Source organism: Apium graveolens, chromosome 1, assembly GCF_009905375.1.
Source record: "Apium graveolens cultivar Ventura chromosome 1, ASM990537v1, whole genome shotgun sequence".
Classification (NCBI taxonomy): Eukaryota; Viridiplantae; Streptophyta; class Magnoliopsida; order Apiales; family Apiaceae; genus Apium; species Apium graveolens.
Window position 1 is genome coordinate 7,364,456 of NC_133647.1, and position 60,948 is coordinate 7,425,403.

At 32.5% G+C, this 60,948-nt stretch overlaps 4 protein-coding genes across 6 annotated transcripts; 2 read left to right on the plus strand and 2 right to left on the minus strand.

The window, feature by feature from the left end:
- The first annotated feature begins 32,146 nt into the window (after positions 1 to 32,146).
- On the plus strand, positions 32,147 to 37,441 carry LOC141660215 (putative disease resistance protein At5g66900). Of its 3 annotated transcripts, XM_074467191.1 has the most exons (6): positions 32,147 to 33,104; positions 34,347 to 34,765; positions 35,311 to 35,681; positions 35,977 to 36,194; positions 36,303 to 36,424; positions 36,566 to 37,441. In XM_074467191.1, exons 1-6 carry the CDS (start codon positions 32,420 to 32,422, stop codon positions 37,085 to 37,087), a joined length of 2,337 nt encoding a protein of 778 aa, XP_074323292.1. In that variant the 5' UTR covers positions 32,147 to 32,419; the 3' UTR covers positions 37,088 to 37,441. The 3 variants fall into 3 exon arrangements, with proteins under 3 accessions (XP_074323292.1, XP_074323283.1, XP_074323288.1); XM_074467182.1 differs by having other exon boundaries at positions 32,148 to 33,104; positions 36,303 to 37,441; XM_074467187.1 differs by having other exon boundaries at positions 32,148 to 33,104; positions 34,437 to 34,765; positions 36,303 to 37,441.
- Positions 37,442 to 38,946: 1,505 nt separating this feature from the next.
- LOC141660234 (uncharacterized) lies at positions 38,947 to 41,901 on the minus strand. Its single transcript, XM_074467203.1, has 4 exons — positions 41,725 to 41,901; positions 40,607 to 40,717; positions 40,259 to 40,526; positions 38,947 to 39,340 (listed from the first exon to the last, which is right to left on the minus strand). The coding sequence occupies exons 2-4, from the start codon at positions 40,688 to 40,690 to the stop codon at positions 39,192 to 39,194; spliced, it is 501 nt and encodes a 166-aa protein (XP_074323304.1). The 5' UTR covers positions 40,691 to 40,717; positions 41,725 to 41,901; the 3' UTR covers positions 38,947 to 39,191.
- Positions 41,902 to 42,361: 460 nt separating this feature from the next.
- LOC141660229 (malate dehydrogenase-like) lies at positions 42,362 to 44,735 on the minus strand. The gene is made up of 7 exons (XM_074467198.1): positions 44,198 to 44,735; positions 43,911 to 44,069; positions 43,647 to 43,822; positions 43,187 to 43,464; positions 42,912 to 43,047; positions 42,691 to 42,802; positions 42,362 to 42,548 (listed from the first exon to the last, which is right to left on the minus strand). Exons 1-7 carry the CDS (start codon positions 44,334 to 44,336, stop codon positions 42,454 to 42,456), a joined length of 1,095 nt encoding a protein of 364 aa, XP_074323299.1. The 5' UTR covers positions 44,337 to 44,735; the 3' UTR covers positions 42,362 to 42,453.
- A 1,595-nt stretch (positions 44,736 to 46,330) lies between these two features.
- LOC141660255 (3-hydroxyisobutyryl-CoA hydrolase-like protein 1, mitochondrial) lies at positions 46,331 to 59,550 on the plus strand. The gene is made up of 14 exons (XM_074467225.1): positions 46,331 to 46,588; positions 46,769 to 46,849; positions 48,091 to 48,159; positions 48,301 to 48,364; positions 51,396 to 51,475; positions 52,943 to 53,026; positions 53,267 to 53,351; positions 54,967 to 55,052; positions 55,136 to 55,257; positions 56,952 to 57,012; positions 58,504 to 58,602; positions 58,690 to 58,791; positions 58,880 to 58,921; positions 59,133 to 59,550. Exons 1-14 carry the CDS (start codon positions 46,463 to 46,465, stop codon positions 59,217 to 59,219), a joined length of 1,188 nt encoding a protein of 395 aa, XP_074323326.1. The 5' UTR covers positions 46,331 to 46,462; the 3' UTR covers positions 59,220 to 59,550.
- Positions 59,551 to 60,948: the final 1,398 nt, after the last annotated feature.

The following is a 60,948-nucleotide window of genomic DNA, read 5'->3' on the forward strand; positions in this document are numbered from 1 at the left end:
CTTTATTTTTTGCGCTAAAATGTTAGATTAATAAATGTCCTTGGAATATGATATGTAAATCTATATCTCTAAGTACGTGAATTAGAAATGAGATTATGTGTGACTCCCTCCAAACTCGGGTCAGAAGTTTGGGGTTCACAACACGCACACACAATATAAACCTGTATATAAAATATTATATGCACTGACCCTTCTTTACACAACCACGGATCGTAACAGGTTAAATTATGAAAGCAAGCCACAACCTTAACTTTTATTATATCGTACCAAATCCCAACTAGATTAACTTACAACTGATAATGAAATTATTCTTACAAACTTGCATAACTCAAAACTACAATATAAAGCTCCTGCTAGCTCAATCCAACTCAACCCGGAATCCTAGCTCGCACACTGGACCGGGAATTCTCGCTACCAACAATTTCCTTTTAATCTAGAATAACATAAACAGATTGTCAAGAGTGAGCTAACTAGCTCAACAAGTCATAAAAGCAATAACTGAAGTTAATTAACGATGAATTGAAATGATTTAGAGAAATCAAGTTCCTTGTCAAACAATCATTAGAATTGGATATTCATTTTAAATTTTAAAACCAAGGTTAGGCTATGATCAGTCACACACTTGTTAGGGATTCGAGCATAAATACGCAAAGGAAAAAGAAAAAATTTTGAATCCCTACCGCAGAATCTATGTATAATGAACATATAATTACGGAGAATAGATGTTTACCTAAAGAGATTTACGATTATGGATGTCAAAAGGAGATCCTAGCTTTAACAGAACACCACGTACCCCGCCTTGACGATCTACGCCGTAGAGGTATCTACACGAAAGCTGATACGGAGGAGACATGTACTAGCACCAATAACGGACCTGTTTTCCCCTCTCTCTCTCACACCTTTAGCTGCTAGGGTTTTATGTTTTTATCTAATAAAAACATAACCCTAATTTTAGCCTTAAGGATGTTTATATAGAGAGGCCAAAAACAGTCCTAACCCTAATCTAAGTTAGAGTTTATTAAAATCTGAAATTCTACTTATTTAATAATTAATTTTAACTCAATTACTAAATAACAACTAAATTTTGGATTTAATAATATACAAATTCGATATTCATTTATCCCATTAATTAAGTCCAACTTAATTAATAATAAATAATTCAAATTTCCCTTTTTAATTGGAATCCAAATTTGAATTAAATATTCCTCCATGCTTTCTTTGTGCGACCCTATAGGTTATTATTACATTGGAAATAATTTAAATATCTCATATTTAAATTATAAACAATGAGTGGCATCTAGTAATACATCATTGCTACCCAAGGAATAATAATTAAATCGATGATCGATTAAACCTTTCGTGAATAATGTACAATGTAATATAATCCTTTTAGCCTTATATTATAGATCAAACTCGAGGCATGCATTGTGTCATCCTCTGTTAACGTTTAATTCTTCTTTCCTTGATCAATAAGTAAACTATTAAACAAATCAGTACTTGAGCACGGCCATGCATTTTATAGTCTTACTCAATCAAGAGGCCAATAATATCACTCCTTTAATAAATGATGGCTAAATTCCATCTAGATCATTCAAATTTCTCATACGATTCATAATGTACCCAATGTCTACTTTTATTATGACCCGGTCAAGGATAACTTTCAATAGTATCAAAGTATATTAATTCTCGTATAAAAATATAATGATTTCAGGTCAAATGACCAATACATCATTATCACTGTGAGATTAACTTATGACACTATAACCATGTAGTATCTCACAACTGGTTAATCCAGCACCATGTATTTAATACATGTGCCTGTGTTTTGACTTTAGTATCACCATACCTATGATCAATGAGATGTGATCATCAACCAACAAACACACTAGTCTCAATGTATTTATTATCGTCCCTTAACAATATTACTTGACTAGGGACCTTTAGGAATATTAATACTATTCTCATAATCTCATTTCTAAGTCACGTACTTAGAGATATAGATTTACATATCATATTCCAAGGACATTTATTAATCTAACATCTTATCGCAGAAAATAAAGATATAATAAATTACTAAAGAATAATCCATATAATCATAATTAATAATCCAAATGTTTCATAATAAAAATATAATAGTGTTGTCTCTAGGGCACAAACACTAACATTACATAGATTTGAACAAGTATACTAGAGCCATTAATATTTCTAAAGAATAAAGTTTTATCAACAGTACCTCTTGTGAAGTGATTTTCCAAAAAAAACTTTGATAAAGTGTCATATCAGGCTCTAGGTGCTTGCTTCAGTCCATAAAGTGCTTTCAAAAGATAGTAGACATATTCTGGAAAATTTGGATCTTCAAAACCAGTAGGCTGACTAACATAGACTTCCTCCTCCAAATCTCCATTCAGAAAGGCACTTTTGACATCCATTTGATGGCTTCAAGTCTTGCAACAGGAGCAAAAGTTTCATCAAAATCTATTCCTTCTTGTTGACAGTAGCCCTTAGCAACCAATCTAGCTTTGTTCCTGACCACACCACCGGCCGATGTATTTTCCGGCGAGCCACTTTCTAGTATCTTCTGTTGCTTTCAATTACACCATTCGAATTGTTTTTACACTACAACATGGTAACATCACTTTTAAACAAGAACCCTTAACCCAAAAAAACCCAATTTTCAATTTAGAACATTCATATCAAGAACCCTAATTTTTATTTTCAAGAATCAAACACCCTTTTATATATGTTATTGAACTCGATTTTTGACATATAATATACCAAAATGACCAGGAAGAAAAGATCTACATGATTCAAGCATCAGATCACACAAACAACATCAAGAACAAAAATTCATATTTTAATTATCAAATAATTCGAATTAAAATAAATAAATAAGAAAATCACCTTGATTTCTGCACTAAAATGGTTGATTGATTCAGAAAGGTATTTTGAGAGCTTCGTTTTGATATATTGCACGCTTGAATCGGAGTTCGATAACGCCTTCGTTTGTAAGTTTGATTCTCAAGAACATAACGTTTTTAGGGGCTTTCTCTGTATTTTACGGGATTTTACCGACTAATTATGATTATACGAATAAAATGAAATAATAAAAGGGCTATATATATTTATGGAATATTGGATCATTTTGGATCGTTAAATTAGTTACTTAGCCGCTAAGTAACTACAAAAACGATCCGATTTGATACCCGTACTGGATAATTATCCAAACCGGGCTTCTTATAAAATACTTTATATGAAAGTAACGTAATAATATCCCGTATTTTAAGAATACGGGTTTCGATGATTCACCGAAATGATTATCGTATCGAAAATCTTGCGTCGGGCCGCGCACGGGTCAAACCGTAATCCGGATCGAAAAAGTCAAAACACGGAAAATGTCCAGAATTATCAGATTAGGTTAGGAAGGAGTTTTCAGAAGAGTTTCGGGTTGTAAAAACGTAAAAATGGTCGAGGTTGGACGATTCCCGACTTTATAAAATAATTTTGTAATAATTCAGAAAATAATTAATAAATTTATAAATCAATATAAAATCATATAATACTCCAAAAATTACCAGAAAATACCATAATTATCTATATTTTATTCCGGTCATAATAAAATTAATATACTTATACTGTATCACATATAAGCATTCACATATCCACACCAATCATCAGATAATTCACCAAAAATCACATAATAATCATATAAAAATTATTTATCGATAAAAATAATTACACGCGATATCCCGGATGTTACATCCTCCCCCCCTTAAAAGGATTATGTCCTCAGAATCACTCTAAGGATCAGATAGTGATACATTTAAGTATCTCACTCTCATTTTCTCGGGTTGATTCCTCAACCTTACAACTTTTCATGAACTTTTACTCGCAGCATCAACCATTACTTAACAACCTCTCGCTGACATCATATTCTATATGTTGCTCATATAACTCAACTCAAGTCTCCATTTTATATATAATGGAGCTAAATTACTTTTCCTGAGTATACACGTATAAATACCGTATGAATCTGCTAAACGTGTGGCGGTGAAGCCAACTTACTTACACTTATCCTGACTATTTTACTGTCTCAAAAGGACCAGCATAATGCTTACTAATTAACTTTTCTTTATAATTCTAGTAATTCGTGCTCGTGAACGTTTGCAATAGCTACTGGTTATTGAACCCCATTCCCACATGTTTCTCTATTCAATTAACTTAGTTCATAATCACTTCGAATCGCATTCGAGGCACTTTAATCGTTCTTTTAATCTTCTCGTCCATATGTGAATGATATACTGAAACCATGGCGTATTTGATTTCTAACATTCTCGAGATTACTCCAGAGTTAAGAATTAACGAGAAAATCTCGACTGAATATGACTGACGCACAAACTTATCACCATATTTTATTTTCCTTGAAGCACAATCGAGTATGTTTATCGAGCGAAGATCTTTTACCATTTTAAAGAAAGTACACTAACCTGGAGGCATCACTGGCATTTTTTTAACCTATATTATCATTTATTTTGGTTCAAAGGAATTCTGACTACAATGCATTCCTTGATGTCTAATCATATATAACATTTATTCTTTCTTTATGCCATACTATCAGAGAGTCTCCTTTGAAATCTATGTCTCGTATCATACCTTCGGAGTAGCTTGAATCTCTTGAGTTATCGTTGTTCAACTAAATTTCTATCTTTTTAGTTCCGCTTTACTTAGTATCCGTTCATCTAGAAGTAGTACATACCATTCTAGTTTGACATAATGTATCGTATTCTAAATACTTCTGTCAAATTTCAAATCACACAATATTGATTATCTACAATTAGTTTCTGGATTTGATGACGTACCACCATTTCTTCAAGCAACAACTAACCCACTTATAGGATAACCGTTTATTCCTAAATGAGAATGATCGTGTTTAAATAACCTATCAATAATAATGTAATTAACGCTTTTCTCACTTTTGGTTCTCAAGTGGCATCACCATGACGTTTCTTGGCGAAATATATCCATCTAGTCTTTGATGTCCCGCCTTAACTCCTTGATACGTGTAACATTTGCTAATCTATCCCACCATTTCTTTCTTCATATCTGGCCACCAATAATTTTCCTCTAAATCTATATACGTATTGGTACTCCATGGATGGATTGAATATCTTGGGTTGTGAGCTTCTTGTCAAATTCCATTCTTCAATTCTGTCACTGGTGGAATCCCATATTCTGAAATAAGATCTGGGAATGCCTTGATCATCATTTTGAGTATATATATATATATATATATTTTCTAACGATAATATCTTGATCTATTATTTCCCTTTGACGTTTCTTTACCTTCTCTAGCAATTCCAGCTGAAAAGTCATACTATACATCTCGGCATTATTAGGTTTACAAACTCGGGCTTCCAATTTCAACTTTTGAAATTCCTTTTTATAATTCTTCTAACACTGTAGACACGTTCGGTCTTTCTTATCTGATTAATGCATCTGTTACTACGTTTACTTTTCCTGGCATCTTATAAAGTTTCTTTATCACCCTTTTTGATTCCACTTCCTTTCCTATCTTCGTTCTTTATTCTCATAGCTTATTCAAAACCGAACTCTTGACATTAATACTCATTTTGTCGTCATATCAAATTAGATGTTAATACGAATTTTGATGCTCACAACATCCCATTCTGAAATAAACATCAATTACTTGTATTAATACCACTTTCGATATTTAACAACAACCTAAGTATCAACATCAATTAAAAACTGAATTAAAACTGTATCTCACACTTTATCCCAAAACAGAAATACTTGACAAATCATTTATTATATGATTATCACAACCATTTAGAAACAAGATGTCCTTTGATAAAACTTTGTTGCAGATGATAACATCTCCTTGACTGTCTAATGACATCCATATTGGTGTAATTATTAATCTCTGCTTCATTCTATCTCCCTTCTTCCTTTCTTCTCGTTGCTTCATCTTAAATATTTAACTCTTGAAAACATTCTTCTCACTTGTCCATACAAATGACTTTTTATTTTTCTTGTCCATTAGGAAGGGCATATTCATCCAAGTAAAAACTCACACATTTGCAGCAATTTATGAATTCTATCGGCGTCTTTACTTTTCCCCAATTCCTCATTGTTTTGATTTCGGGTTTGAAAGTCACATCAAAATTTGACTTAATCTAATTGGAATCGATCTCCATATAATGGACCATTAGTTGGTTAATTAGCCAATTAACTCACTTAATTGATCAATTGCACCAAATGATGACTAGCTAAATAAAGTCAAAGACCAATTATATATAATCGAATTGGATGTAACAACCTCTTTCGAGAACCGAGATCACAATTAATTGGAGTATCAACATGAATATCTATGACACACGGAAGTATACTTTCCATCTTTAAGAGTAGGGTATCTTCCGCAAAAAATAATTTGGGCAGCATCTCCTTTATATTATTGACCACCAGTCAGACTCAAGCCGACACCAACAATCAATCAAATAACCAACAATCAACTCTCAATATAACAATCCACTTTCACTTTCTAAACTTACCATTTCACTACCTCATGTAATATCAATCCATATAACCCATGTCTATAATTCAACTTAAGATTATAACGAACAATTCTTATTATACCATACCTTTTTTTTCATATTCTCTGATTATAACAGGATATCACTACTGAGTACAATTATAAATTATTCTAAAATTTTTCTAGTTCATGTTTCAATTCAAGCTCTCTACTTAACAATTTGTCCATCATTGGTAATATACACTTGTTCTTATTAATTAACTTGTTCAACTTCTGATGACCAACACCTGGTCTCAACCAACACCCTTATAATCTTGCGAATGAGTTCATTTGGTTTTAAAGCTTCACATGTTAAAAATTGTGGTAGTCAAACTACCATACCTTCATCTCCCATTATGTATTTTCATATTGAACCTTTTTTGTCGACCCAGCTACAAGTATCAATTTCACCACAAATCATTTACTTGAGTGGGAAAGCCCAACCATTCCTTGATGAACACACCTAAGTTTATTCGTGACTAGTATTTCTTCGATCTTAAATCTTCATGACAAATATCTCCCACATGAATGAAGTATGCTTTATCTTCACAACGTATTAATCAATTATTTAATTATTATTAAGAATTTCTTCATTCACTTCCGTTGTCCAATCGATCATTTGCCTCATCTGGTACATGCAGCTTTACTTTCTTGTTTCTCTAGTTAGTTTACCTTATACAGTTGGCTAATTACTCCAATTCATGCCAAAATCTCATACTCGAAACGTATCATATATGCAGATTCCCAACTTTGATTTGATGTCCTCGCAACTATCCCATTATCGGCATAATAATTCTTCTCTGCACATAAATGTCCGTCATTTATTGGCTTGCAATTGTCCACATAACTCCCTTTAATATACGGGTTCATTTCACTTTCTTTTAAGATATTCAAAGAATAGATCTTACACAAGAAGGAGTTTGTATATATGATTATGATCGAAAATCTTTGTAAAGGATAAAAGTACAGGAAACAATCGGAAGAATTCATAAATAAACAAATCAGGATTGAAGAAGAAAGAATGAATAATGATTTGAATAGGAATGAGACAACCATATTAGTACTCAAGATGGCCAGTCTTTCATACCATATGGCACACAGCACATGATTAGGTGGCGTCCCACCAGACTCTTTGTCATTTTGACAAATCATCACACCATAACACTGCTTGTCCCAATTAGGAAATAATATTTTGAAGAAAGAATGAATTAAAAGGAATTCAACAATCAGCTTATAGGGCTGATCATGAAAGAAGTTCATACTCTACTCGAAATTCATAAGAATGCATAGGATTATAGGAAAGAATAATATCATTATTCGCCATCCACATTTTATCCGCTTATAGCTTCAACGCTTGTTCGACCAATAGGTCCCATGCCGAGTCGTATATCAACTTTAGAAAGTTCTCAGAAATGTTTTCTTGAATCGATTATTAAAATAATTTCCCATTTATTAGGTCTTGTATCTTTAGCGTCACGCTTTCACGTTCATATACGACTTTATTTGCAGTCTTACGAGATTTACACTCATAACTTCAAATTTCGCTTATGCTGCTGATCGTTAAACTTGTTGCCTCTTTTGCTAATAACGTTCTCCCTTTAGAAAGTCTAGAGATTTCCTTAATCTTCTTTGCTCATACTCTGCTTCTTGTGAATCGACATATTCCTCGTGCTCTAACCGTCTCAGAAATTGGATGAACAGTTTCTCCGTAATAGCGGGTCCACTTGACCTTCTAAACGAACCATACTAATTTCTAGAACAAGTATTCATCTGGATAATCTGAATCTTATAACAAACAAGAAACTCAAGTAGTAATTGGACAACCAAGTTTTTAAAACTTATTTTGTTAAGAAAATCTCTTTTAAAAACTGGTTTAAAATTTTGAAAATCATAAACCTGGTCGTCATTACTATATGAGTTGGTTGTCGTTCTTTTCAACCACTATAAAGTATCAAATTGGGAACATCATCTGATAAAAGCTCATTCATTTCTGTATATCCTCTATTTCTCGTTGGGTCCATTTTACCTTTATTGGTCGACAAAAATTCTAATTACTGTTGCATATTATCTTATTCATAGCTTCTCTTCAAATCTTTCATACTGGTAATAGTTCCATCATTACTTCTTACGATTACTAATTACAATAGGACTATCAAACCTATTTTATAAAACAAAATCAGCTAATATTACATTTCATTACTACTATATGCATCATGTTTGGTCATAACATTATCATCTAATTCCAAGAAAACACTCGATTTCCAATCTTCTCAAATTCCTTTGAAATCCATCTAGCTCACTCCACATGATAATTATAGATAACATACTTACTAGTAGCTCCATATAACTTGGTAACGGCTATTTTCCAGAACACACACATCCTTACTCTAGGTTCTTTCTCACATTTCTTAATACCTCGTGTACTCACCATATGTTATAGCTTTCGGATATATCCTTCTGGGGGCTGTTACTCCATAAGACGAGTTTTAAACAGAGGTTAGAGAACAGGGTGTAGAGCGCAGAGAAAAGATGCACCCACAGTTGAGTATCTGGTAGAACCAGATTCAGCGTGTGGGGGATTCTCAAATAGATAGTCTCACATCAGGGGATGAGATAATAACATGAAAAGGTGCAATCGCTGCAACAAGAAGTGACATGACTAACAGCGGTGGACGAGCAGGGCGTGAATCAGATGATGGTACTCTGACTGAATGCTCCGACTGATCAGATGATACCGAAATAAAAGAATCTGCCATTACCGCTATCTGAAAATCGCGTTGCTAGATAAGGATCTCGAATCTCATCACGGATCGCACTAAAACCTACTATTTGGTCGCACTCAACCTCTCGACATTCTATCTTTCTATTTCCTAATCCTAATCCTAACCCTCTATCCATTCTCGACAATCTAGGCTTGTTTCAGTGACTTATAACCAGTAGCTCTGATACCAACTTGTGACGCCCTCTAAACCCGGGTCAGAAGTTTGGGGCTCACAACACACACCATAATAGTTAAACATGTATATAAAGTATAATATGCATTGACCCTTCTTTATACAACCACGGATCGCAACAGGTTAAAGTATGAAAACAAGCCATAATCTTAACTTTTATTACATCGTACCAAATTCCAACTAATTCAACTTACAATGGCTAAGGATATCATACTTACAATCTTACACAAATCAACTATAATATAAAGCTCCTGCTAACCTGATCCAACTTAACCGGAAATCCTAGCTCGCATACTGGACAGGGAATCCTCGTTACCAACAATTTCCTTTTCAACTGTTGAAAATATAAATTTTTTGCAAGAGTGAGCTTACTAGCTCAGCAAGTAATAATAGCAGCAATTGAGGTTAAACAATCACCCAATGAAATGATTCAGAAGAATCAAGTTTCTGAATAAGAAATGATTAGAATTGGATATTCACTTTTTATTTTAAAAACCAAGGTTAGGCTGCTGATCAGTCACGCACTAATCCCGAGCAAGACTCCCAGCTTTGCTCTATATACTGGATCCAAGGCACGCATTGGCCTATTATGACCACGAATCTGGTCTGACCATGAATCTGGTCCATATTTATAAAACCATCCAATTCTAAAATAATTCAATATGATAACCAATATAAATCAATAAGCTGAATCATAAACAACATTTATCTTGAAGTGTAGGGTGATTCATAACACCATGAAGGCATAACATGGAATTCAGATTGGCTTTCAATCAAGGAAAGAATCAGAAAGTAGAAGACCAAGGGTTCAAGAGTTCCAAGAATTGGTCTTCTGTTAGACAAGGAATAAGGGCTGGTATGTTAAGAAATTCAATATCAGAATCAGTATGTGGTACATATGTATTTATGGAGTAGTATCGTATGTGTATGGCTCGCATCTGCGAATTAAATTATCAATGGTTTATGAAGAATAAGGCTTATGGCTCAAGATCAATAAGAATCAGGGTTCAAGGTTATATAGTTTAAAGTGCTTGCAATATAAAACATGAGTTATTTTGAATAATAGCGATATATTATGAAACAGTTTGAAAATATTTGCAATATATCTTGAAAAAGGTTCAGAAGTACTTGCCTTATCACCGATGATTTCCAACTTTACTTGTACCCATTTAACAGTTTTACTTTTCCATCACTTTCCTTCTTTTTCTATGTCTTGCCTCTATTCATCAATCACTTGCTTTCTTTTTCTACACTTCAGTTCTATTTACCGATCACTGGCCTTCATTTCTATGCCTTGCTTACGCTGCTAGGCATCACAAGTATCTATCAATACTCAATTTCATATCATTCTAATTGTCACATAGACGTCATAAGCTTTTATCTACCCTTCGTTTTACCCAAATCCGATTTACGGATTGAAAGTTATTACTAAAACAGTCAAGCAATAACCATATAGGTATATAACACATCAATCAGATAGCACGTAACATATAGCATGCAAGATATTCGATCAAAATAATTTTTCAAAGAAGATTCGGGGTTAAAATGATTTTCCAGGTATTTATTACGAATTTTTGAACATTTTTCGGAATTAAAACGGGAATCCGAATCAATTTATAATTAAATAATAGGGTTTGAACACCCGAATCTGACTTTAAAATAATTTTATAATATTTATCGAGCCTTGAAAATAATTAAAAATAATATTTTGAAGCTCGAAACTATTTTTCGGAATTTTTAAATCAAAAATAAATAATTAAATCAAATTAAATAATCAATTAAAATTAATTAATAACTAATTAAATTAATTAATCAATTAATATTTAAATTAATCGGCTAATAAAATAATTAATTATCAACTAAAATTAATTAATTAAATAATTTAGATTTATTTTGGAATTAAAAATAATTTTCAGAATTAAAAATTTTGATTTTTGGAATTTTAAAATAATTAAAATAATTTTCTGAAAATAATTATAAAAAGAAAATACCATTTTGTAAATAATTTAAACAGAAATCAGTTTTTTTGTAAATTAAAACTGGAAGGACTAGAACGTACTTTGTTGCAAAACAGGGGCCTAATTGCATTTTGGTCGTCTTCTCCGACGACCATGACGGCGACGGCGGCCGCCGACCGGCCCTATCCCCCTCGTTCTTCACCAGAAACTGCAGATAGCTCCTATTTTGTTCCAGAAATCGATTCATGTGATTTGTTTTTCCAAATAATCAACAGGTTGGCCAGATTTTTAACCGGAAGTTCAAGAACACCGCCGATCGATGTATTTTCTGGCGAGCCACTTTCCAGTATCGTCTGTTGCTTTCAATTACACCATTCAAATTGTTTTTACACGATCTACAACGTGGTAACATCACTTTTAAACAATAAACCTTAACCCAAAAAAACCCAATTTTCAATTTAGAACATTCATATTAAGAACCCTAATTTTTATTTTCAAGAATCAAACACCCTTTTCTATATGTTATTGCACTCGGTTTTTGGCATATAATATACCAAGATGACCAGGAAGAAAAGATCTACATGATTCAAGCATCAAATCACACAAACAACATCAAGAACAAAAATTCATATTTTAATTATCAAATAATTCGAATTAAAATAAATAAATCAGAAAATCACCTTGATTTCTGTACTAAAATGGTTGATTGATCCAGAAAGGTATTTTCGAGAGCTTCATTTTGATATATTGCACGCTTGAATCGGAGTTCGATAACGCATTCGTTCGTACGTTTGATTCTCAAGAACGTAACGTTTTTAGGGGTTTTCTCTGTATTTTACGGGATTTTACCGACTGATTATGATTATATGAATAAAATGAAATAATAAAAGGGCTATATATATTTATGGAATATTGGATCGTTTTGAATCATTTTGGATCGTTAAATTAGTTGCTTAGCCGCTAAGTAACTACAAAAACGATCCGATTTGATACACGTACTGGATAATTATCCAAACCGGGTTTCTTATAAAATACTTTATATGAAAGTAACGTAATAATATCCCGTCTTTTAAGAATATGGGTTTCGATGATTCACCGAAATGATTATTGTATCGAAAATCTTGCGTCGGGCTGCGCACGGGTCAAACCGTAATCCGGATCGAAAAAGTCAAAAAACGGAAAATGTCCAGAATTACCAGATTCGGTTAGGAAGGAGTTTTCAGAAGAGTTTCGGGTTGTAAAAACGTAAAAATGGTCGAGGTTAGACTATTCCCGATTTTATAAAATAATCTTGTAATAATTCAGAAAATAATTAATAAATTTATAAATCAATATAAATCATATAATACTCCAAAAATTACCAGAAAAATACCGTAATTATCTATATTTTATTCTGGTCACAATAAAATTAATATACTTATAATGTATCATATATAAGCATTCACATATCCACACCAATCATCAGATAATTCACCAAAAATCATATAATAATCATATAAAATTATTTATCGATAAAAATAATTACACGCGATATCCCGAATGTTACATCATCCCCCCTAAAAGGATTCTGTCCTCAGAATCACTCTAAGGATCAGATAGTGATACCTTTAAGTATCTCACTCTCATTTTCTCGGGTTGATTCCTCAACCTTATAACTTTTCATGAACTTTTACTCGCAACATCAACCATTACTTAACAACCTCTCGCTGACTAATTTAGCTCTGTGTACTTTTTGTTTGTTGTAATTTAATCAGCATATTTAATTTTCCTTTGTAATTTTTTTGAGTAAATGAATTATAGTGACTAATGCATTTTTCTTTTGTAATTTTCTTTTGTAATTTTTAGTTATAATTTTTTTAAATGTTTGTAATTTTTTTGTATTTTTTTTGTAATTTTCCAGTTGTAATTTTGAATGCATTTTTATTCATGAATATTTAATTTTGAATGCATTTTAATTCATGTAGAGTTTCATGTATTCAGTGACTAATGATTTCTTGTTTTATTATTCAGAGTGAAGGACCAAAATGGCAAAGAAACAGAGAACCAACAAAAGCAAATCTAAAAAAGTTAAACTGATGGCTCCGGAGGTCATAGAGTCCGAACAAGCACCAAGTGATCAGGAGGTCGAAGAGCGTTATGATCAGGAGGTTGAAAAGAACTGTGATCAGGATGGACAAGCACCAAGTGAACCTCAAACTGAAAAACAACAGTCTGAACAAGAAACAACAACTAATTCTAATTCTGAGAAAAGAAGGTTGGGAGCTGCATGAGGTGTTTCCTCTCTTAAAAAAGTATTGGTAAGGAAGGCCCAGGGAAAGAGATTTAAAATCAGATACAATGAGTTTGGAGTTCCTGTCGGAGATACTAGGTGTACCTTACAGTCCTACATAAGGCACCTGGCAAGAACTATGATTCCTATTGACATTAAAAGCTGGCCAAATGTGGATCGGGTATTGAAAGATAAATTATGGCTTGATATTAAGGTATTAAATTATAGTTGACACACATAACTTGTTTTTAGTACTACTATCTAAGCCTTATAAACTTGTGTATTTTATTGTCCATATGGTACATTTAAAGTTGCTCCGGAAAGTGAGGCTATGGTGCTTAAGTCTGCAGGAGATAAATGTAGACAGTTTAAAACTGATTTAATAACTAAACACGTGATGCTATATGCTGAAAAAAAGAAGAAACTGAAGAGGCCTCCAAAAAATTATCGGTTTGTGGGTCAAAAAGCTTGGATGAGATTTTTCGCGAAGAGGACAGGTGATAAGTGGCTGGTATGGATGCATTTTCTTTGCCACCTTTCCTTGTTTGGATTTAGTATATTTACTTGGATATAATTATTCGTTGTATGATGCAGAAACTATGCACCCTGTAGAGCGAAAGAGTGCGTAATCGAAAATATCATCATCGTTTGTCAAGGAAGGGTTATATTGGTTTACAAGAGGATGAAGTAAGAACCTAGCTATAATGTCAATCAAAATATCACTTTTTAATAGAACCGTTTAATTTTTTCTCATCTTAAACAAATAAAGAAAGGCAAACTGAAGCCCGAGGAGAAATCAGATCGGGCAATATTTTGGAAAAAGGATCGAAAGTCAAAGCTAGATGATGAGGAGCTTGATGAAGATAAAGAAACAATATTTTCCAGAATTGTAAGTAATAATTATGAAAAAAACTGCATTTAATCGAGAAAATCATATTATAATGAGAAATATGTTTATTCCTTCATTATTCATAATATGTCCCTAAGATCTGATGTTTATTCATATCTGCATTAGTTAGAGAAATGGTCCATTAATCTGGCTCTAATGTTTATTTTTGATTTATTGATAGGATGAATTACTCGAAAAGAAGGAGAAGGGTGAATTCATACCATCTGGAACTGATGATGTGTTGACTACGACACTCGGAACTCCTGAGCATTCAAGCAGGGTTCGAGGAGTTGGAGGTTTCGTCACCCCAAAAATGTTCTTTAATCTGCCGAAAGAGAGAAAGCCTGCAATTACCAAGGCGGAGTTGTTGGCCCGTGATAGAGTGCTACAAGAGGAGTTGGAAAGAACAAGGTGGGAAATGGCTGAGCTCAAGTCATTGTTTACTGGATCTAATCAACACTCTCTGAATTTTTCGGATATAGCAAGTTGTCAACCAGTTGAAGGAGAAGCAAATTGTAAACCACCAAAAGAAAAAGAAATATTGGTGAATGATGATTGTCTTGCTTATTATCAACCCCCTCTATCAGAAAAGAAGGTATATTTCACAAATATTATTATAAGTATACGGTTCTTCAAATTGTAGATTAATTATATAATTTACTCCTTACAATTATAGGGTCCACAAATTTCTGAGCTTTCGGTGGATAGCATCGAAAATAAGGTTGCTTTTGGTACTATTTTCGAAGATGATGAAATGAATGTTTCGGTTCATGGAGTGCCCTTGAAGCCTGGACATGCTCGTGTGTCGGTTGATGGACATATCCAACCAGACGCTTTAGTTCTCGTGCCTATACCTGGTGAAATAGAACAAGTTCGTGAAGCCGTTGGTTCACACTTGGCATGGCCTCGAAATTTAATCAGCCTACGGACAGTTGTGGTATTTACATGTGCTTGTTGGTTGCTAAAGTTGTATAAAAGTTGAAAAATAGGGGTTAATTAGGTGAATAAATGTCTACTTATATTCTTTTAATTTTTTTGTAGAAAAAGAAAAGAGATGTGTCGCAGTCAAAGAACAAGGGTGAGGTGCAAAAAATTCAGCAAGAGTTCAATCACGTCAAGGTCAGCAAGAAAGTGCCACGCCAATACAAGGTATTGTACAAACATGCTACAACATTTATGAAAGCCAGCGGGGAATCGATCCCTATTCCATGTGATTCTGATGTGTTTGGAGTTGAGAAGACTGAAGGGTTTTTAGCACCTAAACGCAGCGAAAATGTAAATTTAAATCCTAAAAAAAAACGAAACCCTCCGTAGGATCCATGCGAAAAATAATATTTAATTCGTAGTTTAATATGTTTACCTTAAGAAGCTTTACGTTAATGGAAAGATGGAGGTCTTTAATGGCGATCCAAAAATGATGAACGGAGATCCTTAGCAGCTGCTCCTCAAGTGTGAAGCACTCCACCAGTATCCACCAAGAAAATGATGTAATGAAGAAGGAGGAGATGGAGAGAATTAGGGTTTTGTAAATCTTTTTGGTTGAGGCAAAAATAGGGTTTATAATAGTATATTTATAGGCAAAATTTTCAACTGAAAATTTTCCCATAAAATATTATTATTATTAACCCTTTATGATTCTCACTAATAATTAAAACACCTTTTAATTATTAATCCTTTTTCTAAACTCTTTAGAAATAATTCTCTCACTTGATTTAATTTCCAAAATTTAAATTCTTAATTAATAATATTAAGAACCTTTTCTTAATTAATTTATAATCAATTAAATCTCATTTAATTAATTATTAAATTTGCCAATTAATTATTTATTTCATAAATAAATAATTACCAGCCATTATTAATTAATTCCTCCACCAATTTTATGGTGTGACCCTGTAGGTTCAATATTAAGCCGGTAGTAGAAATAAATAATAATAAAACTATTTTATCATTATTTATATAAATTCTCTAATTCATTAAATATGATTAATTAATTAATCATATTTATTCTACATCGTGAGGGATACTTCTCAGCATATCGCGACTATCCGGATAATACGAATTCACTGCTTAGAATACCAAGAACCTATTCAGTGAGTAGTTACTGTACAATTAATTCCTTCTACCCTGCAATGTCACGATTAAATACAAGGTATGGAACTTGTGTCAAGCCTATCTTATTTAATCACTTGCTTTCCCATTCACTATGCTTAGTTCTATTTAATGTAAATTAGAAACTCCTTTCTAATTTCATTCACTCTGGCCAGAGATTCCTGAACTAGCATAAGTGGATCAGCATTGAACATTCTCTTCCTTCACTGGAAGGGGTAGATCCTTTATTGATCATACACTATCTTTGTGTACAAATTCCTATACCCAGTAGAGCCCTTATAATTATCCCAGGAGACTAAGAACTAAACCAAAGCATAGTTCAGTGTACACAAGATGACTATGATGACCTCAAGTCTAAGGATACTTGTACAACTATCACTATGTGAACAACTGCTGACGCGTGAGTGAACTCCATCAGTTGTTCAGCTGTGTGAGTCATGTTCAGTGAACTTATTATATAATAAGCACCTACATACTAGCTATAGTGTCACCACACAAATGTCTATGAGAACAGACATCCTTCATAATGAAGCAAGCATAGTATGTACCGATCTTTGCGGATTATTAATTACCAGTTAGTAATCCCACGACCAGGAACTATATAAGTTTAGAGTTATCATCTTTTAGGTCTCATTATTATGATCTCATCACAATCCATAAAAAGCTTTACTCTAAACTGTGGTATATCTTATTTAAACATTTAAATAGATAGAGCCCGCAATAAAAAACAAAATAAGTCTTTTATTAATATCAATGAAATCAAAACAGATTACATAAAAGTTATTCCTAAATCCTCATACATGATTGGACTTAAGACATATCTCTTTCAATCTCCCACTTGTACTAAAGCCAATCACTCTGGTATCTAATACCCATCTTGTCTTTATGACGATCAAAGTGACTCTGAGAAAGTGGTTTTGTGAGTGGGTCTGCTACGTTGTTGACTGTTTGGAACTCTTCCAACTAATTGCACCACCATTCAGAGTAAACACGTACCCTGACATGGATTTGCTATCACTTTCTGATTGAAAACTAGAGTCAGTATAACCCTCTATTTTCAACTCAGATTCACCACCAAAAATAAGAAAAATGTCCTGAGTCCTTCGCAAGTACTTAAGGATGTTTTTTACTGCTTTCCAGTGGTCTTCACCTGGATTGGACTGATATCTGCTCGTCACACTAACTGAATAAGCAACATCAGGCCTTGTACACAACATCGCGTACATGATAGATCCTATTGCTGAAGCATAAGGAATCTTACTCATACGCTCTCTTTCCTCAGGTGTCTTAGAAGACATTTTTTTCGGAAAGGGACGCTCCATGGCTCATCGGTTTGAGACTTCTTTTGGAGTTTTCCATGCTAAACCTTTTAAGCACTTTCTGGATGTATATACCCTGGGTAAGACCTATCATTCTTCTAGATCTATCTCTATAGATCTTCATACCGAGAATATAGAATGCTTCTCCCAAGTCCTTCATGGTGAAGTTCTTTGATAGCCATACTTTGACTGATTATAGCATCGGTATATCATTTCCTATAAGAAGTATGTCATCCATATACAATATAAGAAATGTTACTGTGCTCCCACTAACCTTCTTGTAGACACATGGTTCATCTATGTTTTTGATAAAACCAAATTCTTTGACTGTCTCATCAAAATGGATGTTCCATCTACGAGAAGTTTGCCTTAAACCATATATGGTTCGCAACAGCTTACACACTAGGTGTTCATTTCCCTTGGAAAGAAAACCCTCTGGTTGTGTCATATACACTTCCTCCTCAAGTTCCCCATTGAGGAAGGCCATTTTCACGTCCATTTTCCAGATCTCATAGTCGTAGTAAGCAGCAATCGCAAGCAAAATCTGAATTGCCTTTGTTTAAATCCTTTTACCACGAGCCTGGCCTTATAGGTCTCCACCTGGCCATCTGCTCCAATCTTTCTTTTGTATACCCACTTGCACCCAATAGGATTAACACCTTCAGGCGCCTCAACCAGAGTCCATACTTGGTTGGTATACATAGATTCCATTTCGGATTTCATGGCACTATGCCATTTCTCTGAGTCAACACTACTCATAGCCTCATTATAGGTCACAGGGTTGTCATCATCAATGATTGATAACTCATTGTCATTCTCAATGAGAAGGCCATAATACCTCTCAGGTTGGCGAGACACTCTCCCTGTCCTACGAATGGGTTGTTCCACAGAAGGTTGTTCAGTCTGAACAGGTGTTTCCACTTGATCCGTAGTAGTTTGTGCTTCTTGAACTTCATCAAGTTCAATTTTGCTCCCACTATTTCCTTCAAGGATAATCTCCTTTTCCAAGAAGGTAGCATGTCTGGAGACAAACACCCGATGATCGGTGTAAAAGTAATACCCCAAAGTCTCTTTAGGATATCCCACAAAATTACATTTTACGGATCGAGATTCCAGCTTATATGGGTCAACTTTCTTGACATAAGCTGGACATCCCCAAATCTTAACGTGTTTAAGACTCGGTTTCCTTTCTTTCCATATCTCATATGAAGCTTGAGGAACAGATTTGGAAGGCACCTTATTCAGTAAATATGCTGAGGTTTCCAATGCATAACCCCATAGGAATACTGGAAGATTCGCATAGCTCATCATGGACCGAACCATGTCTAACAAAGTTCGATTTCTCCTTTCAGATACCCCATTTAACTGTGGAGTATATGGAGGAGTCCACTGGGAGACTATACCATTTTCTTTGAGATAATCTAGAAACTTTCTATTCAAGTATTCACCACCTCGATCTGATCGAAGAGTTATAATATTGTGTTTGGTTTGTTTCTCCACTTCATGTTTATATTCTTTTATTAGTTTGTTCAATCTGAAGTAAATCATGCTCTACGTCACATACATACAGACCATTATTTAAAATGCCACATCCAAAAAGAACATTATCTCTAAGGATAGAACATTCATTATTCTTAATTATAAATGAAAAATCATCCACATCCAACATAGGAATAGAAACAATATTCCTCACAATATAGGGAACGTAATAACAATTATTCAAAATAATAGTCTTGCCCGTAGGCATATGTAAACTAAATGATCCTACAGATATGGCCGCAACCCTTGCTCCATTGCCCATACGTAGAATCACCTCATCTTTTTCAAGAGTCCTACTTTCCTTTAGTCCTTGCAACGAATTGCAAATATGAGAACCACATGCGGTATCTAATACCCAAGTAGAAATTTGACCTAGTGACATATTAACTTCGATCATGAACATGCCTGAATCAGAAGCGGTAGTCTCATTACCCTTCTTCTTTAATTCTGCAAGGTAAACCTTGCGGTTCCTCTTCCAGTGCCCCAACTTGTTACAGTGAAAACAAATAGCTAAATTAGGACCAGTCAACTTATGAGCATCTAGTATGCTCCAGAGTGATAGTGCAGAAGACATGACGAATATAGTAAATCTGTAAATGATAAACACATAACAACACTTAGCAAATATTCAATTTCAATTCAAAACACTATATGAATCAGGTCTTTATTCATAAGTTTCTCCCACTAGTTTATCTAATTTTTTCAACCCCCTAAGTGAAAATTAAGCATTCATAATGCTAGTGGGAATAGGGATCCTACATTCCATCACACAACCTCGGCTGTGGCACGAAACGTCATGTGATGTTCAATAGGCAGACAACTCTTGTCAATTACATCTTATGTTATTCCCTAATATAAGTTTAGCCTCTTGAATAATTGAGTCACGGCTGTGGCACGACAAACTCAATATTCTAAGTCAAGTCTAACCCAACATTTTGTACAATTGAATCAGTCTCCAACGGCCCACGGCTGTAGCACGTACCGACCTTTAGATTCTAATTCAATGTACACATCTCTATGTAATAGACAAGTATTTCTTATTTCGAAATCAAAGCCCTCGGCTGTAGCACGAAACGACAATGATTTAAAAATAAGAACCACTTTCTACCATGTTGGAAGGCTATTACCGACACAAGCCTGTTGTGTCATTGGCCAATTACTACTTGATATTATTTAATTTTAGAGGGATTATATTACGTTACAATCATAATCATATTATAAAGAGATTCTTCCTTTTAAATTAAATATTTCAAATCAATAATCGATAATCAGATGATTCCCAGATCGGGTGGAGCATTGTCAAGAGGCGTCACTTAATAACCCTTTCTTACAGATAGAAATCTGTTGTTGACAGAATCATCCTTTCTCTCAATATTGAAAATTCATATTCAATTACGTGTTTCATAAACACAAGAATCTCATGATCGTATTCATAATATTTATTGTTAAGGCAAGAAATGATTCATATTCTAGATTTTCTAGAGCACGCCTTATATTGATTTAAGTTCACCTAAATCTATCATCGCATGGTAAATATAAGCATATATTTCATATATAAAATTAAATTAACAAGTAAATGTAAAGTGCAATAAAGTAAATGTGTTTGGTTATGGCCCCATCCTATGTGATCTTTATCAAGCTCATGATAAAGATCAAGGTCAATCTAATATGGTGATGGAAATAAATACAACTACTTATTACATAAGTCTTCTTCTTTATTTAGACTTCTTGTATGCCTCGTCTTCTTCTTTGTATCACCTCCATTGGATAGCCTTCTTGAGTCTTCAATTACATTACATGATTGAAAGTAAAACTAATCTAATGAACTTACAATAATAACTCGAGTTACATTCGAGATTTATGATTACAAAGATTGATGACATGCAAGTCGTATTTAAAACCAAAACCAAAACCATTACACTAAGGTCGAAAGACCATAACCATCCACCATGCTCATACAACACATAAAAGCATGTTAAAACACATAATCTGATCTTAACATATCATATTATCCATGATCTAATCATAAAAAGAAAATATGACAAAAATCAGAAAAATCAGAATCAAATCAGAAAAACAAGAATCACTGTTTACGGGCAGTAAACGACGTCAAACTCCTTACAGACGAGCATTCGTTTACCTATGGAATAGGGTATTCGTTTGTGTAAATCGGACACCAGATCCAGATTTCAGCAAATCTGCAGCAGCCAATTCAGAATCCGTATCTAATATGATTCTCATAATTATAATACATATAAATCATGTATATATCAGTATATATACAGATTACATAATCATCTTATGATTATACAACTCACATGAATATCATATATTCAAAACCATACATATATAAGCATATTATATCAACATCAAATCATGGCGAATCACGTACATGCTCATATATCGAAAACAATTAAACACATAAATGAATTAAAAACTTTTCGCAAGTAGCTCTGATACCATTGAAGGGTTTTAAGCACATAAACGCAGCGAAAACGTAAATTTAAATCCTAAGAAAAAAAAACGAAACCCTCTGCAGGATCCATGCAAAAAATAATATTTAATTCGTAGTTCAGTATGTTTACCTTAAGAAACTTTACGTTAATGGAAAAATGGAGGTCTTTAATGGCGATCCAAAAACGATGAACGGAGATCCTTAGCAGCTGCTCCTCAAGTGTGAAGCACTCCACCGGTATCCACCAAGAAAATGATGTAATGAAGGAGGAGGAGATGGAGAGAATTAGGGTTTTGTAAATCTTTTTGGTTGAGGCAAAAATAGGGTTTATAATAGTATATTTATAGGCAAAATTTTCAGCTGAAAATTTTCCCATAAAATATTATTATTATTAACCCTTTATTATTCTCACTAATAATTAAAACACCTTTTAATTATTAATCCTTTTTCTAAACTCTTTAGAAATAATTCTCTCACTTGATTTAATTTCCAAAATTTAAATTCTTAATTAATAATATTAAGAACTTTTCTTAATTAATTTATAATCAATTAAATCTTATTTAATCAATTATTAAATTTTCCAATTAATTATTTATTTCATAAATAAATAATTATCATCCATTATTAATTAATTCCTCCACCATTAAATCATTCTCTTTTATGGTGTGACCCTGTAGGTTCAATATTAAGCCGGTAGTAGAAATAAATAATAATAAAACTATTTTATCATTATTTATATAAATTCTCTAATTCATTAAATATGATTAATTAATTAATCATATTTATTCTACATCGTGAGGGATACTTCTCAGCATATCGCGACTACCGGATAATACGAATTCACTGCTTAGAATACCAAGAACCTATTCAGTGAGTAGTTACCGTACAATCAATTCCTTCGACCCTGCAATGTCACGATTAAATACAAGACATGGAACTTGTGTCAAGCCTATCTTATTTAATCACTTGCTTTCCCATTCACTATGCTTAGTTCTATTTAATGTAAATTAGAAACTCCTTTCTAATTTCATTTACTCTGGCCAGAGATTCCTGAACTAGCATAAGTGGATCAGCATTGAACATTCTCTTCCTTCACTGGAAGGGGTAGATCCTTTATTAATCATACACTATCTTTGTGTACAAATTCCTATACCCACTAGAGCCCTTATAATTGTCCCTGGAGACTAAGAACTAAACCAAAGCATAGTTTAGTGTACACAAGATGACTATGATGACCTCAAGTCTAAGAATACTTGTACAACTATCACTATGTGAACAACTGTTGACACGTGAGTGAACTCCATCAGTTGTTCAGCTGTGTGAGTCATGTTCAATGAACTTTTTATATAATAAGCACCTACATACTAGCTATAGTGTCACCACACAAATGTCTATGAGAACAGACATCCTTCATAATGAAGCAAGCATAGTATGTACCGATCTTTGCGGATTATTAATTACCAGTTAGTAATCCTACGACCAGGAACTATATAAGTTTAGAGTTATCATCTTTTAGGTCTCATTATTATGATCTCATCACAATCCATAAAAATCTTTACTCTAAACTGTGGTATATCTTATTTAAATATTTAAATAGATAGAGCCCACAATAAAAAACAAAATAAGTCTTTTATTAATATCAATGAAATCAAAACAGATTACATAAAAGTTATTCCTAAATCCTTATACATGATTGGACTTAGGACATATTTCTTTCAAAGACAATACATATATATTGCATGAGAATTTAAAAGCATTGTTAGAGTTTGACATGATTGGACAAGCTGCGATATCTGCGTATATAGCGTAAGTAATTTATTTTTGTGGTTATAGGTACTGTTTGAATTATCGCACAACAGGTCTGCTAGTAATTTTAATTTCTCCCACATATATATAGGCACTTGCATAGTACAATTAAGAGGGTTCGCAAGAATGATGATGTGGTCCTGTATGGATTTTTTTATCCTGGCGCCAATTTTAATTTGAATGCTGAATTTCAACGAAATGTTGGTAGTCCGTTGAAAGAGGGTAATCAAAATCACATATTCTTCCTGCCAAATAATCATCAGTAAGTATTTTTAAATACATATTGTGATCTATTAATTTAATTTTCTTTTAGGTTTTTAGGCTATTTTTAAAAAAATATGACTTGTGTAAATTTATAATAATACAGTTGTCACTGGATTCTGGTCGTAATATGGGATGACGAAATTTACATTCTCAATCATTTGCCTCATCCAACTCATTTTGATGATTTGGAAAAAGCTTTATCAGAGTAACATTATTCCTTTTATTTTTTAGGCTATTTTAATTTATTTCTTGTATTCGAAATATGACTCTTGACACTGTGTCATTATAATATGCAGGACAATAAAATAAGTTAATTCTCAAACAGGATGGGGAAATAAAGCTCCTAAAATCAAGAATCTCGTAGTAAGTAATTTATATTATAATTTTTGTAGTACGACAGTAATTCTGATTTGATCAGTTTGTAAAGCCAGCTTTTTTTATCTTAATAGGGATCCCCGAAACAGCCTGGTGGGGTTGAATGTGGTTATGTGGTCATGAGGTACATGAAGGAAATTATTAAGGACAAGAAAATTTCTTTTACTTCTAAGGTCTGTACATTCATTTTTGTATGACTGAATGTGGCATTTTAGATGCATTTTTTCTGATTTCGCTTTTCGGTTTACTCAATTTTTAGTGGGCGACCAAGACTCACAAGTCTTACACTCTAGAGGAGCTGGAACAGGTTCACTGTGATGTTATCGACTTCATTCAATACAAAATGTAAATTGTAAATTTCCTTGCCTCGCTACTGTAAATTCTGGTTTCATAATGTACTTGATGATCGAACTTGTAAGATGCATGTTTGGTAATGTGTTAGAACTATTTTCGCTATATATTTGTTGTTGGTTGGTTGATGTAGATGTTCTGAATTCTCTAGTAGATGTTTTAGGTTGTTGATTGGATAAAAACTGTTGTTGGTTGAATCTAGGTTAATTCTTGGTTGGATGGAAAATTGTTGGTTAATTGTTGGTTGATTGGATTTTACCATATGGAGTTTTCTGGTTCATGCAAAAATAGAGATGCTCAGTTTAATTATAATAGAAACAGACATCATATTGTTATTAGAACTGATGTTAAAAACCATAAATATACATCTGTTTACACATATAAAAGCAATGTCTTAAAATCACAAAGACATCAGAAAAATAAAATATTCGATGTTAATAAAGGAATATTAGCACATGAAAACAGGGTAATAACATCAATTCAAAAATAAACACCCGATGTCTATTTATCATATTAACATCGATTTTTTAGAAAACAACCGATGTCTATTATCAACATTGACATCGGGTACTAAGAAAATAATCGATGTCTAATAAGATAGAGACATCGATTTTTTTATCAAAGACCGATGTCTAAGAAGATAGAGACATCGGTTTTTTATTTTTAATCGATATTAATTTATAAATATTGCTTGTGTGTTATAGTTTTAAATAGGCCTAATCATCCTAATATTATATTTCTAAACTTGACATTACACAATTATATAACAAGAATGTGAATTAGACATCAGATTTTTTCCAGAAACAATGTGTAATATTACATAGACACCGGTTTTTAACCGATGTCTATGAGAAAATACATTTAACATCAGTCGCGAAGACATCATACATTTTTTATATAGACATCGGTTACATCGGTTTTTAACCGATATCTAAGGTCTTTTTTCTAGTAGTGTAGGGACCTTTAGGAATATCAATACTATACTCATAATCTCATTTCTAAGTCACGTACTAAGAGATATAGATTTATATATCATATTCCAAGGACATTTATTAATCTAACATTTTATCACAGAAAATAAAGATATAATAAATTACTAAAGAATAATCCATAGAATCATAATTAATAATCCAAATGTTTCATAATATAAACATAATAGTGTTGTCTCTAGGGCACAAACACTAACAACACTAACCCCGAGCAAGGCACACAGCTATGCTCTATAAACTAGATCCAAGGCATAAATTGGCCTAATACGACCACGAATCTGTTCTGACCACGAATCTGGTCCACATAAAGAAAACTATCCAATTCTAAAATAATTCAATATGATAAATATTGTAATTCAATAAAGCAGAATCATAATTAACATTGATAAGACATTTGTTTCAGAGCATAATGCAATTCATGAGTATCACCAAGGTATATCAAGGTATATATGAAGAATGGCTTCAAGCCTAAAGGAGAATCAGGTATTAGATGAATAACAATTCAATGGTTATGCAAGGTGTATATCTTTGATTTTACAAAGTATTGTAGAGTATATTATGTTCGAGTAATTCCGTTTCAGTGTTTGGTATATGGTGTTTATGTATTTGTGGGGTAGGATCATATTTGTGTTATTTAGTATCTGTATATTTGACAATCAATGGTTCACAATGAATAAGGCTTACAACTCAAATATCAAATGATATGATCAGGGTTTAGGGTTAAGCAACTCAACTCACATGCTAACACTGGGTATAACTCAGGTATATTTAAAGCATTTGCAATATAAAACATGAACATCAGGTTATACTTGCAATATATCTAAAGAAGGTTTGAGAACACTTTCATTATCACAAATTATTTCCAACTTCACTTGCACTCGTCTAACGTTTCTACTCAACAACCACTTGTCTTCTTGTTCTATGTCTCTCTTATTCTCACTGATCACTTGCTTTCTTTTTCTACGTCTCCGTTTTATTCACTGATCACCTGTTTTCTTTTTCTACGCCTCGTTTACTCTGCTAGGAATCACAAGTATCTATCAATACTCAATCTCATATTATTCTAATCGTTACATAGACGTCATAAGCTTTTATTAACCCTTCGTTTCACCCAAATCCGATTTACGGATTGAAAGTTATGACCAAAACAGTCAAATAATAAACACATAGGCATATAACACACTAATCAGATAGCACATAACACATAGCACGCAAGGTATTCGATACAAATAATTTTTCAAAGAAGGTTCGGGGTTAAAATGATTTTTTTTGTTATTTAATACGAATTTTTTGAACATTTTTCGGAATTTAAACGAGTACCAGAATCATTTTATAAATAAATAAAAAGGTTCAAATACCTGAATCTGACTTTAAAATTATTTGATAATAATTATCGAGCCTTGAACATAATTTAGAAAAATATCTTAAGGTTCGAAACTATTTTTCGGGATTTTTAAATCAAAAGGAATAATTAAATCCAATTAAAGAATCAATTAAAATTAATGAATAACTAATTAAATTAATTAATCAATTGATATTTATATTAATTGACCAACTAAATAATTAATTATTAACTAAAATTAATTAATTAAATAATTTAGATTTATTTCTAAATTTTAAATCATTAAAAAGTATTTTTAGAATTAAAAATGATTTTTTAGAATTAAAACAAAATTTTGGTTAAAATTTTAAAATAAAAATATAAATATTATGTAATAACACATTTCAGGATTTGCAAATGGGGGCAAGGGGACTAAACCCGGGTCAAATGACTGGGTCGACAAGAACAGCCCCGGGTCGGCTTGAACGCCGCCCGGATTCTGGGAATAAACCCAGTTTCCGGCGGGTTCGCCGGACGCCGGCGAGCTGTGTTCTTCGCCCAAAACAGTTAGTTGATCTCCGTTTTAAACTCTAATCATTCCTAAATTGATTCCCAAGTTTAGTTCCACTATTAGTTTCTCCCCTCAACCAACACATCGACTTCTCCGGCGAAAATCAAGAAAATCGGCGGAGCTCGAGCAAAAATCCGGCGACTTCAAATTAGTATCCAACATCACATTCAAACATATAATTTGACTTCTCTTAACACAACAATCCTGATGGTAACCTTCAAATCAGTTCATATTAACCAGAAAAGAAAACCCCAAATTCGAATTAACATATTCAAAATGTATGTAACCCTAATTCGAATTTTAAGATATTAAACCCCAATTTCAACATGTTATGCAACTCCAAATTAGTCATATTATATACTAAAATGACCAGTATTCAATTTTCTACAACATGAAATCATCAAATCACATAAACAACATTAAAATCAAAAAGGCCTAATTTAAACCAATTAAATTTAAATTTAATAAAATAAATAGAAAATTACTTGATTTTTCTGCAGTGGTATAGTTGTAAAACTTGATTGTACTCGTCAAGAGCTTCGATTCGACTACTTGCACGCCCAAATCGGAGTTCGATAACGCCTTCAAATCCTCGTTTGATTATGAAGAACACGATTAATTTATGTATTTTCTCTAGATAATTATAAGATTTTACTATTTGTTTATGTTTATCTGTACAAAATAAGATACTATATTGTCTATTTATATTTACGGAATATTGGTACCCTGTTGCATCATACCGGATATGAAAATAGAATACTTAATCGTTAAGTATTAATAAAACTGATCCCCGGTTTTGGGATAATTATCAAAACCAGGCTTTTTGTTAATACGGTCTTGGACTCAGCGCTTTGGTTACACGAATTACGAGAAGATAATAGAATATTTTAACCAAAAGATCCCGTTTCTCGAAACGAATATTTTATCGAAAATTTTGTGCCGGGACCCGCACGGGTAAAATCGTACTCCGGATCGAAAAAGTCAAAACGGTTGAAGTCGGATGATTCCCGATTATACAAAACAATTTATAATTACTCGGAAAAATAATTTATTAAATCCATAAATCCTTTATAAAATCATATAGCAACAAATAAATTAATAGAAAAATATCAAAATTATCTATACTTTATTTTAGACATATAAAAATTAAAATACTCAAATTTTACCACATATAAACATCCAAAACAGATACCAACTAACAGATAATTCACCAAAATTCACATAATATTCACATAATAAATATTTATTGATAAAGATAATCACATAATAATTATTACATTATGAGAATAGTATTGATATTCCTAAAGGTCCCTAATCAAGTATTATTGTTAAGGGATGATAATAAATACGTTGAGACTAGTGTGTTTGTTGACTGATGATCACATCTCATTGATCATAGGTATGGTGATACTAAAGTCAAAACACAGGCTCATGTATTATATACATGGTGCTCGATTGACCCGTTGTGAGATACTACATATTTATAGTGTCATAAGTTAATCTCACAGTGATAATGATGTATTGGTCCTTAGACCTGAAGTCATTATAATTATATACGAGACTTAATATAATTTGATACTATTGAAAGTTATCCTTGACCAGGTAATAATAAAAGTAGACATTGGGTATATTATGAATCGTATGAGAAATATGAATGACCTAGATGAGATTTATCCCTCTTATATTAAGGAGTGATATTAATGGTCTCTTGATTGAGTAAGACTATAAAATACATGGTCGTGCTCAAATACTAATTTGTTTAATAGTTTACTCATTGATCAAGGAAACAAGGATTAAACGTTAACAGAGGATGACACAATGCATGCCTCGAGTTTGATCCATAATATAAGGCTAAAGGGATTATATTGTATTGTACATTATTCACGAAAGGTTTAATTGAATCACCAATTATTGTTATTACTTGGGTAGCAATGATTATTACTAGATGCCACTCATTGTTTATAATTTTATTAGAAAATAAAATTATTATCAACGTAATAATAACTTAAAGGGTCACACATAAAGAACGTTTAAAACGAAGTTTTATTTAAATTATGAATTTAAATATTATATTATTATTAACTTGAATTTAATTATTAAATTAGTTAAGTGAGACTTGATTAATTATATATATTAGTTATCAAATTTAATATTATGAAAACAAACCTGAAATCAGAATGAGTTGTTTTCAGAAGTCCGTTAGGTTTAGGGTTAGGCCTTAATCTCTCTCCCCCTATATATACATTAAGATGTATATTTTTAGGGCGACTGGTCGTATTATGTTTTTGAGAAAAACCCTATCAGTTCTACACGACTAGAGAGAGAGAGAGAGAGAGATAGAGAGAGAGAGATAGAAAGAGAGAGAGAGAGAGAGAGAGAGAGGAGAGAGAGAGAGACAGAAATAATCAAATCGGCTAGTACCGGCTCCAGTGATTGTTGGACGATTGTATGTTTGTGTGGATACCCTGGAGAGCAAATCTTTGTAAGGAGAGCTGTTGTGATTTATCAAGATCAGAACTTCCATTACAATCATAAGGAAATATTTATTAAGGTACATGTACCTATTCTCCATAATTATCCAGTCATTATACATAGATCATGCGGTAGGGATTCAAATTTTTTATTTTCGTTACGTTTTGTGCCTTGAATCCCTAACATGTAAGACCAACAACAGCTCTGAGAGCTTCTTCTGAAATGGTTGCTGTAATCCAAGCTTTTTCCAATCCATATATGTGTGTCCATGCGGCCAAATATGGATGTGGTACTACACCATTGTCACCACCAACAACAAGATTAGGTTGTGGTGTGTTTTCATTGATGAAACCAAGTAAATCTTGACTTTCAATCAATGATAGAACTTGTGTTTCCCATAAGAGATAGTTAGAAACAGAAAGTTTTAAAGGAATAATATTAGCAACATTAAGATTTGCAGGATATGGGTATTTAGGCGAAGATTGTCCATCCATTTGAAAAGAAAGTAAATAAAGGTAAATAGATTTAAGAATAGTTGACACACATTAGAGTTTAAGGCTCTAATACCATAGATAAGTAATACATAATTAGATAAGGCTTAGATGTGACTAAAGAGATCAGGTTGTTGCAGATTATCAGGGTGTTCAATTTCCAAATCATATCTGCATTAACCGAGGTTGTTAAACCATATCATGTTTATTAATTATTATTATTATTATTATTATTATTATTTAAATTCCTGATATTACATCTTATAACTGATATATTTTAGAACTCATATACCTTAGATAAGTTATCTACGATTTCTCTCGTCTAATTTCATCATTTTGCATTTTTTAACTGAATTTTATATTTTGTATTAAAATTATGAGATATTAAAAAAATAAGGTTATTCAGAAGTCTTTGCCTTATTTTTAATATTAATTATGATTTTCTAGCAGAATTCGCTTTATTGTGTAGTATTAATGTGCTAATTACGTACTAATAAGATGTAAAACGTAATATTTTGCAGTAAAATTCGCTTTATTTGTAATGTTAATATGTTATTTACGTAGAGTCCAGGTTTAGAATTTTGCATTATTTGTAATATTAATTAAGGTTATGCGGCAGAATTACACATACAAAATGTCGTGTTTATATATTATATTTTGAAAACAATTTTAAGCATATATAAGGATGCAAAAAAATGTATATAGGTTTAGAGCCTGTTAGGGTATTTAAAATTTAGGATCCTGCAACAGACACAATTAAAATATTATAAATGTTCTAAGTTTCTATAAGATTTGAGATTTTGGGGCAGAATTATTGTATATAAACGTATTTTAATAAACCTAATTAATTTACAATATCACTTTAATTAAAGCAAATATGCATCTTCAATTTTTGAGAACCATATTTAATGAAAATTTCACAATATCTTTCTTTATAAGTTCTTCGTGAATAACAAAAACTCGTTTATGAAAGTGTGCGAGAGAGTTTAATTTTTCAGTTTTTCTATTTTGTGTCTGAGGGCAAACAGACACATAATAAGCGCTAAATCTCATGAGTTTAATATATTTTCATTGATGAAATAGTTTTAAATACAAGGTCGTATCTATATATATGTATATAAAGCATCAATCAAAATACACAAAACTCATCCGAGTTAGTGTTTACTTTATGTCTCGGGCGCACTATTAGAAAAATATTTAATTTTTTTAAGTTTTTGTTGAGGAAGAATGCGTTTTGCTTTTGCTTTGGGGTGTGTGTATAATATTATAATGAATATGTGACTTTATTAGGTTGAAAAGACAAAAATCGTGCTGCAAAGGAAAGTTACCGGGGAGTATTTTACTCTATTAAAGAAAGAAGAGGAAAGTTTCCAAGTAATAGGCCAAGGTTCAAGGAAGTTTCCTATGTATAAACATAGAGTAGTTGTTTTGATAAATTTTGGTAGTGAACAGAGTAGAGAGTTGTAATTTCTAATAGCGCGTTTATAGTGCATCAAGTAGAGATCTTAGAGAGCACGGTTGAATATCTCAAGTGGTTAAGAGTTTATCATCTTCTGTCTTCCCTCGTTAGTTTATCCTCTGTCGTCTCAGGTTTGAGTTCTTCCCTCGTTAGTTTATCCTCTGTCGTCTTAGGTTTGAGTTGGATCCTCATTGTAATTTTCACGGCTTACTTGTTGTGTGCGGGACAAGTTTTGATCACAAATGGAATTAATTGCTGGTGGTGTTGTTGGAGCAGCGATTTCAGAGTCAGAGAAGTCAATATATGAAGTGATAAAGACAACTATTAGATTCAAGTCTTCATTTAACCGCCTGAAAAACACTTTTGAAGAAATAATTCCGATTTTGGAAGATACAGAAAGGTTGGAGATGATTACAGGACGTGCACAACAAGAAATCGATTTCTTCAAAAAAGAGTTGAAGAAGGGGACTGACATTGTTCTCTTGTGTTCAAAGATTAAGCAGTGGAATCTTTACAGAAAGTATGTTTACGCGAAGAAGATTCAGAGTTATAATGAGTTACTGACCAATTTCTTTCAGATTAATGTGCCGCTCCACCACTTGAGGGCTACAAAACAGGCCACACATTATTTGAGTAATAAGATAGATTTAGTGAAGAAAGAGATATTGGATGATGTTCATGAGAAAGTAGATTTCCCTAGTTCAAGTAAAAGAGGTTGTGGTTATGTTGGTGACATTCCAGAACTTGTTGTTGGATTAGATTCGGCAGTTGAGGAATTGAAGGTGATGTTGCTAAAAGAAAATGTTGTGGTGCAACCAACAGATTGCTTGTCACTGCATTTGCCAACAGTGGTACTCATTTCGGCTCCCCCTGGATGCGGAAAGACCACCTTGGCAAACATGGTGTGCCTAGATTCCACGATCAAAGGTAACTTCTTTTCTTATCTTTTGCCTCTTTCAGCTTTTATGTACACAAACAGGGAAATGGATCAAAATGTCACAATTTCAGTTAAAAAATGTTAAAAATATCACTTCCGAAAATAATGATAAAAAATATTACTTCAAGCCATAAGCAAATAGCTTTTTGCCTCTTATTTTTTTTTAATTATGTACAAGCGTTAGTGTTGTAGGTTGTTTGTTTTTTTTTTGTTTTTTTTGTCTACTTAATGTTACGCTTTTAGCAGTTAATTTTAAATTAATATTTTTAAATTTAATGGCGTACTCTAAAAGTTAATAATTATTAAATTTTTAGTGTTCAATAATCCGCTTATGAGTTTTAGAAATATTAAAAAATTGAATAAAACATACATCTAATTTAACAATTTTTAATATTTTAGGGTTCACCAATCCATTAAATTTTTAGGGTTCAATAATCCCCTTCCGAGTTTTAGAAATATTAAAAAATTGAATAAAAGATACATCTAATTTAACAATTTTTGATATTTTAGTGTTCGCCAATCCCTTTTGGGTTTTTAGGAATATTTAAAAAAATTAATAAATATTATGTCGATTTAGGGTTTAGGCCATAAACCCTATAACCTAAACCCTAATTTAAGATAGGGGTTTAGGGTCTCCCTGCACCGTACGAACCAAAAAAGTAAACTTTAAATTAAACAATTTTAATATTTAAGGGCGTAGTCTAATTTACTAATTTTTAATATTTTAGGGTTCACCAATCCCTTTTTGGGTTTTAAAATAATTTAAATAATTTTTTAGTATTTTAGGAATCAACAATTTTTTTATTTGATATTAAAAATATTTTTTTAAAAAATAACATGTGTAAAACGTTATATGAAGTAGTATTTTGGGATGAAAACGCTATATAATGCAGTGTTTGGCGTCAAAACGCTGCTTAGTGTAGAGTCTTGTCCTTTTTTTAATTGTCAAAGACATCAACGTTACTTCAAGTAAGGTTTTGCTTCTTTTTTTAAAAAAAATAAGTTGTTTAATGTAGTGTTTTGCTTGTTAAAAAATTAAAAAAAAAACAGAAAAATGTGGAGCGAAGTACCGTTATACCAAAAACGCTAAACAAAGTGCCGTTATGAAGTGATATTTTGGGTCATAATTTTCAGAATTGACATTTTTAACCATTTTTTACCCCAAGTGACATTTAGGGTTAACACCAAAAAATATAGCTTACAAACTTGTGATTCTGATTTTTGCAATGTAGAAAAATTCAAGGAGAACATCTTCTTTGTGACCGTCTCAAATGAAGTCAACATGAAGAAGGTTGTTAAGACAATATTTAAACAAATGGCAGGTCTTGATGAGCTGCTTGAGATTCAAGACGATGAAGATGCAATGAACCAGCTGGGACAGTTGTTGAAGAAAATAGGCACCGCAGATAAAAATCCTATACTTTTGGTGTTGGACAATGTGTGGTCACCGGGGCTGGAGCATTTTGTTCGGAGGTTCATGTTCAAGGGAATCCCAGGATACAAGATTCTGGTCACATCTAGATTCATTTCCAAATTTCATTACATGTACGAGCTAAATTTATTAAATGATCAAGATGCGGAGCATCTTTTGCGCCACTTAGTGTCACCTGGAGGCACACTCATGAGTATTACAGATGAAACACTGAATAAGGTTAGAATTACAAACTTCTGGACAAGTTCTCGCTGCACACAATTTTTTATATATTTTACATTGTTCATAAAAGCTTGCTATTTTTGTGATCACTGCATATATACACATAGAAACATCCAAAGCGAAAATTTATTTGGTAAAAGGAAGGGCCGGTAGATCTTAGGAGGCGTTTGGATGCAACACGGAAATGAGAATCGGGAATGAGAATGAAGGATATGGAAATAGGGGTTAATGGGAATGGGAATGGGAATGAGAATGAAATGAAAACTTTAGGGGTATGGTGGGTTTGATTTACCCATCGAGAGAGAATGGAGTTCTCATTCTCCATCACTATATTGGTAATCCAAACACTATCACTTGGGTTTAAGGTTCCGATTCCCGTTAACCGGGCACATTAGCCATCAACCAAACGCCCCCTTAAATGGTACAGAATAAAATTGTTTAGTACTGACTAACCTACAAACTTACATGCTGTAGTAGTGGAACTTCAAAACTGAGCTTATTCATATAATTTTATTCCATTTCAATCTCGTAAACTTTTGCAGGTCGTTAAAGCTTGTAACGGGTTTCCTCTGGCAATTACCGTGGTTGGCCTTTCACACGGTGGCAAGCCTGAAGCGACCTGGAAAACCACACTGGATAAATGGTCGAAAGGGCAATCCAGCATATTTGATTTGAGCAGTGTATTACTGAAGAGTCTGAAAACTAGCTTAGATGCTTTGTGCGAGAAGGACATGGAAACAGTAAAGGAGGGATTTCTGGACTTGGGTTGCTTTCCGAAAAATCAAAGAATCTCATCCACCATTCTCTTGGATATGTGGGTAGAGCTATACGAGTTAGATGAAGATGGCATGTACACCTATAATAACCTCCTTGAACTCTCATATAGGAATCTTCTCAATGTAGTGGCTACAAGGTAATACCACTATATATCTTCTCATGTCACATGGCGTTGACACCCCTCTTAACACCTTCTTTTGAAGTTACTCTAACACTCTGTCTACCACATTAGGCTTCCATGCATACTTTTCTAAAAAATTCAAAGAACATAAACACAGTAGGTGAAACCAAATTTTGTTCTTCTGTGTTTATCCTGCAGTTGGCCGATTTTCATGTTGCTAGTTGTCCAAATGCATTACATATATAATGTTATTATAAGATGCCGTTTAGTTCCCTGAATAGACCCTTAACAAGTTCATGCTTAATTACAGAAAAGATGATTCAGGTGACCTAGATCATCGCTACTGCGATGGCCTTTTTGTTACTCAGCACGATATGCTAAGAGAGCTCGCCATCTACGAAAGTTACCAAGAAGCTATGGAACTGAGGAAAAGACTAATAATTGAGATTGATGGAAAGGGCCATCTCAAGGACTGGGTTGAAATGTTGAAAAAGCCTCTTACTGCTCGTCTTGTTTCTATTTCTACAGGTATGCTTAGTATCGAGTTTTCTTAGTTTTCCACATCAACTTCATTGCATTGAACAGATTTAAGTATTTGTTCCAACAGCAACATCATATACAGCTTATTATTTGCAGATGAAACGTTCACTTCAAGCTGGCCCGACATTAAACTACCAGAAGCCGAGGTTTTAATACTGAATTGCAGGTCCAAAAAATACACCTTACCACAGTTCATGGAGCATATGAACAAACTGAAGGTTCTGATTGTCACAAACTATGGTTTTTCGTTTTCTGAATTGCACAACTTTCTAGTCGTTAGGAATTTATCCAGCCTAACGAGGATTAGACTGGAGCACGTATCAATCTTCACGACATCAAGCTCTGGTTTTGCATTTCAGTTAATGAATATGCAGAAGCTGTCATTAACTAGGTGCGAGATTGGAAAAGCTCTCAACTTCTCTACATTGTTCCCAAATCTCGTGGATTTCAAGATGGAACATTGCGGTAATTTAACTGAAGTGCCGGTGGGAATATGTGACATTGTCCCTCTTGAAAAGATCAGCATTACTAGATGTAAAAAACTTCGTGAGCTCCCTGATAAGATTGGAAAGTTGACAAATTTGAAGTCTTTGAGACTTAATAACTGCACTATGCTAGAGACATTACCGGAAAGTATAAGCTGTCTCGGTGGTCTCCAGGAACTACGTTTGCTTGATTTATCTGGTTGTGTAATGCTGAGAAAGATGCCGACATGGATAGGCTATCTACAAAATCTAAGAATACTTCACATGAAAGGCTGCTTGGGAATATTTGAGTTGCCCACTTCTGTTAAGGACTTGCAGAATTTAGTGGTATTTTGTGATGAACAAAATGCAGCTTTGTGGGAGTTGTATCCCAACATCGACGTAATCCAGGTATAAAGGAAGCTGATATGTGCAAACCCTAGATTTATACTGCATATCCTTTGTTGATATTGAGACCAACATATCATTATATTCATATTTAATTCAAATTTACTTTTATCTTAGATGAGAATAATTTGGTTCTAATTGGGTGTGCACATATCTGCGAATTTGTGCAGTTACAATTAATTGTGCATTCTGTATATCTTAAATTTGTAAAAACAATTTATTTGTATACTTGGACTCTATTTGTGCATTTTGTGTAATGGACGTTATATATATGGGTAGTTAAAATTTTTATTATTTGTTTTGATTTATATAGATATTATTTATAGCAATTATATAAAGATAATAATAATTAAAATTGGTGTATGTAAATTGTGTGAGATACAATGTTTTTATTAGGTTTCAATTATTATGTCTAAAAAATTAAGTGCAAGTTAAATTAAAAAAACTAGGAAGTTTACCAAATCAGATTCTTCTAGACAAATATGTAAGAATTAGTCCAATTTTAAAAATTGAATCGACTGAAAATCTTATCACTTGAAATAAAGATTAATACGAGTGATTAATCATTCAAATGCGCTCTTTTTAGAATTACAGGGAATACAACAATTTACACACTGTTTTACAAAAAGAAAGAACAAAATTAGGAATTGGAAAATATCCATCTTTTTAACTTGCGATGAACCTAAATAAAGTAATTGAGAGTTTTGAATCTGGTATTTATCGTTAGAAAAGTTAAATATGATTAAGTTGTATTAATTTAAAGGATTAATTAATCGAGCTTAAATGAACATACTACCGATATTAAGTTATTAGGACTAGAAATCTGTACTGAAAATATTAATTTCCGGTTGGAACTAATTTATCGATTATTATTTAATCGAAATTCTACTTAATGTGGCCCGCTAACTTATTAACAACAAGTAACAACTTCACATAAACAACATACAAAGCAGCTAGAACCAACTCCTTAAATAAATATTCGATAAACGAATCATTTACTCGTTAAATGAATAACTATTTCTAGTCCCAAGTCCAACATAATAAAGACAATGTATATTTAACCTCAATAAATGAATAATCTCGTTAAATTAATAAAATCTTCCCGTCACGAGCGTATTCATTTATCGAGGTTTTACTGTAATGTTTGCTTTAAAGTCGTATCCAAACAACTGCTGCATAACATTGTGGGTAAAAGACCTTAAATATGTGGCTATGACAGGTTCTCGCCAACCTCTTAAACTTCAAAAGCCGGACTTGATAACAAAAAACAAGACTCTTCCCCATGTATGGCTTCTGAACCAAAAGTTAGGGTCAGATCTCTGATATGAAAACACGCGGTACCATTTTCATACTCATCCACTATCTTCTGTAACTAGCTACTAACTACTGACTCTGCATACATATTTAGAACATGTGAAATCCTCAAGTTACATGTCACGACCAAATTATCGCCATTATTAAAGTTTGTCCGGAACATCACATTGAAAGCCATTCATTTCAGACATCTATCTGATCTATAGTCAAAGATAATCACAAATAATTCACCCTTACACCAACACCAAACTAACACATTGGTTTTAGTCCCTCAGATGTTAAGTGAATTAGAGATTCTGGCAGTGCAAGTCTAATAAGGACAATTTTATTAAAGTTGAAGAACTTTACTATATAGTGATTGAGTCTGGGGCCTTTATAGGGTATTAAAGATCAGGGGTCTAATAATGCATTTTTCGTTGCTAGCCACTACACAAAAAACATGAGCATAGGAATGATCTATTTGATCCCTCCGGCTTCTAAGATAATGCAAGTGATGCTGTAAATAACAGCAACTTCCAGCATTTATAATATTTCTATACTTGGCAATTTGGGCATAATTTTGTAACCAATGATTTATAGGAGTACGCTCCAATTGTGATGAACGATTTCAGTTTAAAATATTCGAGAACATAACTGGTAAACAAGAGTTGCTGAACTGCAATTTCACGGGGCTTGTAGTACTCGGAACTGGGACAGAATTACAAGATTGCATAGCCAATAATTACATAATACATTATTTAATATATCCTATTTTCTTGCACTCCAGAAAATTGTAACTGAGACCTTGTTGCGAGAGAACTTACTTTACTTCGCCTTTTAAGGTCACCATGGATCTGAGAACACCTGGGTTGATCTTGTCAGCAAGGGCACCTTTCTCACTTATAATAAACGACTTCTCCTTTACAAAACTTTGTAGCTTATTTGCATCGTAGTCAAGTCTGCCTTGATCTACATTACATCACTTTAAATCTTAGTAAACATATTTCAAGTATTTAACCTTATTTGCATCGTAGTCAAGTCTGCCTTGATCTACATTACATCACTCTAAATTTGAGTAAACATATTTCAAGTATTTAAACAAGATATATAATTTAAAACATTTTAAATGGTTTTATAATTAAAGTCATCACCTGTTGGGTTCAAATGCAATAAGTGAATCACTCATTGCAAAAGTGACTCAACTTGGTCACCAATTTAAAATCTGTATCAAGCAGACCATTGTCAATGATTAAGTTCATACAAAATTTCATTTTTTATTGACCAGATTAATAAAAAAATTCACATAAGTGACTATCTGCGTCACTTTGGCAATGAGTGACTTGCTTGATACATTGGGACCCAACGAATGATGACCTTGAAAATTAACCCCATATTACTGCCATTTAATAATGAAGAAGACACAGGATGGTTAGGTTTGTATTCTTTTTATGTTTGTTTGCATTGCGTTGCTGTCACTGGTGTGTAACAGGCCATGGATAAGTTAATTTACGGAACTCTGTTTCTTCCAATGACTCAATATTTAGCAGAGTAATGAAAGCAAGTAGAAATATGTGTAGCAATGTGTTGCACAATAAAAACCAATGATTTAAAGTTTATAATAAGAATTGATAAATTAACTTTAAACTTACACAGTGATTTAGATCTCCTATTCTACACTTAAAAAACCAGGTTACACTATTCCTATATAGCATTTTCGAAATATAAACTAACTTCTACATGTAGTACTTCCTTTTTCTTTATCCTTAAAGATGCATGAGAATCATGACAAGTTCCAAATACAAAACTTTCACTATAAACGCACATATGCATAAACATATAACGTGTGTTTCTCTGTGATCGTGTATATAGCAGGGGTTAAAGCAGTACCTTTCTCTAAAATGGTGTGAGCAGCATGAAATGGGATCCTGGCAAATATATCAGTTCCAGGGAACATCATCCATGTCTTTTCTGTGGAGTCATGATTGCCACAGGTAGCACATACCTCTTTCACTAAAGGCTTCGATCCCATTCCCTCAATCTCCTTCATTATTGACTCAAAAGGTGAAGGCACACTTGTCTTTGTTGTTCGAGCCCTTTTTCTGAGTGCTGTCAATGCTTCTCTATTCCCATTTCTAACTCTATCATTTTCAACCATCTATACAAACACTTACACAAACTGAGTTAACAAAAATTATTGACAGAAATATGTAATATTTAAATTGACAATTGAATGACCTGATGCCGTGCTAATAGGAGGTTTTCCGCTTCAATCTCGATCTCAATTAGGTTTTCCTGGATTTTCTTCATTGTATCGTCCATATTAGTACTTTATAAGATATTAGACGCCTGAAAGTTCATAAAAAGGATTAATGATGAAATGCAAAATGAAAATGAACTTTTCACAACAATGTATATAGATAATGATATTCACAGCAGCCTTTTTAAAGTTCAGGGGCAGAACAGACACAAGTAGACTTTCTAACATGCTTAATTTCCAATATGTGAAGTTGCAGTATCGACTCCTATTAGAATCACTCTTGCATGCACATTTGCTCCTTCCAACAAGTACCACTTACTGTTCTCAGCTTACTCCGTCTTCTAGTAGTTGCTTCCTGATGTAAGTGCTCATTTTATCCTCTTCAATTTATAGCTATTACAAGGTTCTAAACCTTAATATTATCTTTAGTGTTAGTCATGGAAAACTCAGAAACATGCTTAGATGAAAAGGATGGCCACCAAAACCTTTACTCACCTATGGCCGCATAGCCGGGATTTGTACATGTAAGAGAGGGCTGCAATTTGTGCTTTAAAGTACCATTGCAGATTACATTGTATTCTTGATTCCTAAACATAACATATGCGGTATGCCTATAGTCAAAGTAAACTAACTTCACGAATCAATCTTGTAAGAGAGGGGCTGCAACTAGTGCTTAAAAGCACCATTGCAGCAGATTGCATTGTGTCCTCCATTCCTAGTCATTAAATATGCCTATCGTAACCTCGATAATTTACATATCAAAATGAGATTACTCTAGTTGATCAAGAATAGACCAAGTTTATATAAACTAATTCTACCATAATCTACAAACAGACTCTATTAAAAATAAACCAACTAACAAAGACCAGAGGAACACAAAACAGATTACCGCAATACAAAACGCCTAACAAAGAACATATTAGTACACATTCTTCTTTCAGACATATAATCAAACAGTTGCTGTGCAAGCAGCTATAATAATCCCTAATTTCACAAAAAATCAAAACCCTTTGATTTATTACAATTTTACTCATATGGGGTCAGTTTTAAGAAGTTGGGTTTCCAAGAAAATCAGAAGTTTCATAAACGGAAGTACCTTGTTCTTGCTTGTCTGTATGTATAGCTTGTGTTTAGCTTGCTTGTCTCTCTTTTCTCTGCTTGGCTTTGGGCAAACAAGAGAGGAAAAAAACAGGTTTGTTTTGGGCGATTCTAATACGAAGATAATTTAATTAATAAAAGAAATCGCATTCACTATTTAACGATGTAAGTCGGAGAAATTACCAAAATAATAACATTTCTTTGTGGCGATTTTAATATATTTTGAAAATATTTGTAAAAATACGTGCAATCAAATTTAAACCAATATATAACTAGTGGAATTTAGTTTTTTTTATTATATATGAGGTTGCTTGCAGAAACTATAATTTGTTTAATTACATTAGTATTTTTGCAATTTTTAGAAAAATGAACTTATTTTTGCAAAATTATTTTTCGCATTGGATATTTTTTAAAAGAGTCCTTTATTTTGTTATATGTGTATCTGGTATAATCTTATTTAATCTGTAACGATAAAATTTGTGTTTTTCTTGTAAAAATGATAAACAATTCAATTCATTAGACCTGTAAAGCTTCTTGCAATGCATCAATGAACAAGTAAAAGAGTAAGATTGAACTTTAGAGTGGTCTGTAAAACGGACTCTGCAAACATTTTTTCTTCTGAAATCACGAAACTGTTGTTGAAAGTCCTGAGCACTGCAGTTTTATTAAGTTTAATGCAACATTGTTGATGTTTAAGTGTAATCTCCAAGAAAATTTAGAACAAGTGTCAAGTAAGGCATGAATAAGCTAGTGACTTCTCCTTGATTAGCTCTTCTGCTGTTGCATCCATCTTAGCCCTCGAAAACTCATCGATTTTGAGCCCTGACAGTTAATTGTAACGAAGCAGGGTGAAAATTTCAGCCACTCGAATAATGATGGTAGCCATTACTTGTTTCGTGTGCATGACTGTGTAAAACACAAAATTAATCCGCGAAAATATCTGAAAAGTGTTCAGGAAGCAGACCTTGTACAATTGACCATTCTCCTTTTTCACAAGTTACTGGAAAAGAGTAGATAAGTCCAGGTTGAATACCGTAAGATCCATCAGAGTACACTCCCATTGACACCCATGTTCCCTGAATTATGTAATAACAGAAGTAAATTTAGATAATTGAAGAATGAAATTCAAACTTAATGCAGTATGAACTAGAGAGTAATGTTTCTCAAATGTCTAAACAATTTGACCTTGGGAGTTCCAAGAACCCAATCACGTATATGATCACAGGCAGAACTCGCAGCAGAAAATGCACTAGAAAGCTTTCGAGCTTTAATGATGGCTGCACCACGCTGCTGAACCGTTGTGATGAACTCTGTGTTCAGCCTGTAATACAAGTTACATCAAGCAACAAGATTTTATATGTCACATGAACAATGTCCGAAGGTCCAACAACTTATCAAAATCAGTTTTTGACATCCTCTGAAAGTTTTGAGAGATTGAACAAGAAAAGTTAGGTATATACCATTGATCATTGTTGACAAGTTCTCGGACAGATTTTGTTCCTTTTTCTGTGGATACAGTTGCATGATTGACATCTGGATACTGAGTTGAAGAGTGATTTCCCCATATGATCACATTTTTCACATCATTAACATGAACATTCAGTCTCTCTGAAATTTGGCCTAAAGCTCTATTGTGATCTAGTCTTGTAAGGCAGGTGATGTTATCTTTAGGGATTGATGGAGCAAATTCTTTAAAGATTAGTGCGTTAGTGTTAGCTGGATTAGCTACCAGGAGCACCTGCACAAAATATAAATTGAAGATGCCTTAACAAAAGTAAAGTTTTCGTGTCATTAACCAATGCAAGAACTAGAAATTGGCACCCAACTTCATAATTTTTTTGCAGTAAGTTGAGAAAAGAACCATTCTGGCTTCAAGTAACAGAACTAAAAGATCAATTCTTTGAATTAAAAGAATCTGACCTTGCAATTTGATGAAGCATGCTGCTCTAAGGCCGAAGCTTGAGTCTTGTATATCAATACATTTTTTGACATTACATCCTTTCTCTCCATCCCATCTTTGCGCGGGAATCCACCTACCATAATTGCGATGTCAACATCTGTACAAGCTTCAACAACATTTGTCGTAGCAACAACTCCTGTCGAATTCAAAAACAGAGAGCATTAAGTAAAATTTTGAGGATTTGCACCAGTTTAATATATCTTTCTCTGATAAAAAAATCCAACCTTTTAGAAGAGGAAATGCAGAATCAATCAACTCCATTTTAACTGCATTTAAGGCCTCAGCTGCAGGTTCAATGTCAAGCAAATGTAGAATTACAGGCTGATTAGTACCCAACATTTCTCCTCTAGCAATCATGGGAACCAGAGCATAGCCTATTTGGCCTGCGATAACACAAATTTCTCAGAAAATTAAAGAAAAATGTTAGTAACCGCAAATATATACAAGAAACCTGCACACTTAAACAACAAAAACGTCGACAAAAACTGTGATTGTGTGTCCGCAAACATGCCTGCAGCACCGGTAACAAGGACTGTAACAGGATCCTCCTCGACATCCAAGAAGCTCCAGACATACTTAACTATCTTCCATGACAGATACAAACAACCGGAGAGTACTGCAATTTGTTCAGCTAATTCCAGCTTATCCATATAAACACAATTTAAATTTTAATTTTAAAGACTAGTAATGTAATATGTATAATTTCCTCTTATCGATTAACATTTATAGAGATCCAAAAAAACAAAAACAGATAGTTGAGACAACAAGACAGCAGAATACTAATACAAAATGTATAGGCAACAATATAATAGCTTTAAGGGAAAGTAAAGTACATGCATTACTAATTTACTCTACATGCAACAATAACATGTAATTATTTGTGCATGAAGCAAAGGCATGCTATTGCTATGTACATAGAGTTTACTATAAGTTATGAAAAAGAGTAGTGCTAGGTGTACATTCCTGAATATTTGAAATCCTTGGCACGAGTCTTGTTCGTCTATATCCTAGCACCGGTGATCACGAGATCCTAAATGTGAAGAGTGGTATATGAATGAATGGTGTGTGAAGACTTGAGAGTGTGGAAAATAAAGATTGATCACGTTTGAGGAAAGATAAGATATAGCAGGGGGTTCAGGGTTGCTTTTGCTGTTGGAAAAGTTGAGCAAGGGGCTTTGAACACATGATTTAATTTACTAAAAGGCCGGGGAGGGTTCAATCACGTTATTTTCCACTTAGAGCTCCTATAGCACGGGTGATAGCGTCCGGTTTGGTTGAGTTAAATACTAAACCGGAACCAAAGTTGTATAGTTGCGATTTTGAAAATATTCAAATTAATCTAAATCTCGTAACTTGATAAAACCAAACCACTCCGTTCAATTTTAAACGGTTCGATTTAACGAATTTTGACGATTTACGATGTTGCTTTATTAGTATATTGAAAAATAAAGTAATATTTATATTCTATTTAAACTAACCTTCTTAAAATGCAAATTATAAATAAAATAATTATTCCTTTACAGGAAAGTAAATCACTCATGTTAGCCGAAAATGACTAATGTTTAATACAATATCGATCAATTTAGATGCAACAAACAAATATTTAATTCGAAAAAAATACAAAAATCTTTGACATTATTTTTATAAGAAAGTTATACATAATCGATTGACATATATGATAAGTCGAGATTAATAAAATTTTATTGGAATTTAGTTTGTGATTTAGGATAAATTTATTTTACGTTAAATAGATTAAAAAATCAATATATATTTGTGTATATATAGAGATATAGATATAAGCGTTTCGGATTAAAAGCAGGTTGGGTTAACATCAAACTGAAACCAATCATAACATGCTCTTTATAAAGTAATTGAACCGGAACTACAAATCGCATATGGGTTTCGGTTCGCATCGATTTAACTTCGGTTCAAATTTTGTGAATTTTACAATTTAACCTGAACCGCGATCCTTGCCTCGGCAAAAAAGCGTCCCCTCAATTTGAAAAAACCTATAAATACTTATATCAAATAATTTAATTTTTCTATATTTTTTTTACTAACATTTTTTCCGAAAAGGATTTTTTTTACCTTACACATAAGTTTATATTCTCATAAATTCTCCGGTTGAGACGGTATCGAACACGAGAACAAGTGATAAATTAGTGATAAGCTCTTAATCGTTACATAATTTTTGTAAACTAATATGTTAAATTTACAAATAAAAGTTATTTATTTTATTATTTAATATATATTTGATTAATATTCTTATTAAGCTTTCCCAGTTAGCATGTTATTTACCACACCCATTAGTGTTTTTTTGGGATAAATTTTACAATAAACTTTCAAGATCTTTGAGCTGAGCATAATCATTGTAATAGAAATAGGCCGCTCTCTCTTAAATCGTCGATAAATCGGTCAAAAATCGGTCAAAAAAATATGTCTATTCATTCCGGATAAATCGCTGATAAATCGTTTAATTTATTAAAAAAAATTAATTTTTTAAAAATCACTCAATAAATCACAAATCGATACATCGACTTCATATTTCCGAAATTGGAACCATTACCTGTTTTTAGAACATTCCATACCTAGCATATACCCTAATTATTACTACTAGTACAAAATTGAGTTGGGCATGTGTTTTTCAACAATGCATCATTTCAACATAATTCTCGGCAACAAGAAGACAAAGATATACTACAACACCACCATTTCAAAACCAAAACAGAGGGTGATACGGAAGGGAGAGAACATAGAGTAATTAACATAATTAACAATGTATGGGTTTGTGTGGAGGCGTTGTTGCAGTAATACCACTTACAAATTGTTGGGTCAGGGTCAATCTACAAGAACATTCAGTGCACTCGCTAACAATATTGTTTCTGATCATCCCAGCAACTCAGTCGGTTTACTCTCTCTCTCTCTCTCTCTCTCCCTCTCTCTCCTCCCTCCCCTCTCTCTCTCTCTCCCTCTCTCAAATCTCTCTTTCTCTCTCTCCCTCTCTCAAATCACTCTCTCTCTCTCTTGTGTCTGTAAATCACAATGTTTAGTTTATTATAGTGATGGGTTTTTGTTTTTGCAGGTTTTAGTTGAAGGAAAACATGGTTCAAGAATGACAATTCTCAACAGGCCTTCTGTTCTTAATGCCCTTGATACTTCTATGGTTTGTGTTTAATTTACGAGTTCCTAATTTTTGTGTGCATTTTTTGTGGTTGGAGTCTTGGAGAGTTAAAGATGCTAAATTAGGGATTTTTTTGGTGATTACATATTTATACGATTAGCTTGAACAATGTAGTAGCTGATTAGTTAGAGGGGTGTTGCCCTTTTTATTACATTTTCAGAAATTTTGCCTAAAAATTACGGATTGTGGTACCCAGGTAAAGCATTTGGTGCAGGACAACTTTAAGAAACAATGACTTATAGAACAACAACAAGATTAGATAGAACTTGGGTGAATTAACCACAGACAATTCACTACCCCAAGGGTTTTCCAACCGCGCAAGGGGAGGAAGATTATGGATCGCAACCCATATACGAGACCCAGTTTCTATATTCAACGATATTCTGATAATCAAGATTACAATGCTTTTATAACCTTAATAATATAAACTAATGAATTAAGGCTCTATACAAGTGTGCTTATTATATAACCAGCTACATACTGATAAATTACTAACCCTACATAAACCATATATGTAAATACATTAATTTTCCACTAAATATAATCAAACTCTTTACTAATAAAAATAAAAGTTTCCTTTTATTTTCGTCCCCATCAGATTGTTATTAGATGATGCACGTTTATGACATTGTAGCTTTTAAATTCTTTAGATGATTTACTTGTTAGGTTGTGAGGCATATGGCTGATGGATATCTTCCAAATACGCATTTAGAAAATGAGTGTATCCGCCTTCCACCTATTACGTGTGTGTGTGTTGAACATGTGTATATGATGTTGTAAAATGGGCCGTAAAATTGTGGTATTTTTTTAAATTTAAATCTCTGTTTTTGTGGAATTAATAGCAAAGATGTATATTTCATATTATAACAAAGGTAATGTGCATGTATTTTTATAGATAGATAAATACTAGGATAAATAGACAGTTAGAGATATTTTTGAATATAACATATAAAGTTATGGTTGAAGCAATGATACATGAAGGTAAGCTGTTATAAGCAAACGCTTTTTTGAGTTGTCACACTTCATAATGGATTGTTGTTTCTGTTCTGGGACTGGTGGTTTCAGTACAGTTCCTTCATAGTATTGATTTAGTTGGTGCTCATATTTAATAATATTCTGTCGACCATCATCATAAAACCAGATGGTGCCTGCAGAAAATTGTAGTCACCAGTTAATGTGTATGATTTAAAATTTTATATTTCATATTTGCTACTTATTTTCAGGTGGTCAGGCTGCAGAAGCTGTACCAGAGTTGGGAAGATGATCCAGATACTGGTTTTGTCACACTTAAGGTAACATTTTACCAATCTGATTAGCTTTCTAGGTTCCTGACATTTTTTCTTCATGACTGACTAGGTTTTCTGGTTTATAAGTAATATTCATTTATGGGCGAAGTATGATGCAACTAATAGTTAATTTTTAAAATTTTGAAGGGACGCGGAAGAGCTTTTTGTGCAGGTGGTGATGTTGTTGGTTTTTATCGTTCCATAAGTATAGGTACTACTCTTTTCTTGTTTTTTTTTATAAGTTCATTGCAAACTGTTCAGTTGTACTGTGATTTGTGAATAAAGTTTTTCTTGTTAATTTGATAAACTTAGTTATAGAACTTGACTTTTACTGATCTTGAAATTACTAAGTATGCATCTTTGCCCACAATAGCATTTGTTGAATTAGTATTTAACTTCATATCTACATGATTGCCTCTAATCTCTTTAGGCTATGTTTGTTTTAAAATGACAGCTCTTCTATATATAATAGGAGAACAAGTGGATAATATTCATGAGATTAAAAAGTCTCATTGAAAACACTAAACTACCCCTGTTTTTAATATTTATATAAAAGATGTGGTTTGTGGGAATCAAACTCGAGATATTTCATTCACCTATACAACCTCATACCACTACACCACATTATCACATATGTTTTTTATCATACACATAATATGTTAGTGTGGTAAATGAATATTTTATTTTAACTTTAAAGATAGTTAATTGAATTCCTCAAAAAAAAGGATAGTTACTTGAATATTTGTACGGTCAATTTTAAAGAATTGAATTCCAGATATAAAGTTAGGTATAGTACATAAGTGGATTATTATCTTATTTATTAATCATTTTTTAGTTTGAAAATATATCTCATATATTTTTAACATATTTTTTATTATAAAAAGTAATTAAAATGTACATATATAATTTTAAAAAAAATATTGAAAATAGAATCGCTTATATATAAATAATCTATATTGGTATTACATATTTAGATAAGTTCGAATTATAATGAGTCAATGCATTTTAGTTTATTCCGAATTTGAAATCAGAACTTGGCCCATTATTCAAAAAATACTCGAAATTTGACTACATGACCCAGTCGAAAAATATCGTCATATTCTACGTTTAGTAAATTTAAATTACAAGTTCGGCGAGAATATCTTACTAATAATGTGAAATTTGTTGATATCTTATGTTAATATAAATTAAAGTGTTTGAGGTCTTTATAGGATAAAGTCAATTGATTACTTGTATTAAAATTACTAACTTCACTGATAGCGCATTATTTTTTTTGGGATTTGTCCCGATTTTAAGAATATTCGAAATTTGATATGGGATCTCACGAGATTTGTTAAAACTACGATGATATATTAAATCGATTTATTTTTCATTTTTCACTTAAAAAACTAGCTTTTTAAAAAGAATTCTTTTAGATAAGCAATATTTATTGATCAAGATAATGTTGTACAAATATTTTGAATTATTTTAATATTTTGAATTATTCAAATAAAAGTTATATCTATACTATATTGTAGCATTTGATTCAATGCATTTTATATTATTTAAAGAAAAAATATATATTGTTCAATAATTTGAAGGAATTAACCAGTTCAACTGATATTTATAAAACTTTATCGAATTGAAAAATATTTAATTTTAGGAGAATAGTATACAATGTTATCAAATTATTATATGAAGAAATATTAGAGTCGTAATGAAAGAAACTTAAAAACGGTTTAAATAACGATATAATTACAATTTTTCCTTCAAATTCTTGAAAAAATCATGAATATCAATAATAAGTCTTAAAAATATTTAATTTATTTTTATGCTACAACCATGATTGATACTCGATTGCATAAAAAATAGATATGGATTGTTTGTCAGTGATAATGTGAATACCATATATAAATTACAGTAATTTATTTATTACATAATTTAAATTTTTGAATAATTATAAATGCATGTTATTTAAGTGATCAATTGCCTCACTTGATGTTAATAATGATTATACATGTACATAAATTAGATATTTAGCATATAAATAATTGAAACCGTCATAATTTACTTAGAAATGTAACATACGATAATTTACATGCTAGCATACACACACATAACTTAATCCTACTTTGTTAACAGTAGTGTAAATAAAAAATTAACATTTTCCCATACATACTTTGAATTTCAAAAGTAACATTTTTCATTAAAATCAACTTTTATATTAACAATAATGTAAATTTTACATTATTGTATATTATGATTGGAAGTTATTCTGACTTCAGTTATGCATTTTTTATTTTTTTAAATTGAGTAAGTTAATTGTAAGTTAGTAGTGAACTCGGTAATAATATAACCAGTACATATAGTTTATTTAGATAAAATTCAAAATTTTTAGTCAACTCTGTATTCAACATATATGTTAATTTTTAGTTTTTTCTTTGTAAACATACTAACGGCATTCTACATATTAAGTTTAATTGTTTCGTTTTAAAAGTACACTGACTACCCTGTTTATATTCATTCATTAAATACAAATTATACAACACAAACAAGAAAATATATATATATATATATATATATTGTTTAATGAGCCATATTAGAAACGTTATGTAATTTGGTAATGTCATACATGAAAATAATACACATTGACAAACAATCAATTTGTATTTGATATATTTTAGACATTGTACAACATTTACAAATAAAAAACAACTAAAAGCAACTCCAATAGCCTCCTTGCATTTTCAGTACAAATAATATAAATAAATGAGCTCCTAATTATTTATAAGTCAAAATCAAATAATTTCTCCAACAATTCTTCTTAAACTCACTCTCTATCTATCTTTTTTACTCATTAAAGTCATTTATGTTAAATAGACGGGTAAGAAAAATATCATATAATAATAGTTGAGGAGGGGGTATTCACTCCTAAAAGTGAGGAAGCATTTGAAGCTCCTAATGTTATAAAGAGGGACAAGGAGCTTGTTGGAGAGAAATTTTATATCCATTTCTTCAAAATTTGACTTAAGGGGCCTATATAAGGATAGTGTTGCAGTTGCTCTAAGAACATTATAATTGCATGATGTATAAAAAAATTCTAGAAAATAACCCGTGCCTCGCACGGGTTATTATGCTAGTTAACCTATGACATGACTATTTTGCTCCAATTTTAATGGGCGACGCTAATTCTATGGATAATGTGTTTATTATTTTTAATATCGGAGTATTAGACGATGCAACTCTAATCCTCCATTTTGCAGGTGATCTTGGAGCCATTAAAGAATTTTTTTGGAACATAAACAATCTCATATACCTTATAAATACCTATATGAAACCACACGTGAGTTTTCATCAGTTTAAAGCATTATACATTAACTTTTAATTCTATCCAACTTAGTCTGCATCAGGTCTGTCCTGAAGAATGTGCTTCGGTCTTTGAATTACTTAAGTGAATGTAACATGTAGCTTGTTACAGCTGTTCTTTGATGCTATGTTTTCTCTGAGCGTATTATAAAATGGAAGTTATATCATTAACTAAAAAGGGTAATTCCAACAAAATCAGCTCCATTTACGCAGGAATTAATTGGACATGTGAAAGATATGAATAGCAAAATTGATAGAAGCAGTGAACGTTTAGGCTACTCTATATACAAGGAGTATGATGCTTGATGAATTGTCATTGGTCAGTTACAGTAATTAAATTGTGTACTAAAGATTAGAAGGTTGTTCTATGCTCCAGACATATATTTTTACTGCCAAGTTTTTGAGCTTCTTAGACTGCTGTACTGCTAAAGATGGTTTTGTAAGTCTATGACTCTATGTGCTTTAGTGAGTGTTTATCAATAAAACATGACACATGAACTGTGAAATTGTATGGTGATGCAAGAAAAGTGGTGTGATTGAGTAGTGTATGGTTTGTGGATTGATATTTTGACTAATTATTAGGCTTTTTTTAGAATTAGTGGGGATTTTTTGGGTTTCTTTCAATTATATATTTTATAGTCCTAGTGTTATCTCATTTGATAGTTTGGAGTTATTCCCTTTGATCAGTCTCCAAGTTGCTTGGAGTATCAAAGTCTCAGCTTTCATGTTCAAGTATATAACTGTTATTTAACAGTGTTATTAGATTTGAATAATTTTAGATGTTCAACCCAAGAGGTAATGGCAATCACTGAACTTAAAATTGGTTCATGTATATTATAATTTATAAGGCTTATCAATGTGCCGTTTTTCCCCATGTCATGCAAAAGTAGGTTTCTTTATCATCTCTTGTTCTACTCTATTTGGTTCTAAACTTAGCTTGACAGGACTATCTCTGAATTTACCTGGCATAAAGTTTCTTTTCACCCATTCACCAATTCAGCTTTCATGATTAACTCGGGGAGAATATTTCTTTCTACGTTAAAATCCTAATATTAGCATGTTTACAGAAACAGTTCTATAATCCGCTTAGAAACTCTGTTTATTACTTATGGTTTATCTTTGTTGCTCGCCCTTTAACAGATAACAATGCATCCATGCTATTGCAACTCATGACATTTAAGTCTTGTCTTTCATCACCGCCATATGCTTCAGAAATTATTTGTCGTAGGATCTTCTAAGACATTTATTTATTCTTTCAAAGCATGGGACATGAGTTCAGCTTACACAATCTACTTTATCTTGTTATCTTTTTAGGGGAGGTTTTATGAATTTGAATTTAAAACTATGTTACATATTACTCTTGGTAAAAAAAACTGATAGTCACTTTTGGTCTTTGAGTATGTGTAAGATATTGGTTTCATACATTTGATATATATACATGTAGGTGGCACTTCTGAATGGGATTGCAATGGGTGGCGGAGCTGGAATTTCTATCCCAGGGACATTCCGTGTAGCAACTGATAAAACGGTATCCGAAGATATATATATATATTATCTTTTTTCTCACCCAGTTTACTGTACAATGATTTCCTCTGTACAATGATTTTCTTTCTAGGATTAGTGGTTTCAAGTAAACTTTCATAATAACCACAATTCCTTTATATTTTAGTATGAGACGATGTATTTTAACTGAATATTTTACAATATATACATTTAAGCATGCTTCTGATGTTTGAGAGTTTTAGTTGAACATGTCCCGGTGTTGTAGGTTTTCGCTACCCCTGAGACAAGTATTGGCTATCATCCGGATGCTGGGGCATCATTTTACCTGTCACGTCTTTCAGGTTATCTAGGTAAAGTTTTACTAGGCGCAATATCCTCTAGCTGGGATAGAACTTTACTAATGACTGGTGAGACTTAAATTTTAGGACTGCTGAGAATTGTAAAACATAAAAAAGATCAAGGAATATATAATATTTAGACAGGTTTATGTGGCAAGTCATAATTAACCATGGATATAAATTACCTTGACCATTTTCTTTTACTCCATTTGTAATGATCCAACGAGACAGAAATGATCTATGTGCATTGCCGAAGATGTTGAGAAATTTTCTATGAAGTATCTATATTTCCCAGAGTGTAAATATAAAATTATTTTTCCCATTTAATAATACAGATCTATTTGTCTTCATGACTTTAGTAGAGACATATTTATAGTAACATTTTATAAAACTTGATATACACAGTCCATGTTCATTGTGTACATAGACCACATATACACGGTTCTACATTGCAATTCTTCAATCTGACATTAAGGTTGTACCTTACTTTGTTTTCTCCCATTCTGTCTCCCTCTTACCCTACCTACTTTAAAGTTACAACAATATTAACAACAGAAATAAAAATAATAAGCACTGATTAATGATTATAATCTCTTTTGATAACAATAGCTACCAAATATAAAATAATTATATGTATGTTATATATATCAAACTAATAGTGGATTTCAAAACAGTAATTGTGTTATGTTTGTCTGAGATTCTAAACTAGTTAATGTTAATGTAAATGGTAACATATTCACATCATATGTTATCCCTGATTTTTTGCTTGGATGTGCCATGACTTGCATATCTGGATCTAGACTCCGTACCAGTGTATGCTTCCACATTGTAATGGATGGCAACGAGTCCATTATCTTGGTTAATATCCTCTTGAATGGAGCATATGCTGAATTGGAGACCTAAAAGGGGAGGCCAAATAGTAGTTGATGATTGGAAAAGAGGTGGCTTGCTGTAGTTGGCACTGGGCACTAATGGATGACCAATATTATGGTACCTTCATCACCTAACTATAATAAGGCCTCCTCAGTTGCTGAAACATGTGTTACCATAATTCCATTCAAGAGAATATCCATTAAGATGGTTTGATCTTGACCCTCTTCGACATCGTGGAAGCAAACCCCGACAAAGAATGCGAATTAGGGGAAATTTGAGAAAGAAAACATTAAAAACATGATATTGACAGTGAGGGATTTTATTAGCGAGTGTCCATGGCATATGAGGTAAACTGTAAACATATAGATAACTGTATTATCTACTTTAGAACCTAAAGCAATCTTAATAACTATCTAGGAAATCCACTATTAAATTTAATATTATATGATAGACACTGCAATGATTCGGTTAAGTCTTTTCCTTGCACATTAGGCAATGCCAGTTCAGTCTTTTCCTGCATTGATCTTGCTTACAGAACTTCTAGGAGTTATAGGAAACCTGTAACCTATGATGATCGTGCTTAAGACTAAAAATTAAATTCTTTGGTAATTTAGGAATCACCTTGACTTCTTGATTTACTTTTTGCATTTCTGTCATTTCAGTATTCCATACATCTAGAATCATTAACGTTGACAAATTCGTTAAAGGCTGCTATGTCGTTAATTAATTAGAGTCGTTAGGGCTCTTGCTGCAGGGGAGTATTTGGCTTTAACAGGAGACAAACTCAATGGAGCTGAAATGATTGCATGTGGGCTTGCTACACATTATTCACTTGAAGCGGTCAGCACTCCTTGACCTCTGTCAGTTTTTTATACTGCATCAGATATAAAAGTTAACTTTAGCTAATTCAATCTGTCCAACAGAAGCTTCCATTGATTGAAGAACAGCTTGGAAAATTGATGACTGACGATCCTTCTATTGTCGAATCTTCTTTAGAGGAATATGGTGATCTTGTTTATCCCAGTAGCAACAGTGTACTTTTGAGGTAAGCTTCTTTTTTACTGATACAAGCTTGAGTCACATGACGAATATGTTGTTTTCTTCATTTTTGCGAACTACATACATTATATATTTATATAAGTATATTTTTGTTGACATCTATTTATACATGCTTGTGGTTGAGTTCAAAATAATTTAGCATACAAACTACAATGCAGTATATCATATTTTATTTTTTAGTAAACTTTATTTGTATAGAATTTTTTAAAAAGTTATCAATAATTTTAATTTAGGATTATGGTGAATCTTATTAGTATATTCAGTGATATATCATATATATAAACATAGTGAATCCTGGAGGCTTATAGAACTTTTAGTTTATAAAGATTTGCACTAGAACTTAACCCTATATACATATATCTCCTAAGTGGTTTGTTGCCATCATTGATGAACAATTATACTGTTTTTCGTTCAATTTTAAATACCACCTTCCAAAAGTATGTTCCAACATGCAGATAGAACCTCCTAAAAGGATGCCTCAAAAAGATTCAAACACTACTAATGCTAAAAGCTTCTCAAAAAAAAAGCTAATGCTAATGATTGTAAAATACTATCTCTCTTTCTCAATTCAAGCATATTTGTCAGTTAAAGGTGGAGTCTAGGGGTGTAAATGAGCCAAACGGTTCATGAGCTACTCGAACTCGGTTCGCAAAATATTCGAATTCGGCTCGATAGTAATCAAACTGAGCTCGGGCTTTAGCTAATCAAATAGTTTACCGAGCCAAGCTCAAACTTCAAATTACTCGGTTCTTGAGCCTAATCGAGCAAATACTATTATAATTATTTTTATGTAATCTACAGATTATTATATATATATTCAATATTTTTAAATATTTTTACATATTTAATCGAGTCGAACTCGAGCCAAACTACTCGCACTCGAGCTTTTCTTAATATTTAGTGAAATCGATTCGAGCTCTTCTTAATATTTATTAAAATCAATTCGAGCTTTTGAGCCGAGCTCGAACTTGTCGAATTTTTGTCGAGCCGAGTTTCGAGCTTGAAATTTCTGGTTCGGTTGAGCTCGAGCCCGAACTATTTAGTCGAGCTAGAACTCAAGCCTAGAAGTTTTCGACTCGGCTTGGGTTGTTTACAACCCTAAGGTGGACTATGGACTGCATAGTTTTCAATCATAAAGTAATACTGATTAATACGCATGTTCCTACTATCTAAAATCTTGCAAGGCTCTTTAATAGACAATAGGTATTTAGTAATGTTGGTCAAGTGTTTAAACTCCATTATCCAGGAAACAGCTTATAGCTGCATATAATCGATGATCCTTGCTTGGTAAGCAGGCATTAGCATATTCGGACTCTGGTACAGTTTAAGGGAGTAAAATAGGTTACATGAAATAGAGTATAAAGTGATGATGGTGTTTCCATGAATTTGGTTGCATCTGGTTAATGTGGTCTGCATGTCTTTTGTGTTGTTTCACCTCGCTGGACTAAAGCAATACAGGCATACAGCATCAGCTTTATAGCTCATAATATTAATAGAAATATATAACTGGATAGTAATATTCTAGTGTATTAATTTACAATTCTTTAATTTGATAGGTATATTTTCGATTATAAAATAAATAATGAAATATCTCCTGCTTTTTTTAAACAGTGATGCTTAGATCAATTCGTTGATAATATTATTGCTATAGTTCATCCCTTCTATTTTTCATTCTTACAGAACTGAAACAGTTGATAGATGTTTCAGCCATGAGACTGTTGAGGAAATAATCGCTTCGTTGGTAAGTAACTCCTGGTGAATATTTATGACTGTGAGTTTACCTAACAATGCAACTTAGCGGATATTTTGCATGTGTTGTGCACACACGCACATATATGGAATTGATATTTTACAAGCGATCCCACCAAAATAAGCTTGTTCTATGCAATAGGATGAACCCTAACAGAAACCGAAGTACTGAACTATGCAAGGCATTAAGATACATGGAAGCTTGCTTAATAAAATCTTATTATTTTTAGGATTTTAGCTTAATAGTAGGTTTTTTTTACATATTATGCAATTGATATTTCTTCACTGAAGCCACTAAATAATCGATTTTTTAGGGATGCTGATAAGCAGCTTGGTATTCGATCTGATTTTAAGTTCATTTCTGTCTAGTTTGAAAGCTAGAGCACCGTAGTAAAACTTATTTTTTAAGCTCAAGCCTATTAACGAGCCGAACTCGAACAGAAGCATTTCTGTTTGCTAATTTCATGACCAACTCGAATATATTTTTGCAAACAACTTCATGAACCTAACTCGTGAACAAAACTCGGCAACCTGGTTAACGGAAAATATATTTATAGTATTAACATGTCTAGCCAAAATAAATTAATATTAAAACATATAAATAAGCTTTTGTAGCATCAAACTCAATTAAATGCTAACTGAAAACATGATTAAATATCTGTGATGCAGAACTAGATGAAATACTTGAATGGAAAATGCTAGAGACCCCAAAAAATGACCCAAACTTTTCTTCAAATGCTGACGTGTCATGTAAATAATTTGTAAATTTTCATAATAATAGTATGGGGCTCCTTGTGTATACATATGCCTCCACAAATTAAAATTTCGCCCTTTGTCGTGCTACACTTGGTACACTTGGTAAAAAAGTTGGGAATATTTTTTGGGTACCTAGCAGCACTACTCTACTTGAAAATACTATAATAAATAGATCTTATACGGAGGCAGACTTGAGCCGATTTTGAACACTCACTAAACCTAAAATCTATTTCAAGTCTGAATTGAACTTGAGCCAAACTGATCACTATAGTTCCTTGAGTGACTAAGCTAGAGCTACAAACCTCCGGGATCCACTTAGTTTGGTTACATCCCGATGTACTTTTCTAAAGTGTACATATCTGACAAGCATAATGTTAACGTTATAGTGTAAAGGGCATGATTGAAAAATGTCATGGTTCTCCTGTTAGTAAGGTTTATCTTAATGTAGGTTGACTGTTGATCACAATCTCGCCACTGTGAGGAACTAATATGGTTGCACTTTCACATCATTTGTTGCTCTTATTGGACCCCCGTTTCTTAGTACTCATGTAGCAGAAGCTTTGAAGAATCTCACTTAGAACTCTTGCACTTCTAATGGTTTCTCGCAATCATGAAGTTTTTGTGTTGCAGTCTGTGAATTATTAGACGTCAAGGGTCTGTGACTCTTTGTCATTATATCACCAAAAAAGAATAATAGAAATTATCAGCTTATCATAATATATTTCAGGAAGATGAGGCAACTAGAACAAGTGATCCATGGTGCACTGCAACTGTAAAGAGACTTAAAAAAGTATCACCCTTGAGCCTGAAAGTTTCTTTGAGATCGGTAAGCTTATACGTTAATTCCTCAACTTGACGTTAAACTACGTGAATGCCTGAGATGATGATTGGAATGACTTGAAGTGTTTTTTAGATACGTGAAGGAAGATATCAGACTCTTGATCAGTGCCTCATTCGTGAATATCGAATGACTATAAAAGGATTATCCCAGCAGATTAGCTCTGATTTCTCTGAGGTAGCTCATCTTTTGTAAATGTTACGGAAATTTCAAGTTTTTTTTCTGTAAAAATGTCTTACTGTTTGATTTATGCTCTATTTGTTAGGGTGTTCGATCAAGATTGGTGGATAAAGATTTTGCACCTAAGGTATTATTAGTGATATCATGGAAGAGCACAATCAATTTATGGCTTTTAATTCTGGAAAACAATCTCTGCAGAAACTTGAGTACCATCCTCAAGTTAAACACTTTGTCAATTATCAATCATTATCGTATTGTTAAACTGCCACCACTTTGTTCCATCTGCAGCGTTATTTTCTTTCGCTAACTCGTGCAAAAAAAATTCCCGAATTATGCAGTGGGATCCTCCGAGCTTGGACAAAGTATCTGAAGACATGGTAGATGAATATTTTTCTCCTCTCAACAAACTAGGGTCTGAACTATAACTGCCAACAACCAAGAGAGAGGCATTTACATAGTTCCAACATTGGTACATAACTTTTTTCCCATCCGTAGAAAGTTCGTGGAACTGTGAACTGTGGAGTATGTTACACATTTTGTGATTGCTTCCACTAGCATTTTGCTACTTTCTAATTCCAATGTTGCTAATACTTGTGATTGATTCCCAGAGTGTTGGTTGTCTGGACTTCTTACAGACTGCAGTAGTACGTTGTTTGCACACATGATGCACATCTTTTGTGCACATCTAGACAAATATAGAATATGTTTAAAAATGCTTAAATCAAGTAGAATATGATAATATAACACCTTTTTTCCTTTTCTAGTTAAAAACACTCACACAGCTTTGTCAAATACGTACAAGGTTCGGATCATCAACATCCCATAAAGTGAGAGCGAGCGATGAACCCAGAATTGTTGCGAGAACTAGCTGTTTATAATTTTTAAAGGTCAAAACTTATTTAAGTGTCACTGCAAATCATACATGACTAATACATATTTTTACTAATTTATAATTATATTTTTCAATGTTACCTTTTTCATAGTTTTTAAATCTAAAATGTATGCAGCAACATTATGACATGGCTTTCATGTGCTCTTTTCTATGCACACTTTTGACTTCAAGATGATCTCCTCGTGAAGAAATATAATCTATGAAAAACACAAACTAATTCGTCGACTTGTAATACTTTTGGTTCATGCTTCACGTTAGACGACCTTGGTAAATCTGATTCATATCCGGATCTATTAGGATCATGGATTTCGGTTTGGATAACCGCTTCATTGATGTATATTTATTTTATAAATTAACTTATTACAAAATATTTCTAAAATTGATAATTTCAAAAAATATTTTAATACTAGTAAAATACAATAAAGTTCAATGATAAATTACAAACTAAAATTTACTTTTTGAAATAAACATATCATTGAGTTGTATAGTATTTTAATTTAAAAAAATTTATATTGCGAAGTGAAAGTGTTATATAAATTGAAATTTAGATTATGCAGTTCTAAATACTGAATACTGATGTTATCGAATAACACAATCAAGTATTCGAATATATGATAGATAAATATTTTTCTCCTCTCAACGAACTAGGGTCGGAACTAAAATCGACCAATAACCAAGAGCGATGTATTTACATAGTCTTGATCACTTTTTGGGACTTTAAAATTTATACGGATTACATCAATATATCCAAGAGCTCATAAAGGCTTAATCACTTTTCGGGCTTTAAGGTTTGCACTGTTACAAACCCAGTAGCTACCATAATTCAAAACAATTTCTTTTTACATCTCAAATTAATGAAAATGTCTTTTACCTTTAAACCGGGAAAGAAACCGGTATAAATCGACCGGTATAAGAATAAAAAGAAAATACATTTTCAGTATTTTAAAGTAAAAACACGACTTTAAATTACATGGACTGATAAATATATTGACGTAAATTTTAAAACTTAAAATGTCATTGAGCCTTCCGGAAACGTATTAAGTTTGCGGAACAGTAAAATTAATTTTCATACTAGTTTGGAGTATGTTACAGTATTCAGTAAAAATAATGTTAAATTCATATTATTGTATATAAAAAATTTTACAAAATGAACATTTGATAGACATGATACGTAGGAGTACTCACTCCGTAATCTAATACTCCCTTTTTACGAAGTCTATACATCACTTTTTGATACATTTTTTAACATTTCTTTAAAATAT

Bases quoted from the DNA above. Each gene is read 5' to 3' on its own strand.
- LOC141660234 (XM_074467203.1), bottom strand. From the start codon at position 40,690: ATGGACGATACAATGAAGAAAATCCAGGAAAACCTAATTGAGATCGAG. The intron at 40,527-40,606 runs GTCATTCAATTG...GTGTTTGTATAG, and splicing joins TCCTATTAGCACGGCATCAG to ATGGTTGAAAATGATAGAGT. The intron at 39,341-40,258 runs GTACTGCTTTAA...GATGTAATGTAG, and splicing joins TCACACCATTTTAGAGAAAG to ATCAAGGCAGACTTGACTAC.
- LOC141660215 (XM_074467182.1), top strand. From the start codon at position 32,420: ATGGAATTAATTGCTGGTGGTGTTGTTGGAGCAGCGATTTCAGAGTCA. The intron at 33,105-34,346 runs GTAACTTCTTTT...TTTGCAATGTAG, and splicing joins CCTAGATTCCACGATCAAAG to AAAAATTCAAGGAGAACATC. The intron at 36,195-36,302 runs GTATGCTTAGTA...TATTATTTGCAG, and splicing joins TCTTGTTTCTATTTCTACAG to ATGAAACGTTCACTTCAAGC.
- LOC141660255 (XM_074467225.1), top strand. From the start codon at position 46,463: ATGTATGGGTTTGTGTGGAGGCGTTGTTGCAGTAATACCACTTACAAA. The intron at 51,476-52,942 runs GTGAGTTTTCAT...ATATACATGTAG, and splicing joins ATACCTATATGAAACCACAC to GTGGCACTTCTGAATGGGAT. The intron at 58,603-58,689 runs GTAAGCTTATAC...AGTGTTTTTTAG, and splicing joins TGAAAGTTTCTTTGAGATCG to ATACGTGAAGGAAGATATCA.
- LOC141660229 (XM_074467198.1), bottom strand. From the start codon at position 44,336: ATGGATAAGCTGGAATTAGCTGAACAAATTGCAGTACTCTCCGGTTGT. The intron at 43,465-43,646 runs GTCAGATTCTTT...TATTTTGTGCAG, and splicing joins ATGCTTCATCAAATTGCAAG to GTGCTCCTGGTAGCTAATCC. The intron at 43,048-43,186 runs GTATATACCTAA...CTTGTATTACAG, and splicing joins CTTGTCAACAATGATCAATG to GCTGAACACAGAGTTCATCA.